We start from the raw sequence: 72089 nt of genomic DNA, 5'->3' as shown, positions 1-72089 counted from the left end.
TGATAGGCCTGGGATTGGGGAGGTCTCAGCCTGTGCTGGGATTGAGGCAATAGGCCGGTCCGGAGGTTACGAGCAACGTTAAGCCTTGACTGGGGAATCTCAGGCAGCGCTGACCATCGGGAGCCAGGCCAGGGCTGGGGGTCAGGCGATGCTGGGTTTAGGGTGACAGGCCCCGGCCGGGTGTCACAGGCAATGCTGGGCTTATGGTCACAAGCAGCAGTGCAGTTAGGGCGCCACTCAGGGGTTTGCGGGTAGGGGGTCATAGGCAGTGGTGAGCTTGGGGCAACACTCAGTATTCCTGGCAGGGGCTTCATGAGAACTAATCACGCAGAAACTTTGCTTGTTCCTCAAGTGAATACGGTCATCCACAGAGGGGAGGGCTCAAGACTCGAAGGGAGAGCGGGGACATACAGTACTCACACCCACAAATCATGTGAGCGAGCATTGATTCACAAAAGAAAACGAAAGTGCAATTAGCGAGCGTGAGCGAGAGTAGCGTCTCTGTCATGTATGATAGCGTATGTCCTTAGGATCAGCAGAAACACCCAATCAAACAGAGAGAAGATCATAAACTCGAGCAACCAGCACAGCACCAAAAGGATAACAGATGGTAGCAGAACAATGCTCTCTGTCACCAACCACAAACAAACAGAGCTGATGTGGAGGGAGTGGGAGGAGGGGGGGAGGGGAATCACGCGTGCGGCGCGAAAGTGAAAGAAAACAAGCTGACGAAAGCCAGATGGCAGCATTGCATGTCACGCGTGTTTGTGCACGTAACAGCAAGCTGGTGGCCGGCAAAAGTCTCCGGGTAGCACTTTCAAAACCCACTTACTAAATGTCTCGCTTGAGACAGCGCATGCGCTGACTCAGGCGGGGCCTAAAAAGTATACACAATTGCACTCCAAAAAGTACTAGAACATTTTAGCAAAAGTGAATATTACACAAGATTTTGTTGCTAGTGTGTGCTACACAGTGTAAGAGGGCTGCCAATCCCTCATATGAAAATGCATGTGTGGTGTTGATCAAGCGAGACAGCCTGAAATGGACCGTGTACACAGCTGGTAAATGTTAAACTAACTTCTCAAAATTTACAACAAACGAAATTTCAAACGTTCGTGCTAAATGTCACAAAAACAACAGTATTAAAAAATGATGATTCCATGAATTTTCATTCAAATTTGTCAAACAAAAAATATTGTAAATATCTCATTCAATTCCATGACATAATCATTACATCATGATTAGTGATACATCAAAAGTAGTTGCACAATAAGAACATTATTACAATAATCTTGATGGAGATTAGGTTTGATGACCTCCGGCCCAATGCATTTCGGGACCTTAAGTCCCTTCCTCAGGGACCACTGAAATATAAACATACATAATTTTTCATTGTCTGATTGTTGAAGCATTGATAAATAAACACATTGAGCCATCTCATCCAGCGACACCCATGCGTGCAGGAAGACAAGAAATAAACCTGGAACGCCCTGAGGACTTCCAGGTATGAGCAATATAGTGCAGAAGTGATGAGAAGGTGCAGCGCGAAGAACACAGTACTAACAGAGCACAAAGAGACCAATGTATATTTCTTAATCATGCTCCCATGTGCATAGGAAAAACCAATGTCAATCACTATCTCTGAGGAAATAGGACACCGAAACCCATGAGCAGAAGTGCAACACAAGTAGAAACCAGTGAAAATAAACGTATCAGTGCAGAAAAGACACCGACACCCAGTGTCACTAATATGCAGATGATCATAAACTCTACTTACTGGCAGATTAAGGGAATGACAATGCAAAGCACTTGAGTCGCTAGCTATAGAGTCCTAACAACATGGAAAACAAGCATTGGGATAGCCAATAGGTCTCGCCTTTGGGACCTTATAAGTGTTTAGCCATGCAACAGATGCATAACTAAACACTTATAAGGTCCCAAAAGTGAGACCTATTGGCTATGCCAAGCAGCCACGTGGCCGCAAAAGTGAAAGTAATCGCGGTAAAAGCGGCGCCCGCGCACATGCACTGTGGCTCTAGGCTGGCCTGGTAGCACTTTTTGGAGCCCTCTCAATAAGTCTCGCCAGACCAACGCATGCACTGGGTCAGGCGAGACCTAAAAAACTGAGTGAGAACGACTACCCCCACCGTACCAAATGTGAAGTGAAAACGACAAAAAGAAAAAAGAATACCTTATGGAAAATCCAAATGGATACAAAGTAGACCACCTGTCAACGCAAAACCACAATTGAATACTGCAAATATGCCACAATTATACACAACGCGATACCTGATGCTGAGAAAATTACTGACCTGAACAGAAACCGGATAATTTGTCGAACAATCCCCACAAGTACGCTGAAAGTGTAACGAATGCTGAAGTCACTCTGAACTGCCGGATATAACAAGAGCACCAGGACCGAGGCCGGTCACATGGTAAAACAACTGGTCTACCTGGGAGGAAATGTCCGGCGGCCATCTTGAAGAGGTTAAAAAGTCAAAAATACCATGTGCCCATAAGCCGATGCCGCTATGTGTAAGAAAAACAGAATAAATCAAACGAGAGAAAAAAATGAGAGAAAAAAAGAAAAAATACCAAACGCGAGCCTGATCCACACAATAGCGTCCAATAAGGAAAACAATAGATGGACCACCCCCCATAACTCAAAAAGTATGGCGGCCATCTTGGAGAAGTAAAAAGTCAAAGGTAACAAGTGCCCCCAAACCGGTACTACTGCATGTGGGGTAACAGAAAAATAAGCCGACCAAAATGACTGTAAAGCACAAGACAGTATCTAATAAAATGACAGAAAATGAACCAACCCCAGTGACACCAACATGATGAATGAAAATACAAAAGCAAGCGATATTACTCCACGAAAGGCATCTGGATGAAATCACCCGTTGGTTTGCATCAAATTTCAACAAGCATGTACAATAGTTAACACATGGCAAACCAAAGTTGAACATACAACAACAATATGTGGAATATGTGGTGAAAGTATAGTGATAGAAAAAATGTGTAACTTGAAGGGTTTATGACGTAAGCTGATGTGCGAAAATGGTGTGGTGAGTTCAACTGCACTCATTGTAATAATGATCCCAGAACAGGTGAAAAAATTACGTTGAGTCACACGTTGAATTGGAACACTACTAAAGTTATATTCTGCATTAAGTGTCCGTGCGGACTCCTTTTTATTGGAAAAACCGAAAGAAAAATTAAAATCAGAATAGGAGAGCATAAAACCATGATACACACGAGGAACACCAATTCTAATTTGGTCGTCTATTGGTTAGAACAACATCACAACATTTCGCAAGTTCATTTTCTGGTGTTAGAAAATGTTTTCGCACATCAGCTTACGTCATAAACCCTTCAGGTTACACATTTTTTCTATCACTATACTTTCACCACATATTCCACATATTGTTGTTGGATGTTCACCTTTGGTTTGCCATGTGTATACTATTGTACATGCTTGTTGACATTTGATGCAAACCAACGGGTGATTCCATCCAGATGCCTTTCGTGGAGTAACATCGCTTGCTTTTGTATTTTCGTTCCTCATGTTGGTGTCACTAGGGGTGGTTAATTTTCTGTCATTTTATTGGATACTGTCTTATGCTTTACACTCGTTTTGGTCGGCTTATTTTTCTGTTACCTCACATGTAGTAGTACCGGTTTGGGGGCACTTGTTACCTTTGACTTTTACTTCTCCAAGATGGCCACCGTACTTTTTAGGTCTCGCAGACCTGCGTTGGAGAGTGTATGCGCTGCTCGCGTCTGCGAGACATATTGTGTGTGAGTATATTTCAGAAGTGGGCTTGAAGCCCTGCCCCTCATTTTCTTTTGGTAGCGTCACCATTTATGGTAAATGGTGTCTTCCAATTGAAAATGAGGCTTCTGTGTTACCGCCATTTGTCCTTTTGGGACGGCCCATCCGGACTGGGTGTCCTGCTTCACGGCTGTCGTGAAGACTTTTCTTATCTGCTTGTTTATTTACCAAGCAGATAAGAAAAGTCTTCATGACAACTGTGAAGCACACGAGCCAGTGATCCGGGCTTTCTGCAACCACGCTGCCTTCACGATTGGAGCATGCGCCAGTTGGCTCTAAGCACTTTCTTATCTTTATGGGGCCAAACACATGGCCCCATAAAGACAAGAGATCAATGCTTGTTGTTTCATTATTTTGAAGGCTGAGGACAGTTTGTTTTTTCGTCTGTGATTTCAAGGGCCGAGAGATGCACTGGGGTGCGGGATAGGTGAGGAAGGAATCTTTCTGTGAAGCATCTTAGACACTTGTAAATGGATTGTTCGGCCTCTCATCTAATCATTAAAGCCAAGTGGAAGTAAAAGAAAATGAATTCCTGGTGTGGTAGTGCATTGCAATCAAAGTGTTGGATTGTGGCATATTTTATTTAGCTGCATGTGTTAATCTACTCGGTATTGCTCACATTCTCCTGGTAGCTCCACAAACTGAGGCTTGTAAATGGATCAAATGTGGCTCTGGATCCAGTGTACTTGTTCTGATTAGTATTTGCCTGATTGATGACTTTCTAATGTTTTGAAACAATGCCCTCGCTGGGGTCTCTTTGTAGCAGAGGCACGTGACCGCCGTTTGCTGTGTTTTGGAGGTCGAGGTGGCTGTGGCTCGAGGTCTGCCTGAGTCAGCACAATGCCGACATGACATGAGACTGCACAGACGGGGCAAAAATAAGAACGACAAAAGCAAAGATGCCACCTTGAAATATACCTGTGCGGATTGTGCAGGCCAGCAGCCGCAGTCTGACTTATCTTGTGTTTGTGTTTACTGTGTGAACAGCTGTTTATTATTCAAGTCTAAAAATATCCATATTTTATATGTATATACCTATTTAAATCCACACTGACACACACCTGCACAGACATGCACAGATACACACTTGCAGGCACAGTCACACACACGTGCACAGATTCACAAATGTGCGGATATACACATACTGACACGCACATGTTTGACGCATGCTACATCCTTGTCTCCATGTTTTTTTAAAAGAAATATAGCTGCTTTGCTTCAATTGTAAATGTAGGTTTTTAAATTGTCAATTTGAGCAAAATAACAAACGACATATATATATATATATATGCAGTTGAATAAAAAAAGGATACATAAAGAACAAAAGGCAATCGGCATTTACCCGAGCAATGCCCCTTAAATATGAAAACCAAGAATGTCTCCGACAGCTTTAGGAGACTTGAAAGGGCTTTATGATATGCTACCCTTGAAAATTATTGGTAAACATTTTTGTATAGATTGGCAGTTGTCATGTAGAGTGACAACCTGATTTTCCTTGAGCCTGAAAAATGTCCTTTTACAAGCTCTCAGCCTTGGTTAAATTTCAGAACATTTGCACGCGATTAACTGTATAGCTGCAATCTCTCATAAACTAATTTTGCTTTCAGAGAACACTGCATAGATTGCTATAGGTGAATAGAAAATAGCTACACCACTAAGTTCCAAGATGTGTGGCGCCCCACTTAATGTGGCAGTATCTCTCGTGCCACCTGCCTGTTATAATTGATAATGAGCTACGTACTCGCTGCTTTGGGAGGGCGGGGTGTCATCTGCTTCGCTGTGGTCATTTGGTCAACGCGCTGACCGGTGCAGCCTGAGGCTGCTGTCGGCCATCTCTCATCTTTTGTTTCCCTGTCCCCGCTGGCCATACATAATTCCTTCGTACCTGGTCTCGGGGGCGTGCTGCCTTCACGGTAGGGGCAGGGCTGACCCCTGTGCTTGCGAGATAATCCTGCCACAAGAAAGTGTTCATATAAACAGCGCACTTGGTGGTGCAAAGACACAGCCAATGTAAGACAAAGGCATAAGGGGCGCATCAATCTATGCTTTACATTTCTTCCATTCAAGAGTTTAACTGTTGCTTAGGAAGCAAAACAATGCTCTTAAAAACAGTTATAGGCCAAAGTCATTGTAAATATATGTAAGTACACTTGTTTAACCAAGACTTCAGCACTGAGCTACAGGCAAAACACACTTCCATCTGCTTCAGCATGAAGGTGTATGGCCACGTACGGCCTAGACCCCCTCCTCCCATATTTATACTAAGACAGTAACACACTTATCACAAGGAATTTTGGATTAGGGGGTCGTTAAACCCCCGGCCGTATTTATTAAGATTAAAATCAAAACAACATTTTTATATACATTATTTACATAATACGCAGAAAACCATTGCATTACATTGATAGGTACATATGTCATATTGCTAACCTTAACATATCTCTAATACAAAGATATTCCTAGCTGAATCTAAATATACCATAATCAATAATCATAATAACGTTTAATTTTCCTGCGTATCCCTATTTGAGCCTACGGCAAGGACAATAACTGGGGCCAGATCCTGATCAAACTATGCCCGCCCTCCAACCGAAGTGCGCATTCGCAGAGGGCCCGTTCACTGTGAGGGTACTTCCCCCCCAGTCACACCCATACAACCTGTAGATGATCTCCATAAGGGGCCCTTTGCAGTTATGCGCCGTTTACTTGCGCCATTGTGCACATGTGGGGTGGCCCACCAGCCTACTGGAAAGCGTAACACCCCTCCCCTGCACGGCTGTAACTGCCCCTGGAGTTCTATGAGAGACCACTTGTCCCTCCCCCTTGGGCGACCCCATTCAAGAATGGCGCCGCCCTCTAAGGACCTTAAATTGAATGCTCACCAATCATGACCTTACCGCCTGACCAAGGAATAGTACTAAAAATACGACAATAAACAGAACCTGTAAAAGAAACAATAACCTCCTAAAACAAAGGGAAAGAAAAAATCATAACATACATGATAAACATAACCATGTCAAACTGACAATAACATCACAACAATACACTTTGTAAACCCTGCTTTTAGGGGATGGTGGGTGGGGAAATTAAGAATACAGCCTCCTAGCGAGGCTGGTGTGTCCTGCTGCAGGCTGTGGGAGCGGCGAGCAAAGAGGCAGACTCCGCTGCTCCCCAGCCTTTTATCACCCCTCAGACAACCCAGGCCATGCCGGTTCTAACCAGCCTGACGTTTGTGCAACGCGCGCCCTGGAAGTGATTACAATCACTTCCGGGGCGCGCACCGGACCAACAGACCAATCGATAGTGAGGCGCGCCTGCCGCGTCACAATTGCGCGCGACAGGCCCGCCTCTGTGTGGTCATTGGGGGCCGGCACGACCGCCATACATGTGGCATGTCCGATGCCGGCCCCGCCTTTCTATATGGCCAGGTACGGCCTAGACCTACTCCTCCCATATCTACACTAAGACAGTAACACACTTATCACAAGGAGTTTTGGATTAGGGGGTCGTTAAACCCCCGGCCGTATTTATTAACATTAAAATCAAAACAAAAGGTTTATATACATTATTTACACAATACGCAGAAAACCATTGGATTACATTGATAGGTACATATGTCATATTGCTCACCTTAACATATCTCTAATACAAAGATATTCCTAGCCGAATCTAAACATACCATGAACAATAATCATAATAACATTACATTTTTCTGCATATCCCTATTTCAGCCTACAGCAAGGTCAATAACTGGCTCCAGATTCTGATCAAACTATGCCCGCCCTCCAACCGAAGTGCACATGCGCAGAGGGCCCATTCACCGCGAGGGTACTTCCTCCCCCCGGTCACCCCCGTATGCCCTGTAGTTTATCTCCATAAAGGGCCCTTGCAGTTATGCGCCGTTTACTTGTGCCATTGTGCATGTGCGGGGTGGGCCACCAGCCTACTGGAAAGTGTAACTCCCCCTTCCCCGCACCCATCCAGCCAACCGGCTGTAACTGCCCCTGGAGTTCTATGAGAGACCACTTGTCCCTCCCCCTTGGGCGACCCAATTCAAGAATGGCGCCGCCCTCTAAGGACCTTAAATGTAATGCTCACCAATCCTGACCTTACCGCCACAGGCCTGCATAGTTGCCCGACAATCTGGCTCCCCCAATGCTCACTGAAAGGTCATGCCCTGTCTCTAAACCCAAATAACCAAGCCAGCAGATTCTCCATGAAGATTTCGTTGACCAGTGTGGACAGATGAATGCCGTCTTTTAAGAAGCACGGCTCCCCCCTGATGCACCCGTGGGCGATGGTTTATAAATGTGGAGCCGTGAATAGTCTCTCCATCTTGTTATTAATTCTTTTTACCGAATGGTTCAATGCCCTCACAGACTCTCCCCCCCGCCATTGGAATCTCGGCACCATCTGTGACCAAACCAGGGTGCACCCCGGGCATACCCGTGCTAACCAACCTACTTCGGTGACTAGGGTGTCCACCAGCCCCCTTCTACCCAATTGTACCAGATGTAGGATAATAATGCTGGGATGAACCCCTCTTCTGTCTAGCAGGTCTAATACCAAGCCCCTGAATTGACTGAAGCGGAGACTCCCTGCCCATGAAATGATAACCTAAAACCAGCCTGCCTTGCTCTGGACTCATAATTGCCTGAAAGAAAAAGTTACTTAAACGTCTCACGTAAGAATGACCAATAACCCACACGGCATGTGGTCCTTACTTCCGGGCATGCACCCGTTCTTGCGCCGATCCATATTGTTGCTGTATTGCCGCTAGTTTCCCCCCCTGCGTGACAGGCTTGAGAAACTGTAAAATGAGCAGAGAAGAAAAACAAGCATCAGAAAAAATGGTCCATGCCTTACTCATAACATATGCAACCGCACATAGCGTTTATAGCAATTGGAGGACCACCTGCCAATTCTTTGCATATAGCTTCTGGAGAAACCCCTGGCTGCCGCTTTGGTGGCAGCCCCTATCCTGAATGAATGTGTCCCAAAGCAACTAGGATCTAGACCTCTTGCACTGCCATATCCGTGACTCTTTTAAATTGAAACCTCGTGAGTGGGGTACCATCAGCATGAATTAACAATGGCCCCCCCTGTGTCCCTGGGCCTTCCCCTCAGAAATGCCTCTCTAAGTTGGTAATAGGGCAGCAAAGATTCCCATGTGCCAGGTGTAGTACCACCCCCTCCCCGCATGCCTCCTGGTTAGTTTTGGACCTCAGGATTGATATAAACAAAGAATCACTTTGGATCTTAACACGGTTAAGCTGCAGACAACCCTGCTCATCCTGCTTATTTTTGGACACCAATTCTCCAATTCTAAATGCACCGTAAAATGCCAGTGAAAAGGCAGCGCTGAACAAAAGAGCTTCCTCTTTAGTATTGAAAATATGGTCAAGAGTCTCCAATAAAGATGCCAGGAGATCCACCCCTATAGGCTGCCTTGTGTCTGGTTCCGACCCTTGTAGGTGTTGCCACCCCTTCAAAGCTTTCCTGACTGTGAAGCTATTGGTGGGATCCCCCCTACCTTTTGCTTTTGCAAAGAAAGAAATCGCTGCTACATGTCGCCTTGCCGCTGCCGCTGAGCACCCTTCCTCCTTCAAAGCCCCCAGGTAAGCAAGAACAGCCCCCATGTCATGCCACTTTTCCGCCCACTCCCTTCCCAAAAAGGTACAGTATGCTCAAAACGCCCCTTCATATGCCTTCCTGGTCCTGGGTGCTAGACTAGCTGCCACGAGGTCCGGTAGTTGGGGGCACCAATCTGCCAAAGTTGTTCTGGGAAGGGTGTGGGGTGCTCTGCCGCAGCTCTAGGAGATGTGCCCTGAAGACCTGCATCTTGAAGCGAGAGAGTGCATCAGTGGCATGATTTAACACCCCTGGGACATGCTTAGCTCTAAATTGCATATTCCATTTCATTCATAACAAGATTATTTCTTTCATCAAACGGAGGATCATCTTACACCGCGCAGCTTGCTGATTGATGCATTCCACTATTGTCATGTTGTCTGACAAGAACACCACAGATTGATTACGCAATTGCTCTGGCCACACTGTCAATGCAACCCAGATGGGGAACAGTTCCAAGAACCCAATGTTGTCTGTCAAACCGTTATGCACCCACCATGCCGGCCACCGCTGTGCCACCCACTCAGTACCGAGTATGGCACCAAATCCTTCACTACCTGCAGCGTCAGTCATTAAACTCCGCGGAAGTAGTGAGCGGACCGGGCCATATTACCATGCTGTTAAAGTCACGCAGAAATGCCATCTAAATCTGCATATCCTGCCTAACCTCAGCCGACAGCCTTGTGTGGTGGTGCTTCTCTTTTAGACCTGACATGGCTTGCGAGATGGATCGCGAAAATGGTCATGCCATACGTATGACCCACAATGCAAAGTTCAATTGCCCCACTGTTTGCTGTAGCTGATGCAAGGTAACCTTCTCCTTAGCCAAACACTGTTGCAACACTGACCTGAACTTCATGATCTTTTCTTTGGGCAACCGAAAACAACCCTGGGTCAAGTCCAACTCTATTCCCAGGAACTCAATCATTGAGGTTGGCCCAACCGTCTTCCCTGGTGCCAAACGGACCCCAAAACCATGCATGAGTATGCAAAATTCATGCAGCGCCCACCCACACTCCTGGGAGCCCGCTGACCCCAAAAGAAGGAAGTCATCAAGGTAGTGCAAGACAAACTGATGCCCCGTCACCTCCCTAAAAACCCATTCCAAAAATGAACTGAACTTCTCAAAGTAGGCGCAGGAGACCGAGCAACCCATAGGCATACACATATCCATGTAAAACTTCACCTGGAACTGGAAGCCTAGAAGATGGAAGTCTGAAGGATGGATTGGCAACAAGCGGAAAGCCGACTCAATGTCTGATTTCGCCAGCAATGCGCTAGGGCCCAAACCCCTGAGCATCTCAACAGCCTGATCAAAGGATGAATACTTGACGTTGCACAGTTCATCACTAATAGCACCATTCAAGGATTTCCCCCTAGGCGCAGACTAAGGGTGGGCGTAATATGCGTAAGGGACCTACGCGGAGAAGCACGGAGATGGAACCAATCTCTGCACTCTCCTCATAGTTCCATTACGCATATCCCGCCTCCCGCCCGTCCGCCTCCCGCCTGCCCTATTAAATACATTAAAAAATACAAGTTCAAATAACCTTGCCTGATCTGCGGCGTCCCCGGGCTTCAAACCTCTTCCAGAGCGTCTTCTTCTGAGAACTGCGCATGCGCGGGAGTCCGTGCATGCGCATTCCTCAGCAGGAATGCGCATGCGCGGTCTCCCGCGCAATTCTCAGAAGAAGACGCGCTGGAAAAGGTTTGAAGCCAGGGGACGCCGTCGATCAGGTAAGGTTATTTAAACTTGTATTTTTTTATGTATTTAATAGGGCGAGCGGACAACTTCCGTTACGCCCTGAGTGTGCGGAGATTTGTCCTGTTTCTCCGCCTATTATCGCGGAAGGCGGAAGTGAAAATCTCCGCACATTCCGTGGGTGGAACGGAGTTGTCCGCCCACCCTTAGACTGCAGACAGATTATAAATCAACCTGAACTCCCCAGATTCTTTTTTAGGGACCACCCCCAAAGGGGAACAAACAAAATTCTTAACAGGGATGCTGTCAATTGGTCCTGCTACTCTGCCCAGGCGCAACTCCGTCTCTATCTTTGTTGCAGCCACACTTGGATTGGCCTTAACTGAAAGCTGATTCTTGCATTCGGGTCTCCCTACATAATCTGGAGCTGGAGTCATAAACCCATACCTGAAACCATCTAGCAACAACATGGCAGTGGAAGGACAAGGGTATCTGTTTAACCATGGTATCAAAGCAGTCAATCTAATGGGAGAGCGTGCTGTACTCTTGGAATTATCCTCAGTCTTGCTTCTTCCTCCCCCTATCCTTTGACTTTTTAAAACACTTGGATTCAGGATGGGATGTGTTGGCACAGAAAGAGCATGCATGCTTGAACTTACACGTGCCTGCGGGCCTAGTGCATGTGCACCTGTTAAAGTCCAAACATGCCTCTTTTCTCCCCCCCCCACTTTTAGAACTAGCCGGGGGAAGTGACCGAAAAGGCTGAAAGGAATGGCCCTTGGCACTGTCTTGTGACACACAACCAACTTGATCTAGCCATCCTATCATATCAATTTGATCCCAAGAGAGGACAGAATCTGACGCCTTAGCTCTTATGAAACTTTTGTCATATTCCTTCCATCCTACCCCACCATATTTGTCATGGTCCCCAGTAATCCTGCTCTGGTAGCATGCCATTTCTGCCACCAGATTTGGGAAACGCTCTGCCATGACTGCCACGTAGACTGAGAAGCCCCTCACCCAATTGTTCAGCGTCTCCTCAACCCTATATTTCTGCAATTCGCTTACCCATTCCCTCGGGAGCATCCAATCTTTCTTTTTCTTGGCCACCTCCCTTTCAGTTTCATCAAGTAACAAAGAGAACATACTGAAATAGCTTCCCTTCCAATTTTTTTCCTTTACTTCCTGCGTTACATGTCTTGCCAGGTGTTCCCTAGGGGTGCGTGCTTCCCCCATACCTAACACAGGCAAAGTCTGCCGCTTACCTGATGCAACTGGCCCCGCTGATTCTGTTGGCTTCTCTTATGGAAGATCCACACCTGGGCTGCTTGCCGGCACTTCTTTGCTGGCCCCCGCTGGGGTTGCCCTACCCACCGGAGTGACAGAGGTTGGTGCACCCAGCCCTTCTCCTGGCTTATCCCCAAGTGCCCCGTCCAGCTGAGCCACTATCTGCCTGGCTTTAGCAAGTAATTCCTCCCCGCTACCAGACATTCCCGCTGCTGGAGAGCAATTCCCCACCTTCCCCAACCAAAGAAGGACCGCTGCCAAATTTGATACCAACTCCTGAGGAACTGGGCCAACCCCTGTGGGGCAGCATCCATACGGGCACTTGGAGCCTGCGGGTTGCCCTCTGTACCTGCTGGCGGGATAGCCCCACCCCCACCAGATGGGTCGGTTCCCCCAAATGGACCTGGCTCCTCTCCCTCCCCGCTTGCCCGGGGGACCGGCACTGGGGCCACTGGTGCAACGGGTTCATCTGCTCCTACTCCTTCGGGTGCCCCCCCTTTTCTGTCTCTACTCTTTTTGGGAAGTGGAGGGAATGCCGCCTTGGGAGCCACATGAGTACGTCTGGGCCTTTCTTCTACCCCATCCTGCCCATCAACTCTCTCCCTAAGGTCTGCAATGGCCTGCCCTATCTAATCTACCTTCTTCAATCTATCCTCCATAGCAACCATTTTTTGCATCATGGCTTCCATCAAATTCTCCATACGAGCACGCTGTTCGCCCCATTTTCTTACTGGCCATTATATCTAATGATATGCAAACAAATGCTGTGAGAAAACATACTAGAAGGAAAGGGTTACCAGCTACCGCAACTTAAACCAAATGCTCTCGCGCTGGAACGAAAAAGGGGAGCACCCTAAAGCAGTCTACACTGGCACACCCAACAGCCCTCAAGGCCTGGGACGCTGCCCGGGCCCTTACCTTATGAACGCAGGAGGTACACAACCAGCCACAAGCACCCACGCAACCGGAGCTACTCCACACTAGCTAATCTAGTGGGTCAGGTGAGTAATCTCCAACCCGCGTGGCTCCCGGAAGCGCTGGTATGCAGGCCTGTCCGTGTCCCCTTAAGGCCCTCTTATGATCAAGGTCTCTCCAAACCAGGCTGCTGATCCGCTGCAACTCAGGTGAAGTCCTTGTGGTCTCCACCTCTGCGACCGCGTGCACATCGCTGAGCTACTTGCTGCTTGTATTCTAGAACACACCAAAAAACAGATCAAGTGTAGCGTCCTGGTGAGGCTTTGGAGCTGAGCTGCGTGACTCCCTAGAACCAGGAAGCTGCCCAACACTGCCTCTGTGACTGCAATAATAGGGAGAAATACAGACCCTTGCCCTTTAAGCACGTGGCTCCAATCGCACTGGGACCCTGCCCAAAAACTCTGCCCCACGGCACAAGACTTGCCTTGGCCCTCAACCCGCCTCTTTAATGATATACAAGACTGTGTCAAGTACACTGCCCCCGATCGCGCAGTTCCTGCGCTGGCACTGCACCACAAGACTGCCTCTTACTCTGTGCCTAGAAAAAAGAAAGAAAAAAATTCTCCCAGCAGGCAGCCCCCAACACGCGGCGCTCCCACAACAACAACCGACCCTCAGCTCATAAAGTGCTTTAACAATGCCTCAGCTTATGGCCCCCAACATGCGGCGCTCCCACAACAATACCGCTTTTCCTTCTGGGAACAGCTGTTCACCGTGTTTCTTCGGTAGCCTCGACGAGTCCCTGACGTTCCGGTCACACTCCTCTCCTCGCCACGCCGAGTCTCGGGTCCCGAAAGCCACTCACAGCCCCAGCGTTGCTCCGAAGAAAGCCTGCAAGATAAACCAAAACAGGGTGTTGTAAAGCCTCAACGCGAGGCTTCCCGACTCTTCAACCGCCGCCTCCGTAGATAACACAGTGCCGATCGATCCCCCGAACCGAGCTCTAAATCCTCAAAAAGAAAAACAGAAATTAAGAATACAGCCTCCCAGCGAGGCTGGTGTGTCCTGCTGCAGACTGTGGGAGCGGCGAGCAAAGAGGCAGACTCTGCCGCTCCCCAGCCTTTTATCACCCCCCAGACAACCCAGGCCATGATGGTTCTAACCGGCCTGACGTTTGTGCAATGCGCGCCCCGGAAGTGATTACAATCACTTCCGGGGCACGCACCGGACCAACAGACCAATCGATAGTGAGGCGCGCCTGCCACGTTACAATTGCGCATGACAGGCCCACCTCTGTGTGATCATTGGGGGCCGGCATGACCGCCATACATGTGGCGTGTTCGATGCCAGCCCCACCTTTTCATTTGTAGCGCTATACAGTGGAGCCAGCGCCAGCCAACGCACACACGGGCACTGCCGGGCGTGCACGGCTCTCGGGTCCGGATTCACGTGCACACGTGTGTGTCTGTGTGCTCTATGTCTCTGTGTGTCTGAATGTATACTGTGTCTGTATCTGTGCGTTGTGTATCTGCATGTGTGTGTTGTGTGTCTGTATGTGTTGTGTGTCTGTATGTGTGCGTGTGTTGAGTGTCTGTATGTGTCTGTAGGTGTGTGTCGAAGCATGAACAACGGCTTGTAGGCACACGCAGCCACGGCGTGTTGGTGAATGGCTAGGGCGGTCTATCCTAGGGATGCTAATATGCCACACAACACTGCACCGAGGAAAAAGAACAAGCAGGAAATGTGGTCAGCCCGGCCTCCAGTAATAAAATCGGCCCCCACTAGCTTCAGAAACAGCCACCACCATGCCAGTCTCCGGTAAAACAACAGTCCGGCCTTGCTGGGAACTCGTGAACAGTCACCCTTCCATGTCCAGCTGCCTGCCACTTTGTGAGACAGCTCGCACTTAACGCGGACAGCCCAAGCAGCATGACGTGCTGAGCTCCTCTCCCAAGACTTTCCAAATATAAACTGGGAGTGACTTTAACTAAACATATTGGCAGCAAATCGATAAGCGCAACTTATACAGCTGACCCTGCCCTTCAAGTTTACTCACACGTGATATTCTCACGCTCGTACCGTCAGCGAATTAATCTGGGTGATCTCGTCTACCCTCAGCTGTTTTCGGAAGCCCTCATATGCTTTTCCTTGCGCTACGAATAATTACATCAATTCAGCTTGCTCACCCGTTATATGTCCTGATGATGATCTCGAACAGTTGAGATCGAAACGCTGTTGACCCTTTACAACAAAAAACTCTACCTATTCTATAAAAGTTGCTTGAGGAGTTTTACACTATTGTTGTCAATGCGATGCCGTTATTTTAAACTTCACCATCACTTTGCAAGTCACACCTCTTTCACTTATTGTGTGAGCACCTGAATTCTATTGTTGTGGAAATAAATGTTTCACATGAAATGACTTATGTTCCTATGTACATTATTTTTTTTGCTCCTTTAAAGTAATTAATCTTCAACTCTCTAATCATAAGTGCTCCCCTTAGGATCACTTTATTATTGGACCTTTTGGCCACACACAAACCATTGTTTTTTTACCGCATATTTCACCCCAGGTTCACGTATTGGGGTACCCTTGTTTTTCTTAAAACTTTGTGAGACAGAGCAGAGCTGAAGAGGGCGGACCGTGGGATCCACTAAAACAAGCATTTGCAATGCAATAGGCCTTGCATTTTTGCGAGTTTGAGCTATTGACATTGCAAATAACAATGCCTTTTATTTTTGTTTTTGTTTTAAAAACATAAATAAAAGGCATTGTCATTGAAAATGCCAATAGCTTAAACTCGGGTAACTGCAAAACTTATTGCATTGCAATAGTCATGTGTGTGTGTTGTGTACAGTATTCTTCCTTCCTAGACTTCTTTGCTGATATTGTGTTTGAGCCATGGGCTGGGTACGCTCACTTTTCATCAACAAATTAATCGTCCAACTGCACCCCTTTCTCAGTGAAGGGGCTAGTATTAGGGCACTGAAAAGAATGGCCTTTGAGAAGGTTAGCAGGGGGGGGGCCTCCGGACCAGGCAGCTCTAGTCTGCCCCCAGAGGAGCATTAGATTAATGTGATAGAAAATAAAAAACATTAATAAAAACCCCTACCATTTACAAAATTCACACTAGTACAAACGCAATGCAATAGATTTCGCAATTACAACCAAGTGAGCTATTGCCATTTTGCATTACACCATTTGATGAATGCTTCACGAAGGGGAAAAAAACAATGACATTTACAATGCCAATGGCTCAAAATAATGTAATTGCGAGACATATTGCATTGTAAATGCTTGTTGTGTTATGGGGGGTGGTCCATCTATTGTTTTCCTTATTGGACGCTGTTGTGTGGATCTGGCTCGCTTTTGGTCTTTTCTCTTTTTTTCTCTCATTTCATTTATTCTGTTATGTTACACATAGCAGCATCGGCTTACGGGCACATGGTATTTTTGACTTTTTAATCTCTTCAAGATGGCCGCCTGACTTTTCCTCCCAGGTAGACCAGTTGTTTTACCATGTGACCGGGCTCGGTCCTGGCGCTCTTGTTATATCCGGCAGTTCAGCATGACTTCAGCGTTCGTTACACTTTCAGCGTACTTGAGGGGATTGTTCGACAAATTACCCGGTTTCCGTTCAGGTCAGTCATTTTCTCAGCATCCGGTATCGCGTTGTGTATAATTGTGGCATATCTGTGGTATTCAATCATTGTTTTTCATTGACATTTGGTCTACTTTGTATCCATTTGGATTTTCCATAAGGTATTCTTTTTTCTTTTTGTCATATTCACTTCACATTTGGTACGGTGGGGGTAGTCGTTCTCACTCAGTTTTTTTTCCATGTTGTTAAGACTCTATAGCTAGCGACTCAAGTGCTTTGCATTGTCATTCCCTTAATCTTCCAGTCAGTAGAGTTTATCATCATCTACATATTAGTGATATTGGGTGTCGCTGTCTTTTCTCACTGATAGGTTTATTTTCACTGGTTTCTACTTGTGTTGCACCTCTGCTCATGGGTTTTGGTGTCCTATTTGCTCAGAGATATTGATTGACATTGGTTTTTCCTATGCACACGGGAGCATGATTAAGAAATATACATTGGTCTCTTTGTGCTCTGTTAGTACTGTGTTCTTCTCACTGTACCTTCTCATCACGTCTGGACTATATTGCTCATACCTGGAAGTCCTCAGGACGTGCCAGGTTTATTTCTCGTCTTCCTGCACGCATGGGTGTCGCTGGATGAGATGGCTCGATGTGTTTATTTATCAATGCTTCAACAATCAGACAATGAAAAATTATGTATTGTATGTTTATATTTCAGTGGCCCCTGAGGTAGGGACTTAAGGTCCCGAAATGCATTGGTCATCAAACCTAATCTCCATCAAGATTATTGTAATAATGTCATTATTGTGCAACTACTTTTGATGTATCACTAATCATGATGTAATGATTATGTCATGGAATTGAATGAGATATTTTTTGTTTGACAAATTTTAATGAAAATTCATGGAAACATCATTTTTGAATACTGTTGTTTTTATGACATTTAACCCGAACGTTTGAAATTTTGTTTGTTGTAAATTTTGAGAGGTTAGTCTAACATTCACCAGCTGTGCACACGGTCCATTTCAGGCTATCTCGGTTGAACAACCCAACACATGCATTTTAATCCACTCTGCCACGGCCGCTGACCAACACCGACATCTGAAGAGTATGTTACGTCGCCTCAGTGAATATGGTGCGACCCTCCACTGAGAAAAGTGTCAATTCTTCCAACCGTCGTTGGAGTTCTTTGGATACGTATTCAGCTAGGAGGGCATCCAAGTAGATCCGAAAAAATCACAAGCCATCCGGGGTGCTCCAGCCCCAACCACGCCTACGAAAGTAAGGAGTTTCCTTGGCATGGCCACTTACTGCGGGAGGTTCATCCCTGATCTTGCCACCCGTGCTGAGCCGTTGAGGGCGCTCATGAGAACAGACGTTAAGTGGCAGTGGGGACCGCGAGAAGAGAAAGATTTTCAAAGCATCAAGGAAACGCTACTGGGAGAATCCACCCTTGCCTATTTTTCGACCCGGCAAAGTGGACCGAGCTACTGGTGGACGCCAGCCCCATAGGACTAGGGGCAGTGCTTGCCCAGGAACAGGAACCAGGTCGGTGGGCAGGTTTGTCATTTGCCAGCAAGTCGCTGACTCCCACGGAAGCAAGGTATGCCCAGATTGAGCGGGAGGCGCTCGCGATAAAGTGGGCATGCAACCATTTCCACCTGTACCTGATGGGCCAACCATTCACTGTGGTCACAGACCACTAGCCCCTGGTTCCCCTTTTCAAGGGGACCACACCCACCTCCCCGGATTGAGCAATGGGCGGTACAACTTCAGCCGTAACAAATGGACGTGGTGTATCGGCCAGGGGTGAAGAACCCTGCGGATTTTCTGTCCCGACACCCAGCACCGAAAGAAGAAGGGGACGACACGGAAGGGTCAGAGCAATATATCAACATGATCTCAGTAGCGGCATGCCCCCAGGCAATAACACTTGAGGAAATCAAGGAAGCTGCCAAGCAAGATACGATCTACACATGGACTCTCCGAGCGGTCCAAGAAGGGTCATGGAGGGAGTACCTCCAACAGACTAACACCTGGGCACCTGAAGACTGGGAAGAGCTGACAAAGGTCGGGAGGGTGAGGAGTGAACTGAGTGCCACGGCAGACGGCATACTCCTAAGAGGCTTGAGGATGGCAATACCGAAATCTCTGAGGCACAAAGCAACCCAGCTGGCCCACGGAGGCCACCAGGGTGTGACAAAGATGAAGGCAAGGATGAGGGAGAAGGTCTGGTTCTCAGAACTTGAGGTAATGGTGGAAGAACTGGTACGCCGATGTCCAGCCTGCCAGAAAACCAGTGCTCCGGAGAGGCCAACCCCCGTAATCACTGAAGCAGCCTGCACCATCCCGTGGTCGAAAATAAGCATGGATTTGGGGAGTTTCCCTGGTGGTAAACACACACTGGTCCTGGTAGACGCATTCTCCAAATATCCCATAGTGGAACCAGTTGCATCGACCACCTTCGCACATGTGGCCCCGGTCCTAGAGACGGTGTTTGCTACATTCGGATTTCCCCTGGAGATCAGGAGTAATAATGGGCCCCCGTTCCACGGAGCAGAGTTTGCTGTTTTCCTCCGTCAGCGAGGGATCCACCACCACTGTGTCACGCCTCAATGGCCACAGGCTAATGGGGATGTAGAGCGTTTCATGAGGACTCTGAATAAAATGCTGCGCATCGTAAGTTTGGAACAAGCAGATCCGGAACAACGTCTTCACGAGTTCCTCAGGGAGTACCGAAGCACTCCACTCTGCACCACGTTAAGGAGTCCATGGTCCCTTATGTTCAACGCCCACGGAGAGACCTGATCCCCATGTGTCCCAGGTGGACACCCCCGCAACTAGACAACCAGGAAACCCAAGCGAGGCAAGAGTGACAGAGCCGTCGAGCAAGCATTTGGCGCCACGCTGCATCCAGGTCACTCCGACCTGGTGTTACAGTTTTACTCAAAGCCCGCCGGCCTGGAAGAAAATTCCGGACCACCCATGAACCAGGTACCTGGACGGTTGTTGTTAGCAATGGAACTATGGTGAAGGCTCCGAAGGGGAGTGAGGAAATATCGCGTAACATCTCCTGGTTCACAGAGGTGCCGATAGAGGCTTCTGAACCCGGCCTTCAAGCCCCGTGAAGCCTGATGCGGAAATATGCAGAGCCCGGACGAAGACGGAGACAACGTGTCGGAACCGACCCCTTCCCCAAGCCTGCTATCTTCTGGGTTCGCCTCGCAATGGGTCTGTTGCCAGCGAACCAGCCCTACGAAGTCAACCTCATCGATACAGCTCACGTCCCAACCCTCGCACTAACCGGCATTTTCAGGATTTTGCATGTTGAGGCTCCAAAGACTGATACAGCTGAACTGTGTATGCTAACTGGACGTTTAGAAGTTTTGTTTCAAGAACCAAGTTGGAGAGGGATGTGATGTTTAGAATGCTGGCGGTCTAGTCCGCCAGCAGGAAATATACACACGTCATCCGCAGGCCAGGCGTGGCCTGCGGGGTTACAATAAAAGGGGTAACCGCGCTCGTGGGGTCATCTCCGATACCCAGTAATCTAGAGTGTGCATGTCCCATTATTTCTAGAGCCCCAACAAACAGTTGATCAACCAGGCCAGCACAGCGGACACTGAAAGGCAGTACTTGAAATGGAAAAACAGAAGTGCATGTACGCTGTACCAGAGCACCTGCTTGTTTCTGAGACGTGCCGGTACTCTCCAATTAAAAGCACCGGCCCATTTCAAGCACTGCTGGAAGGCCAAATTTACAATTATAACTCCAGTCCTAGAATACTTGGGCAAAGAGCAACTTTCTCCCAAATACAGGAGGCTTGTTTACTATTATAACTTCAGTCCTGGAATATTTGGGGAAAGTAATAAATTCCCCAACTATTTTTAGACAGGTTTGAAAGTAGATATTTTCAGTGGGAGAAAGTGCTGACCTGGGCGAGCAGCTAAGGTAAAAAAAAAACACCTAGGTACACTGTATTTTATTCAGGTTTAATTAAGCGCGTATTTTTTCGTTCATCCCAGATGTGTTATCGCCATTTTTCCGCTAGAGGGCGTAACGTACCTGTAGTAAACAGCTATGGGTGACGGGGTGGCTTCAGAGACGCCAACTCACATTGGCCTTCTTTGTCCCAAATGTATTTCGTTGATCTAAGGCTGAGTGGCCTGAGTCATTAAAGTGCATTAAAAACTGATGTCTAGACACAACGGCAAAGTTGTCTCTGCAGTTTGAAAGCTCGAGCTCAAAGACATTATAAATTAATAAATACAAAAAAGTACTATATATTCATTAATTTTTTAGTTAATACCGCGGAAAGACATATTTCAAAGAATGTGATGATTTCCGTGTTGTATTAGCAATTCTTAATCATCGCATTCTGGTTTTTATTGTTATATTTCAATATTGTACCCATTTGTCAATTTTTTGGTTTAGAAATAACTTGTTTTTTTAATGTTTAAATGTATACATACTTAAAATTATTTAGATATGCAAACGTAATTACGTGTGGGGGAGGGGTTAAAGTTGAAAACCAACATTTCTTATAAAATGACATGAGGGTACTCACTCTTGTACTTAGGGAAGCTGTCGGTTATGTGGTTAGTTGTCACGTTTGTACGTAAGTGGTGCTGGTGATCTTGGTTAAGTGACCGGCTGCACTAGGCGTTGTTTATTTGCAGGAGCCTTGGATAATCTGAGGGAATGCCTCGATTTCGGAAACATCTTTTGCTATCCAATATAGAGGAGGATGCCAATCGCGGGCTAACAATGTAAACAAGTATTTCTGTTGTGTAAAAATGCATTTGGGCGATATTGTGCGTTTTTATGTATTTGCCGAATAATAAAAGCGCCTTTTCAAAGTATGTTTTTTTTCTTTTTTTAGAACAAGGTGCTGCTTAGTCCACGGGTGCGCCGTGGCCATTTTCATCAGCCGCTTCCCGGTTTACGCCAAGTAGCAGTGATATGAAGTTTCTCCAGCAGGGGGCGCGCGATGTACGTACTTCATAGCCAGCGCCCTCGGTAGTCTGGGACTGCAGGTGCATCACGGTGCTGCGTGCTCGTGGCTGGTGCACTGCCTCCCTTTAGCGCACCGAGGCACTGCATGCTTCTCAGAACCACAGGCACTGCACCCCCACCAGCACACAGGCACTGCACGGGGAACCTAGGTCCCTGGGATACATGTGTATCGGATGTGTCCAGATATCCAGTGAAAGTATTGGGGCTGGTTTGATTTGTAAGAAGAAGCTTGCGCCTGTAATATAAAAAAAAGTGTTGCTTTCGTTTTCAAAACGAAGCTCAGTCCTACATTAGTGTCACTACTTGCACCAGCTGTCTATGCCTGCCCAAACCTCGCCAGCCCTCCCTGAGGCTCGGCTAACGCACACCCAGCAGCGAATGAGGGTGCATTTCACACTTACTCATTTCATGCTCTGAAGTCTAAAGCCCTTAATCAACGAACATCCACGATTAACAGCCAAGAGGAAGTTTAATTTGTTGTGTGCGCTATATATAATGTGAGCCACTGGAATTATGCGGGAAGAGAGGGACAAATTATGGAACAAGAAAAGGCCACCCGTGCTGCAAGAATAGGGAAAATTATGCGGAGTAATTCGGCAGATTTTGGACAGTATAATTAGGTCATTTTTTCACACTTGTTTAACACTGTCTGGCCGTTGGTTGCACTTCATTAATACCAGTTTAACAACCAAATATAGCAATAAGCAATAGAAAGCATGACTAGTCAACCTTTGCAAAGGATCTTCCACAACGCAGCAGCAGGTATCACTGTAGTTTTAGTAACTTTTGAATCGTTTGAGCTAGAAACCATTTTTTGTTACAATCTGCAAATTATTCAGCAGACAATGGATTATATGGCAAATATGGCATATCTAGAGTTATGCGGAAAAACGCTGCAGCCGCATAATTCCAGTGGCCCTGAATATAACACAGGGTGCTCAAGTTAGCTATATTCATGGGTGAGCAACTCATGCACTCCAGATTTTCGCTTTGCATTCTGCGATTTGTATTCATGACTTTACAATGATAACCAGCACTACAAGTTCCATAATGCACCCTGGCTATAGTGAGGCACTGAGGCATCGGCCTGGGCAACTCAAGAACTCTGGGGCATATTAACAAGGGCTTTATCTCCGCTTTTTCGGCTTTAAAAGCCAAAGAAGCGGAGATAAAAATATCGCCCTATCAACAACAGGGTGCTAACATGCAAAATTGCATCTTAGCACCCTTTTTCACTACGCTTCCCTTTGCATCTCTAATGAGATGCAAAGTGGGCGTTCCAGAGCAAAATTATAGGAGAAATGTCGCTTAGCGACATTTCTCCTATTACCAAGCTTCACGCTAACCCTGTTAGAGACAAAACAAGCAGCGCTAACCACGGTTAAACGCTGCTTTTTTACATCTGCTAATTTTCAGGTTTAGCCATGTAATCCAATGGAAGGTGGATTACATGGCTAAGTCCACCATGGGCTATCAACAAGGATATCCCTATCCTTATAGTTTTATCGCTGCATTACCAGCGATAACCTCCCAAAATGCCGCTATCGCTCGATTTTTTATCGCCTAGGTGGTTAGCGTTGTTAATAACGCGATAACAGGCGATATTATCCAGCGATAGCGGGCGTTAAAACAATTAACGCTAAGTGCCCTTAACGTTAATTTTCCCTGTTCCTTGTTAATATGCCCCTCTGTCTCTTTCACTGCTAAAGGCAGCTACCCTAAAATCACGCTAATGAGCCCTCAAACGCGACCGAAGTGCGCACCAGGGTTCACTTGAAGCACACTGTCGGACCCCAGAGATCAGCTAAAAGCCAACTAAAAGACCAGGGAGCGCTTCTGAATCAGATTAAAGTTCAAAATAACACTTGCATTTTCCCTTGAAATTGAACTCGAATGCACCCTCTTTTACAGCTTTGGCACTCGACTGTACCCTCAGCATGTAAATGCACCCTCAGCCTTAGCTTTGACACTGGAATTCACCCTCACCTTTGGCACTCGAACGCACCCTCAGCCTTGACACTCAAATGCATCCTCGCCTTTGCCACGCGAAAGCACCCTCAGCATTTAAATGCACCCTCAACTCCTGCTTTGGCACTCGAATGTACCCTCAGCATGTAAATGCACCCTCAGCCTTAGCTTTGACACTGGAATTCACCCTCACCTTTGGCACTCGAACGCACCCTCAGCCTTGACACTCAAATGCATCCTCGCCTTTGCCACGCGAAAGCACCCTCAGCATTTAAATGCACCCTCAACTCCTGCTTTGGCACTCGAATGTACCCTCAGCATGTAAATGCACCCTCAGCCTTAGCTTTGACACTGGAATTCACCCTCACCTTTGGCACTCGAACGCACCCTCAGCCTTGAAACTCAAATGCATCCTCGCCTTTGCCACGCGAAAGCACCCTCAGCATTTAAATGTACCCTCAACTCATGCTTTGGCACTCGAATGCACCCCCAACCTCAGCTTTCGCACGGAAATGCACTCTCAGAATTTTTTTTTTTTTTTTTGTGTTGAAATTTTTTATTGAATTTTATAAGACAAATACATTAGAGCATATGCAATAATAAATAAAAGAGAATAATTACATGTTAGAAGAAATCATGGAATAAGAAATTGATAAATAAATACGATATAAATATGCGTTTAAATAGATAAATACAACTTGATGCAGCAAAGATATCAAAACCCAGCATAATATATAATAAGAGTGAGCAATAGGGAAAAAAGAGAGAAGAAAAACATAGTGGGATAAAGAGTGCTGGAAATATAAAGAAATAGAACAAAGGAAAAATAATTAAATAAAAGCAGAGGAGTACCACAACGGAGGAAGCAAATGATTGTGAGGGAACAGGGAGAAGAGAAGACAAAAGACAGAAAAGTGAAAGTTAATTAGTGTGTTTGAGTAGAAGTGGAGGCCGGAGGGTCAGCAGCATTTGATTTAAGAAATGGAGACCATATTCGAAGAAAGGTGTCATTTTGATCTTGAAGATTATAGATTGTACGTTCATGGGAAGCAGTTTGCATCATGGCCACCAACCAATCCTCCTGTGGTGGAGGCATAGTTGATTTCCAATGACGCAGTATACATATTTTGGCAGTAGCAATTGAAGTATGAAAAAGACGGAGTTGTGGCTTCGTGAGCTTTGGGGAATGACGTAAGTCATGTAGGAGAATGTTAGTAGATGTAAGTGGCAATTTTAGGGGCATGGTGGATTTCAAGGTAGCACCAATAAAAGTCCAATAGGGTTGAATACTAGGACACTCACAGATGATATGAGTAATATCACAACCTGAATTGAAGCATCTCCAGCAGTTAGAATGCGAGAGAAGACCAGCTTGGTGTAATTTGACAGGAGACCAGTGCCAATCATGCAGAATTTTAAAAAGACAAAATTTAAGCCTTGATTCACGAGCTCCCTTATTTAAACTCTCTAGAATCAAATCCCACTCAGCATCGGAAAAGGAGATGGAGAGACGAGATTGCCATTTACGCTGGAGATCATGTGAAAGAGATTTAGAAAAAAGATGAGATGAAAAAATTTTGTATATACCAGAAGTAACACCCTTAAGTTTCCCCCAAATGTGCAAATAGGATAATATAGGGGAGTCCTGTAGGAGCCATGGTGATGATCCCATATGGGTCTTTAAACATTGTTGGAGTTGAAGATATTTGGAAGAATGATGAAGGGGAAGATCGAATTCTACCCTGAGTTGAGAGAATGACTTAAAATCCCCATCATGTAGGAGTTGATCCGGATAGAGAATACCTGCAGCTCGCCATTCAGACCAGGATAACATACGGCCATTAATACGGATCCCCGAATTATTCCACAAGGGAGCCTTAGCATGTATTCTGGAGTTTGAGCCTAATAATCTGTGACTTCTCTGCCAGGATTTATGCATGGCGGAGAGTATCGGGTTTTTTGGGTCAGAACGACTAGAGCCAGTACCATACAGAGGAGAAAGATTTGATTCCGAGGATAGAAGATGTCTTTCTATTTGAACCCATTGTGGTAAATCCTTGATGCCAGGTAAAAAATATGAGATTTGGGAAATATGTAACGCCAGAGAGTAGTGCTCAATAGAAGGAAGACCAATTCCGCCAGATAATTGGTGAGCCTTCAACTTAGTGATAGCAAGTCGCGGTTTCATAGTACCCCAGATGAAAGTTTTAATCTGGGCATCTATTGATCGAAGTAAGGATAGAGGGATCTGCAAAGGAAGCATACCTAGAATGTATATAAACCTCGGAAGGGTAACCATTTTAACCGCCTGAGTTCTGCCCCAAAGAGAAAGGCCCAAAGCCTTCCATTTGTCAAAATCTCGTTGCATTTGGGATATAAGAGGAGATAAATTATCTGCAACCATGTCTTGCAATCCTTTATTAACGAGGACACCCAAGTATTTAAGGCGTGAAGGCTGCCAATGAAAAGGGAATCCAAAAATGGCTGCTTTGGTGGTACCGTTAGAGATGGGCAAAGCTTCACTCTTGTCCCAATTAATCTTATAACCTGAAAAAGAGGAGAAATCATTGATAATGTGAAGAAGAGAAGGAATCGACCGGGGAAGACGGGTAAGTGTGAGTAGTATATCATCAGCATATAAGTATATTTTAGAATGTCCAATTGGAAGGGGGACACCAGAGACCTCATCCGATTGACGAATGGTGGCGGCCAAGGGTTCCATAGCCAGAAGAAACAAAAGAGGGGATAGTGGACATCCTTGACGTGTCCCTCTCTTAATAGTAAAGGTGTCTGATAGAAACCCACCGCAATTTACCTGAGCAGAAGGATGATCGTATAATAAGCGTACCTTATCAATAAATTTCTTGCCTAAACCAAATCTATCCATGACCTTGAAGAGATAGTTCCATTCGATGCGGTCGAACGCCTTTTCTGCGTCAAGTGAAAGGGCTAACGCATCATCCTTAAGATGTTGAGCCGACCATAATGCATGGGCCAGAGAACGCAGATGATTCCTAGAGGATCGACCCGGTACAAAGCCTACTTGAGAATGGTGTATCAAGGAAGGCAAGACCTTACGCAAACGCGAAGCAAGGATGCTGGCCAGGATTTTAATATCAGTATTTAATAAAGAGATGGGGCGATAGCTACTGCAGAGCTGGGGGTCCTTACCTGGCTTTGGAAGCACAACAATAATAGCCTTGTTAGAAAGAGGTCCAAGTGAAGATGAACTATCCGCCTCCTGGAATGCGGTGTGCAGGGTATCAATAATATTGTGACCTGCCCAGCGATAGAACTCAGGGGGAAATCCATCTTCACCAGGGGCCTTGTGATAGGGCAGGGCAGTAATCGCACTAGAGACCTCATCTCTGGTTATTTCACCCTCTAGGATGGCTCTGCCCTCCGCCGAAAGAGAAGGAAGGTGTACTTTTGCAAGAAATGCTGTCATTTTATCCGGGTCCATTCTACTATCGGAGGTGTAAAGAGATTCGTAAAAAGAGGCGAACTCATTAACGATGTCTTGAGGTTTCGTGCACAGGTGACCTTGCGTAGATCTAATGGTCGGAATGGCCATGGACGCCTCCCTCTGACGCAGCTGCGCGGCTAATAACCTTCCCGCCTTTTCCCCTTGCTCGTAATGCCGGCCTTTCATTTTCTGTAAAGCGAATTCTGCTTTGGATGTAAAAAGGCTATTTAAGGCCATTCGGGCTTGCTCTAGTAATTTGCGGTTTTGTAAAGACGGAGATGCGGCGTATAAGCGAGAATAAGTTTGTATATCAGATTCGAGTTCACTTTGTCTCCTTGCATTTTGTTTATTGGCAATTGCTGCATCACGCATTAATTGCCCCCTCAAAGTAGCCTTCGCCGCGGCCCAAAGAGTCCTGCTGGAGGTGACAGACCCCTGGTTAGTAGAAAGATAATTTTGAAGGTGAGATTGCAGTTGGGCCTTACCAGCAGGAGTCCTGTGGCGTTGGATGCTCATACGCCATGGTTTACGCCCAGGCCGAGAGAGACCCAGATCAAGGGAAAGGAGAACCGGAGAGTGATCAGACAAGGCCGCTTCCAGTATGCAGGAGTCTGTAACGAATTGAACTGTATTATGAGAAATAAGGAAATAATCAAGACGAGAAAATGTACCATGGGCCGAAGAAAAGAAAGTATATTCCTTATCCGTTGGATGGCTAAAACGCCAATGGTCAACCAGTCCGATATCTGATATGATGTCCCCCAACAAGGCTCTGTCTGACGCATTGCCCCTATCTAATGGGCCAGTTTTGTCTAGAATGGGATCTTGCGTCACATTCCAGTCTCCACCAATCAAATATTGTGAAGCATTAATTTCAAGCAGCAAACGGGAAAGTTGAAGAAAGAATGTTTTTTTGGTACCCGTAGGGGCATAAACAGACCCTACACAAATGTGAGACTCTCCAATTTTAAGTTTGGCAAATACATAACGGCCATTTACATCTGACCATGTTTTAGAGACAGTGACCGGGAGGGATTTGCGAAGGAGGATTGCTACTCCACATTTGCGGAGAGGGCCTGTGTCTGAGGAATCGTCTTGTTGAACACTACTATGGATAACCTTACCCACCCAGTCTCTGCAAAGTTTGTCCGACTCCAGAGCATCCAAATGGGTCTCCTGAAGCAAGGCCACATCTACATGTTTGGTCTGGAGATAGGAGAGTACTTTCTTCCGCTTTATGTAATGGGTGAGGCCATGTACATTCCAGGTGATCGCATTCAGAGAATGTGCCTGTGTCATAGTAGAATAGAGCAAAAATCAGGAGGAAGAAGATAATATAAAGCACAAAACAACGTGATGAACCAAACAAAAGGAAAAGGAGAGAAATGACAAGAGAAAGAGGAAACAGAAAGAATATAAGTGGAAGTAGTACTTCTAATCTAGATAAAATGCATAAAGAAAACAATAAAAAGATAAAGACGAAAGGAGGTAAGATTTAGAAAATAGTACAGTAATAAAGAAATTATGGAATAATAGCGAGTAAAGAACAAGAAACCGTAAGACTGTTACCCGCGGGTCTGGGCGCACTAGAGCGCCGCCGCGGGAAAAGACCCCACAGAAAGAGAGAAGCAATTAAGAAGGCATTAATAATATAGAAGAGAAGCCCAAAAGAGCGATATAAAAAAGAACAAAAGAAGATAGAGAAAGCCAAATAGAGGTTGAGAAGCAACACTACAGAAGAAGAGAGATCCTACAGTAATTAAATGTGAGGCAACCTCAGCGTATAAAACATATCATACACATATATCAAAAATCTATACCAATATGCATACGAGCAAATAAGGTGATACAACTATAATCAAACAATTAGGCGCCAATGCACCCGGGTAACTGCAAAACCAGTTGAGAATATGCAATAAAATTGTAGCATGAAAAGTGAGAAATACAGGGAGAAAAAAGAATAGCATTATAAGGCAGAGATATAGCAGAAGGCAAAGTGAAAAGGAAAAGAGGTAAGATTAGAAGTTAATGAGAAAAGAGGTGAGAAAGAAAAGGCAATCAGATATTATAACAGCGAAAACTGCCAAAGATATATAATAATGGTTTAACAATATAAACAAGGCCCATAAGGACCGGAAGTCTACGATAAACTGCCAATAAGTCAAGAAGTGATTTTTCCCACATGAGGAAGTATTATTCAGTCCGCATCCGAGGGGGTTTTAAGAGGAGAGCGGGACTTGTCCCTTTGTGAATCTTGTGGGAATGTGGCTGCTGAGACCGACTGTATTGCTGACTTCCTATCTTCTTGTGAGCGGTGAAGTCTTTCAAGGTCCCTACCACGAGGCCGAGGACTACTAGGAGGGCGTCTGCTGCGGTCTGGCAATGGAGTAGAAGACTTATAGGGAGAATGGGACTGATCCTGCTGCGAAGATGAAGTGAGAACTTCCATATCTTGAGGTTGAAGACAGTCCAAGAATTGCTGAAGATGCTCTGGATCATGAAAGTCCTTAGAAACTCCATCTTTGGTGATCCGAAAACGTGCTGGTTCAAATAGGCCATACTTAATGCCTAATTGATGTAATTGAGGTCGCATAGAAAGAAAGGCTTTCCGCCGCTCATTTGTTTCTTTAGAGAAATCAGCTGCCATATGAATCCGATGGCCATCAAAGGAAAAAGAACCTTGTAACCGAGCAGCAGCCAATAATTGTCTTGTTTGATCGTGACGGAGAAAACAGGCAATGATCGGTCGTGGTCGCGCAGCATTATCATTGCGTGGGGGGCCAAGTCTATGAGCCCTCTGTATCTCCAGAGGTGGAGTGAAAGAAATGCCAGTCAGCTTTGGAAGTATATGACACAAAAATGCACTGGAGTTTTGTCCTTCAATGCGCTCTGGAAAACCAAAAAAACGGATGTTGTCCCTCCTACTACGATCTTCCAAATCAATGAGCTTACTATGTAAGAATAAAAGGTCTTGTTCTTTGTTTGGAAGGGAATCAAATCGTTTCTCCATTGCCAGAACTCTGGAGTCCAGGGATTCAACCTTCACATGGAAGCTGGAGATTTCTGCTCTAATTGATTTAGTCTCCTCAGCCAAGGACGTGATTGTAAGGTTCATGTCATCTAACCGGCGACTAACCTCAGTTATTTCATGCAGAATACGCTGCATAGTTGCCGCCGACGCTTGCCCACCATTAGAGGGCGCAGCGTGAAGGGCCGAGGAGGATGCATGGCCCTTCGTTGGCATAGTAGTAGACTGTTTAAGAGCTTCTGCGAAAAGAAGTGGTTTAGGAGACTTATTTCCTTGCTTGGTAGCAGACATTTGAAGAATAGGCTTGATGGAGACTTTGAAAATACGTGAAGGCGTCTTTCCGTGTGGTGAAATACTTATATGTGAGCACAAAAAATATGGCAAAGTGTCGGAATATACAGAGCAGCACAATTAATAACTGTATATATATATGATGGTAGGACACTGGCCCCCCCAAAAGAAGAAACCCATGTCTCACCTTCAAACACTGAAATGCGAAAGCATATTTTCAAAAAGTGGTATCTGTGCAATAACAAGGCATCAATTATCGCTATAGTCAAAAGGGCGCAGAAATATAACAGTAATAGAATGAAAAACAGCGTATGTGCGCTTATGGCGGTGACAGACAAATTTGCGATTATGACGGGACTAAATTAATCAATATTCCAGAATGCAGATTAGTCATGGACCATACAGGAACAGAGGGCACAATTCCTGACTGAAAAAGTTGACAAGAGCGCTATGACGACATTATGAGGAGACACAGTCTAATGTAGGTCAGTCAGTCTGCTCTTAAAAAAGCCATTTTCATGAAGCACCAGCGTAAACAATAGTCAAATAGCGCAAAATTGTAGTTGCAGTGAAGATGAGAGGAAACAACTCTCAAAGGAACGAAGGTTCCGTTTTTTGTAAATTTCAGCTGAGCTTGAGGAACCAGAACTTCCCATTACAAGAGAGCCATTGACCATGTAAAGGATGAAGTGCACAAATCCTGTGCGAAATGCGCGTCAAAGGTGCTACAACAGTAGTATGGAAGAAATTAGCCCTACCAGTAGCTGACGAACAGCGCGGCAAAAAACATGGTTCCTGTCAGAAATTCCTGAACTCTGAAGGAGGCGTTGCTGCAGGCATGTTGAAGGAGGCGCGGCCAGAGTGAAACCAGGCAGGCGCCCGTTGTCAACGTCGGGGGCGCGGCTTCATGAGGAGAATGAGGCGGCCTGAAGGAACACGTCAGGCAGAGTGCGCCGGGCAACATCACCACAGAACATCGTCGAGGCGGTCATCAACAGAGAGCCGTTGTCATGCCTCCGAAACTCGCCCAAAGCCTGCCCTCCATCTTCCGGTTGCAGCAGGGCACGAAGAGGAGATTCGAAAGCCGGTGGAAGGTGAGAATATTCCCTTAAGGGCTCATCCCGCGGCGGAGCTCATCCGTCAGGCGGCCATCTTCCTGCGTGGCCAGACCACGCCCCCCCACTCTCAGAATTTAAATGCACCCTCAACCTTAGCTTTGACACTGGAATTCACCCTCACGTTTGGCACTTGAATGCACCCTCAGTCTTGACACTCAAATGCACCCTCACCGATGGCACGTGGATGCGCCCCTAGCGTCAGCTTTGGCACTCGAAAACACCCTCAGCATTTAAATGCACCCTCGACCTCCGCTTTGGCGCTCGAAAGCCTCCTCGACCTCTGCTTTGGCACTCAAATGCACCTTCAGGTTCCGCTATACCCAGTGCTTCACATGTGCAGGTACTGTCCGGTGCTGTGTACCTGCACTTCTTCAATTTGAAAGGGAGAGCACCAGCACTTCTCAGCACTGCTGCAATACATGTAATGGAAAGTACTGGCACTTCTCAGGAGCAAGCCGGTACTCTAGAGAGAGAACATCTGCACTTCGCCAGTTCCATTTACAGCACTGACTAGACCAAAGTGCTACAATGTGAATCTCGCATAAATCATACCGTGGGTTCTCGCAGCAGCTAAAGACGGCAAATGAACCCGCCGTAATTCTAAGCACCGCCAGGCCTCACCGAAGCATCATCAACCACTCTCAGGCAGAGAGGCCTAACAAAAATGGCGGGGCCCACCTGCCTCTACCTAATATCCACCTGTTAGAGCGTATGGGGCCCAAGGATGGTGGGACCTCCCTGCGTGACGACCATCGCCCTCCACCCTACCCTGTGCCCCCCCCCCTGTGCGTTACCCCTGCAGGCACTGTTAAACACACACACGTGCACCACACGGCTCTCTAAACCACAAATTACTCCACAAAGCTCAGTTCCCCGCAGTAACATACCTCTATACTTGGCTAACGCGCGGACGTGCAATCATGTCCCACTAACATACGATCCTGAACACTTAGGCGGAGCTGCAGCACAATAAAACAAGCATTGGCATAGCCAATAGGTCTCGCCTTTGGGACCTTATAAGTGCATAACTAAATACTTATAAGGTCCCAAAAGCGAGACCTATTGGCTATGCCAAGCGGCCGTGCGGCCGTGAAAGTGATCGCGATGACGCTCAAACATCATAGCGGCTGTGTGGCCGCTAAAGTGAAAGTAATCGGTAAAGCGCGGCGCGCGCGCCCGCGCACATGCACTGTAGCTCTAGGCTGGCCTGGTAGCACTTTTTGGAGCCCTCTCAATAAGTCTCGCCAGACCAGCGCATGCGCTGGGTCAGGCGAGACCTAAAGTACACACTTACTCGCCTCTAGAGGCTCTAAAAGGGCACATCCGCGCCTACCCCTCACATGCAAATGGTTACTCAGTCTGCCATACAAATCACTTGCGGGACTCAGTTCATGAAACATTTAGTTTCATAGTGCTTAATTTGTAAAAGATTGCGTGCCGGTGCCCAAAACTCGGTTTAGAAGCCTACGGTCCAATCCCAAAACTGCGTAGCTTAAATCTACCTCATGCCACTTAATCCACTGCCAGACACTCCCTGACCCTTTATCTCACTCTTGCAGGTTCCCTGTGTGAGGTTTTCTCACGTCATTCTCTCCCTCCTTCTTCTGTCGTTTCTAGGCGCTATAAATGAAATGCGTAATTTATCTAATTTATGTTGCTTGATTTACCAACGTTTGGAAACAGGGAGGTGCCATGTCTGGATTAAAGTCCCAGCCCTGCACAGCTCATCACATTTATTTCAGTGGCGAGCGTTAAACTTACCAAGCCACACTGCAGACAGGATATGATGTATTTGAAGGGGGGGGGGGGGGGTGATGGGGGAGGTTTATTTGGGCTGAGCGCGTGGCGCAGGCCCTCACATTTCCAGATGGGGTGTCTGTTTCTGCCAGGGGCGCACAGGCGCAAACAATCAGATGGGAGATAACAGTGCAAAAATGCCCCGCCCAAAGTCGAGATTTCGTGTCCACCTCTTCACACCATTGCCCCTCAGCACGAGGGATAGCCCGTGGTTCCACCTTTACCCAGAACGCACTCAGTTTTCTGACCAGCCAACTAACTGCCACACTTTTTTTCCTTTGATTAAAAAAAAAAACTTTCCTAATGTAAATTGTGATAGACTTTGTTTGTAGATTTTACTTGGAATCGCCGAACGGAGCAAGGGGAGTTCCTAAGACTGAATATGCACACATACCCACACGTTTTGTGGAGTATCCAGCAAAAAAAAAAAATTAAACTCTGTAAAGTCGGCGAGTGGATCTTAAGGAAAATATTTTTGTCAACTGCACCTTACAGTAAGCACTTTCCCCTTTATCTTGACTTGTCATATCGCAGAAGTGTGGGGTGTCTATCCCAATATTATGGAATATTGTTTGCCAGCAGCACTATTGAAGGGGAAAGGGGCGTGAGGCTGGAATTTACGCTTAAGGAACACATGTGACGCACTTTAACGGGTTCAGCGTCGTAGAGAGACGTAAATGGTATTTTCTAAATTCCCAGGCCCTGTGACCCGCTGTGTGATTGTGTGTATGTTACATTATCACTGGAATTTATTTGAGCTAACAGCAATTCTGGAAGAGGTCAAATAAATGGCTCGTCGGCCCCAAAAGCAGCTGCCAGGTTGGGTAAGGTAGAAAATAAGGACGGCGCCCAGGGGTGTGGCTACCCAGTGCAGCAAGTGCAGTGGCACCGGGGCCCAGGGCAGAGAGAGAGGCCCATTACACCCAAATCATGGCTGTCTTTTACTTCTCAAATGGGTATGGAGGCATTTCATGTGTTTTTTTTTGTTGTTTTAGGGCTCGAGACACCTTTCCTACGTCAGTGACTGCGCCTTCCTACCAGAATGTGCTCAGCGTCGCCCCCGCCTCCCCAAGCCAGTTAACTAATAACTCCCCTGTCTGCACCTTGCGGCCCAGGTGACCCTCTGCGCGGGTGATAAACACTTGTTGCTGTTTTGGAGAGGCCCGATTGTGAAAGGGAAAAGAGGGCCCTTGTTCGTCGCAGGTGGAGTGCATCCTCGGCTCATTCCTTCACTGTTTGCGCTTCGTGGCAAACACCAAGGCGCTGTGTGCAGAGGGGGAGCAGAGAATGGACAGGCCGGGAGGCCGCCTTCCGCTGGCCGTCCTTTGACTCGCTGTTTTGTGTCCGGAGTTAATGATTGTCGGGCGGCAGCGAGCACCCCGGACACGAGGGACCCTGGACAGGAAGGACTCCACGGGGCTGGGCTCAGGGTTTTAAATGGACAGGTACCGATGACGTGCACTGCGCTAGTTTCAAAGGGAGAGTACCAGCACTTCTCAGCTGGGTGCAGCACGTTTAATGTGAAAGCACCAGCACTTCTCAGCTGGGTGCAGTACGTCTAAAGTGAAAGCACCAGCATTTCTCAGCTGGGTGCACAACTTTTAATGTGAAAGTACCAGCACTTCTTCGCAGGGTTCAATACTGTTAATGGGAGAGTAACAGTACTTCTCAGCTGGGTGCAGTACGTTTAATGTGAAAGCACCAGCACTCCTCAGCAGGGTGCAACACCTTTAAAGTGAAAGTACCATCGCTTCTGAGCTGAGTGCAGTACTTTTAACGTGAAAGTACCAGCACTTCTCAGCAGGGTGCACAACTTTTAATGTGAAAGTGTCAGTACTTCTCAGCAGGGTGCAATACTTTGCAAGTGAAAGTACCATTACTTCTTCGCAGGGTGCAATACGTTTAATGGGAGAGTACCAGTACTTCTCAGCTGGGTGCAGTACTTTTAATGGGAGAGTGCCAGTACTCAGCAGGGTGCAGTACATTTAATGTGAAAGTACTAGCACTTTCACAGGGTGCAATACGTTTAATGGGAGAGTGCCAGTACTTCTCAGAAAGCTGCAATCTTAATGTGAAAGAACTAGCACTTCTCGGTAAGGTGTAATACTTTTAATGGGAGAGTGTCAGTACTTCTCAGCAGAGTGCAATACTTTGCAAGTGAAAGTACCATTACTTCTTTGCTGGGTGCAATACGTTTAATGGGAGAGTACCAGTACTTCTCAGCTGGGTGCAGTACTTTTAAAATACTAGCACTTCTCGGTAGGGTGCAATACGTTTAATGGGAGAGTGCCAGTACTTCTCAGCAGGCTGCAGTACTTTCAGTGTGAAAGTACCATCCCTTCTTCGCAGGGTGCAATACTTTAAAGTGAAAATACCAGCACTTCTCAGCAGAGAGCAAAACTGTTAAAGAGACAGTACCTGTACTTCTCAGAAGAATGAAATACTAGAATGGGAGAGTAACTGGACTTCTCAGAAGAGTGCAATATTTTTAATGGACTTTTTACTTACCGGTAATCTCAATGCGTTTAATGGGGCACATTGTGGTGCATGCCAGCTCATTGGCCCAGCGGTAGTATATAAGGACGGTTCGAACCGGTATGAAAACGAACTAGAAACCTGCAGAAAGGACATAGAGAGACCAGAGACATAACTCATTGAACCGTCTCATAGGCTCAGGTGTGCTTTGTGCCGAGCCCTGCGCGTGGTCTGCGCGCACCCGCACTATCCCTCACCCACCGCCCCCGCACAGCTCTTGTACACATGTAACTCGCGCGCCCCCTGCACTGTCCTGGACCCGCTCGAGTCCATCCACCTGCCGGGAGGCACGCGCCCCGCCCCCGCCATCCGATTGGTTACCAAGTGACACTCTAGCCCCGCCCTCGGGGCAGGTCCTTTATGAGCGGCTGGACTGACCGGGCTCAGCAGAGAACTCAGTGGACATTATAACCGGGATTAGCGCGAGCTGTGCAGGACTTTGGGAGCTGTTCCGTTTGTCTGACCAGGGAAGGACCCACATCCGGGAGCAGGATGCCTCGCTCCTTCCTCGTCAAGAAGCACTTCACCAGCAAGAAGCCCAACTACAGCGAGCTGGAGAGCCAGACAGGTACTGAGGGAATTCCGTGCATGCTGCAGAGAGTGAGCGCAAGTGAAGGAATCTGGGTTCCAGGGCATGCAGTGATCACTCCTGAGGGAGTCTAGGCTCCGTTGCATGCTTCAGACAGTGAACACAACTGAGGGTGCCCCCCCCCCCCCCCCTGCATGAGTCAGAGAGGGATCACAAGTGAGGGAGTCTGGGCTCGGGTGGATGCTGCAGACAGTGATCACAAGTGAGGTAGTCTGGGCTCAGGTGCTCCTGCAGAGAGTGATCACAAGTGAAGGAGTCTGACCTCGGGTGCATGGTTCAGACAGGGAACACAGCTGAGGGAGCCGGGGCCCCCGTGCATGAGTCAGAGAGTGATCAAAAGTGAGGGAGTCTGGGCTCGGGTGTATGCTGCAGACAGTGATCACAAGTGAGGTAGTCTGGGCTCAGGTGCACCTGCAGAGAGTGATCACAAGTGAAGGAGTCTGAGCTCGGGTGCATGCTTCAGACAGTGAACACAACTGTGGGAGCCGGGGCCCTCGTACATGCTGCAGACAGTGATCACAAGTGAGGGAGTCTGGGTTCGTGTGCATGCTGCAGACAGTGATCACAAGTGTAGGAATTCGGAACTAGTGTGCATGCTGCAGACACTGATCACAAGTGATGGAGCCTGGGCTCAGATACATACTGCAAAGAGTGGTCATAACTGAGGGAGTGTGGATTCCGGTGGATGCTTCAGAGGGTGATCACACGAGGGAGTCTGCTCCGGTGGTGCATGCTGCAGACGGTGATCACAAGGGTGGAGTGAGGGCTCCGATATATGCTGCAGACAGTGATCACAGCTGAGGGAGTCGGGGCCCCGGTGCATGCTGCAGAGAGGGATCACAACGGAGGGAGTCCGCGCTCCTGTGCATGCCATAGCGTCATCAATAGAGGCAGTCTGGAGTCTGGTGCACGCTGCAGAGGGAACTCCGGTGCATGGAAGCCGTAGCCTCCATTGAGTAGGGCTAATACTACGCCTCTGAAACGTTCAGCCAGTAAGGAGACTGTGGTATGGCGCAGGCTTTTGAGAAGTTTCCCCAGAGATGCTACAGAAAGTGCCCACCCCTGAGGGGGGGGGGGGGGGGGGGTCCTACGGTCCAGTGCAGTGTAAAATGCCCTCCAGCGGTAGGTCTGAGGCCGGGTGCATGCTGCAAACAGTGGACTCTCGTGCGTGCTTGGAACCGGTTGCATGCTTTGAGCCGCCCCAGCCCCACTGCCACTGATGGGGGCCCTGCGCTTGATGCAGTTGGCCAACCCCACTAAGGGTGAGGGGTCGGACTCAGACTTCAGTGAATGAGCTCCACCAATAGGGCCTGAAGCAGAGTGTACTATTCGCGGGGGCTGCCAGGGGAAAGGGGGCGTGAGGCCCGATGCATTCGTCGTGTTGGTCGGTGAATTGTAGCTTTAATGCCCTGCTCCGTTGTCCTGCTCCCATGAAACACAGAACTACTTACAATTACAAGCGTACACTACCATATCCTCGCCACTAGGATGTGTATTGTACCATTCATCACAATCTGTTAAAATATGGTACCTCGCCTCTAAAATTGCATTGTCTTCATTACACCGATATTTCCATTCAAAAGCCTTCTGCTCCCCACGTGTAGCACATCTGTATAAATGTCACATGTACCCCGTATAGTTAAATCTCTACAGATACATTGCAACCCCTGTGTTATATAATGAGTCGTAAAAATGCATTTCCGCCCATTACATACAGCATAGCGTGCCTAGAATAGCATTTATTTTCCAATACACACGTGCCTCGCCTCAGAGAGCCTGGAAGCACCTATGAGCTCGCCCTGTGCTCAGGCTGGCGCCAGCCTACACGCCTGGATAGGTGTCTCTTCAAGCTGTGAGGCGTGATTAATGTTTACAAATTCAGTGGCGGGCAACATGTCACTCGAGCTTAAGAAAGGATGCTTGCTAGACGAATCGGCCAATAAACACTTAAGTGCAGGGAATAGTTATACACTTGAGCGTGGTGCTTGTGAAAACAAGGCACTGTAGACCACGTTTATTTCACACAGTTTGCACTTTTGTCCCCTTGTATTTTTTTCTCCCCGTTGTGTGTCATGCCCCGAATGTTGTGCCGTGTTCTTTATTGATTTGAGAAATTCTGCTAAAAGCGGTACCATACTATTGTCTATTTTAAGATTTGTGCACAGCGCTTTGAAACTCACCTGGGTTGAATCCCCGCTATACAATAAGATTAATAAATAATATCATGACATTCCTCCCCTTTTCGTGTACATTTTGTGCCAAACTAAATTTGTGATTCAGTTGAACAACAATTCCCACTCCTTAAATACACAGAACTCTTACCTAAGTTATATTTACTGAAAAGGCGCTGATCTTATGCATGGCGTTGCATAGTTAAGTTTCCATCCATGTGACTCGTGACTGACGTTGTGTTTTTTTTTCTTGTCCACAGTAATCATCTCTCCGTTCCTGTATGAAAGCTACCCTCTGCCCGTGATCCCCCAGCCTGACCTCCTGACCTCCGGTGCCTTCTACCCGTCCCTGGTGTGGGACGCAGGGCTGCTCTCGACCTTCTTCACCTCGGAGCCCGAGTATCCGGCGTCGCCCCCCAGCTCGGTGGACGACTCTAAGCCCCTGGACCTGACCTCCCTTTCCAGCGAGGAGGACGAGGGCAGCAAGACCTCGGAGCCCCCCAGCCCCTGCTCGCCCTCCTCGGGGGCCGACAAGTTCCAGTGCCTGGAGTGCAGCAAGGCCTACTCCACCTTCACGGGGCTCTCCAAGCACCGGCAGCTGCACTGCGAGGAGGCGCAGGGCCGCAAGGCCTTCAGCTGCAAGTACTGCGACAAGGAGTACGTCAGCCTCGGGGCCCTGAAGATGCACATCCGGAGCCACACCCTGCCCTGCGTCTGCAAGATCTGCGGCAAGGCCTTCTCCAGGCCCTGGCTGCTGCAGGGCCACATCCGGACGCACACGGGTGAGTGTCCGGCCTCCAGGGTCTGCCCCTTTATCCCACTACAGGTCCCTGCTCACTTGGGGGGGGGGGGGGGGAGGTTTGGTGTCACGGGTACGTGCCCGGGTTCTGGCTTCCATGGTCTGCCCCTTTATCCCAATTCAAGTCCCTGCTCCCTTGGGGGGGGGGGGGGGGGGTGGTTTGGGGTCACGGGTACGTGTCCGGGCTCTGTCTTCCAGTGCCCCCCCACACAGGTCGCTGCTCAATGATGGGGGGGGGGGGGGGCACTCTCACAGCTGAGTGTCCGTCGATGGGCTTCCAAGGTCTACCCCTAACACAGGTCCCTGCTCACTGACAGTGAAGGGGGCGGGGGGCACGCTCACAGGAGGGGTGAGTGTCCGGCCTCTGGGTTCCAGTGCTCCCCACACAGGCCCTTGCTCACTGACAGGGCCCACGCTCACAGCTGAGTGAGTGTCTGACTTCCAGTGCCTCACCCACGCCACTGGGGTTCAATGGCTGCCCTCCTCCCCTCTGCCCTCCGCATTGCCAGGGCCACACGGCAGTGACACTCAGGTGCCTGGCATTAGTCTCGACCTTCAGTGTTGCACACTCGCACCAGTCCATGCTCACTGCCTGCACCACAGCTGGACATGCAGGTGACTGACTATCAGTGCTCTTGTGTTACGTGTATACCCCAACACGAGTGACATCTCACCGCCAAGGTCACGTGTCGATACCCACAGGTGATGGTCAGCTTATAGGGGTTCAGTGCCACTGCTTTCAGTGTCTGCCCTCCCCCCCCACCACTCTCTACCAGGGTAACGGTGTGAGTGGTGGCTTGAGCACACTCACCCACCCCCACCCCGCACACCCACGTGCCTACTCTTAGTCGGGGATACATCCGGCCGCCCACAGGTGAATAACCCTGCTCTGGCTTTCAGTGTTTACAGTACACCCGTTTCCCAACTTCCTGCCAGGTCCACATCCGGGCACACGTCCTTTCACGACCACGAGCCATGGCCTGTCACCTCTTTCCGGTAAACAGCCAGGTCGGAGTATTTTCGACACCGTTGGTAATTTTAACTGGCAGATAATAGGGCAAGCGCCCGCTCCTTTGGCATTATTGGAAACCTGTCCTATGCAGCACGTGCCATAGCAGTACGCACTACACTGTGCAACGTTGATATAGTCTGTTAAAAATACGGCCACACACCCAAGTTAAGAAAAAACTAAACGTTTAAGAGGTGGAAAACAGCGGGGAGGGGGGTGGGAAATAAAAACACCCCCTAATATGGTCGTTGCTGGATATTGTGGTGAGCCTAAGGCGCGTGCAAGCCTGAGGAGCAAAGAAAAGTGCAAAGGTGCTATATACTGTTTCTTCTCGGCATTGACATCCTGGCGGAGTACAGGGGTGGTGTGCCAAGCTGAGTGGACAAGTGGCCTGGCTCCTGTCCCCTCCCTTTGTTGACCTTGTACGGCTCTTTGATTCTTGAGGGGCTCCGAGTTTCGCCCCGAGACCCTCCACAAAGCATTCTTGGGAGCTGTAGGCCTGTCGGGCAGGGGGTGCAGGCCGCTCCCGGGGAGGGCCGGCAGGTGCTTTTAAAGCAGCAGCCCCAGGCCTGCTTGCACCTGTTGATAGAGCCCCGGGCAGGGCGCAGACTCCCCGCCAGCTGCCGCCCTGTAGGGGGGGGCTGAGGCCCTTAATACCAGAAAGTATCACATGTTCAACCCCCGCCACCCGAGCCTTTCATTAGTGCCACGGGATCGTTAATTGTTATTTGGAGCCGATTTCACACCCTCTCCAAGTGTGAAAAGATGGCGTCCAGGAGGACACAACAAAGGCGGCCATTGTGTCGCCAAGTAAAGGCACGGGCAGTGTTCCTGAAAAGGCGCCCATTGACTGGAATACACACCGCTGGGGTCCTTTCAACTCTGGGGGAACGGGTTTTTTTAAGGAAAAAAGCTGCAATGCATTGGCATTTCAACGTGCTACTGTGGCGCTTCGTTTACAATTGAATGGCAACATAGTTCAGTAGTTTTAGCGCATGCGATGTCCAATCCACAAGTCATTGGTTCCAATCTGACTCATCCTTTCATCCAGCAGAGGTTAAAATTAGAACATACGGGCGGGCAATGTTGATTTAAATGTGTGGATACCCTCAAGTTGGTGCTACCTGCTATCTTCCGCATGCCATCTTGTAACGTGCTGTGTTTTTGCCCCCTGTCCACAGGTGAGAAGCCTTTCTCCTGCACACACTGCAACCGGGCCTTCGCAGACCGGTCCAACCTCCGGGCGCATCTCCAGACCCACTCGGACGTGAAGAAGTACCAGTGTCAGGCCTGCGCCAGGACTTTCTCCAGGATGTCCCTCCTGCACAAGCACCAGGAAACGGGGTGCCCGGGGCCCCGCTGAGCGCGGACATTCCTCCTCCAGGGACATGTTGCACACAGTGTGTGTGTGTCAAGAGAGACATGCCTCCGCCCTTGAAGGCAACAGAGAGGACATTACTGCTCCAGAGACATGCTGCACACAGTGTGTGCATAGAAACGTTCCTTCATTTCACCCGGGAATCCGGCCTCCTCTGGCAGGAAGCCCCCCCTCCCCCTTATGAGCATGCGCAGAGCCATTCCTCAACTCAGACTCACAATCTGTTCGAAGTGCCTTAATCTCGCTGCTCAAAGTGCCTTATTAACCGCCCTCAGCACCCTTTCAGTATCATTGTGCAGAGCTCACTAGGCTGCTCCTAGTTACAGACGTCGGTATGAAATTCTTACTTTTGTACAGTTGTCCTTATGTGGGGAATGGACCCCGTTTCTCTTAGGCTTGCCACCTGGCTAAGTGTTCAGCTAGACTCCATGTTTCCATTCACCTGCTTTTCTCTTTATGAATTTTTGGTAGCAGCAGGTGTGTTGTATTCTCTTGAATCAGTGGAGACAATCCAAGATTGCACCTCCCAGAATGCAAAGCTCTCACAGTAGCCACATTTCCGAGCTCTCCAGCCAATCCAGGGTTTGCTTTCATTCTGGGTCCCTTGGTCCTATTTTGACAGTGGGATAAACGGGACTACAAGTCTCAAAATTACAACCTGGACTCGATGAGCTACTTACAAATGGACCCGGAAAATTTGAAAGCCCCGAGAATGAATTAGGGTGTCCAGTGAAAGCCCCCCTCGGCTACATGGAGTGAGGTGGCAACCCCGTTTGCTTTGTACTGACTATTTTTTTTATGAAGGATGGAAATGAAAGTGTTAATATAAATGTTTTTGTACTTCCAAAAGTGTGATAATCTTGCAAGCAGGCGAGGGCGGGCAGAGCGGGGTGCTTCTGAAATCAGTTCCCCCCCATTTGGCGCGGGACAGCTGCCACCCGCGCCTCACAATAGCAGCCCACTCTCTGCCTGTGAAATTCACAACGCCCTCCTAAGGACCTGTCCCGTTTCAAAGGCAGACCCTGTTTACAGAGCCGCGCTGCACCCCAGCACCTGTTGGTGCGGCGCTCAGCAAGGGCTTTTCAGCAGAGCCGTGACCAACAGCCAGCAGTTGTCAACTGCTACAATACAGCCGGTGGCAGGGCCGGGGCCCATCGACAGGTGGGTGCCAAAAACCCTATTTATGGGAACGGGCAGGTGCCGCCTCAGTGCCTCAATTCTGTACATTGTTTTTTTACATAATCCCAACAGAGTATGTTTACATTTCAAAGGTACACTGGTATTTATATATTTGTATGTGCCATATTTTGTACTGTTAAAAACGTTTTTTTATAATTTCATACAGTTTTATTGATATTCAATAAAAATAATTTATATGACTTTTGTGTGTCTGAGCTGCTTTTATCTCCTCTCTTTTGGTCAGATGGGGGAGAGGGACCCGAGCATTGGCGTTTTTGTAAGCTCACCCCATGTTCTAGATTGGCAACTAGATCTGTAGATCCCTATTAATCGATTTACTAGTTTCCTTCAAAGGTTTCCATTCAACCTCAAATCAGTTTGAATCCTGGTGTTTTTGTGTAATTTATCCCTGCACCTGTCGCCTTAACCCACTGAGCAGTCTGCATAATAACGTTGATGCAGATATCCTGCCCACTGCCTACAGACATTAAACGAAACGGCAATGCTTCACGAAAAACCCCACGCACACCGCTCCTTCAACAAGAAGTACATTGATTAAATTCAGGTCCCTCATTCCAACGTTTTTATGACTTCTAGTTTCTTTTCAGCTCTACTTTTGTCCATTGTGTACAACCCTCTAAAGCGGCCACGTTGTGGCTTCTTTCACGAAAATCTAGAATAATTGTGTGTGTTGTGGCCACTTGCAATTACACATATCCAAAAACACTACAGATTGTGCCACTCAAAGCACCTGTGTCCATGCGCGAAATTAGAGTATCGCCAGCAAGAGCGCACTTACTTTTTCCGGGGCGTGCAGCTCACGGCACACACCACCACAGAAGATTAAGTGAGCCACGCACATTTTAGGTGCTGAATATGCCTGGCTGCACGCCCTGGACAAGACGCGCGCCCGGAAACATAAGTTATCCTGGGGTGCTAGGAAATCTGTCATATCCTAGAGCTCGCGTTCACGAGGAGATGACCTCACTTCCTGGTGATTTACGGCATCCGACGTGATAACGCGTCTAACCCGGCAGAGATACTAACAACGCCGTTCTGGTTGGCTTCAGGATACTCACACCTGTGTGTAAACAACATGTTAGTAATAACGGCGGTCACCATGTGATCCAGACAAAGATCACGTGCACATGTTGTAAATCAACTTGACATTACTCATACATGCCAACAAACCGGATACGGGTGGGAGCCTCCCGATTCTTGAAGCCAAAACTGGCTTTATTTTTTTCTCTGCCTCCTGCCTGAATTTGCCTCCCACTTTCAGACCTGACAACCCGTGAAACCTTTTCATAGTGTGAGGGGGCCGGGCTTAAAGGTGTGGGGCTTAGAGCACGCACGACACCTTTAAATTCACTGCCTCAAAGAGCCCTGCCCCACCGAAAACCAATCTTTTGAGGCTGCTGCTGCTGTTGTCCTGGGGCGGTTTCACACTTTGTATTGTACATCAGCTGAGCAGACCCTCCAAATAATTAGCTGGAAACCTGCTCTGAGCTGGGGTCTCCAGTGGTGTGCCTACCAAGTGATACCTCCTCCTCACCCTGTGACCATGTGATGTGTGTGGGTGTCATGTGACACACAGTGGTACCATGCCAGTTGGAAGGTCTGCCCTTTCCTTTTCTGGAATCCCTGGCATGTATGACATCACCGCCTAGGCGAGACTCCTAGGCGAGAGGTATCACTGAAAGAAACACTACATTCTATCATTTGATGACAATTCTTTGAAAAACGCAGGCTAGTACTGCAATTCTTTCTCTCTGGAGTGTACTTAGCGGGATTCCTTGCGTTTAATAGGACAGTATTATCTTTTAGCAGCAAGTCTGATCTGCTTTCAGTGAGCTGATAACTGTATGTCTGAGCTGGGTCTGGAATGCTGAGACTTAATGCTATAATAGAATGTAGCTGTGTGGTGTCGAATGGGAGTGAGGACAGCGACGGCCCGTATAGGGCGTGTTACCGGGGCGGTGACGTGGGGCAGAGGAGGGGTAGGGTGGGGGGTTGCAAAATGCGGCATACGGCCGATTGCAGGTAAGTTACGAAAAAAATAAAGAAAACGAATTTCGTTGCGCGCGCAGCATCGCCAAATGCAGTGTGAGTTTCTCACAGCGCCTGTCAGTGAGTAAAAAGAAAATTGTAATAAAAAAGTGTATCCACTGCCTCAATGTTTTTCTGTGGTCCTGGCAGTCTTTGGCTCCGAGTGCAGGCTCCCAGAGTTAACTGCCCTAACCAATCCAGACGCTGCTCTCACCTGTTGATACCATTGACCAGCATGATGGCAGTGCCAGGACTGGTTGTAGCGGGCTGGCTTGGCACTTATTCAGACACTGGGGGCCTGTGTCTGCTCTTCATCCAGCTGTGTAGCACAGCTTGTTGTGAAGAGGTTTAAAGTGCGCGTGTTGGGCTGGCCGTCCCAAGACAGCTTGCCAAACCAACATGCGCTCTAGGAGTGCCCACCAGTGCTGTTACTCCTCCCTGACGCTGCCTATCGGGAGCAATATCCCTGCCTCTCCCTCAGACTCGACTGGCAGCATGACAAAATAAAATGGTAATAAAATAATTGTATTACCATTATACTTTTCACATTTGGGGGAGAGGAGTTGACCTAACGGTTAGGGCGCTCGACCTCGGACCTGGGGGAACTGGGTTCGAGTCTCGGTAACGACGCTAAAACATCCTGTGATTCTGGGCAAAAAATTGCTGCGCTCGCAGCAGGGGGTAACACTCGCCCCCCCTAATGGAGGAGCCACCGCTGCTCTTACCTGAATGGTCTGCAGATTCAGCCTGACATACAGGCCAATCAGGCAGTGCCCGATGGGCTGGCCTGGTAGGTCAATGTATGGGCAGTTTTTTGGACGTTTGCTGGTCGGTTTGTAGTATGCTGGGCTAGTTTTTACTGTTATTTCCCTGATAGTATCACAAATATTGCGTGCAGCAATGACAAATGCATCCAGTCTACATACCTTGCTAAACACCTATTCAGCATGTCTTTACAAGTTCAAAACTGCCCGAATTGCAAACATGTTCCACATTTTTAGCTTTCTAATTCACTAGTGGAGGGCGCTTTTATTTTGGTGGCTGAGTCTATTTTCTGTTCTAGTCCTACACTGATAGTCCACACACTTGGATAAAGATCCTGCCCTCCATCTACAACATTTTTGCAACAAGTTATTAAGGCAAGCAAGACTCTAATGGCAGTTAGGCACCATCCTTGGTAAAGTAGGGAGCTTGTTGCGATAAGGAAGATGGCCCTGTTACATTGTAGGACTAGTTAGGGCCGGCCATCCTCCAATACACCGTCAAATCATGTTAAAACATGGTGCTTTGCAGGGAAAGTACAGTGAGGATGGAGAGATAGATAGTGTGCTGATGCAGGACATCTTTTTAGGTCGAGCCTGGACAGCACATGTGCTGCTCTGCGGGGCATGCTGTATTGGAGTAAAGAATAGATGTCCCACCCATTCTCAACCTATATTTGTCATTGGCTTGTGTCATTGTCCTTCGTAAATGCTGGCTTCTGATTCGTTAATAGGCTTGTTAGTCCCTCCTTAGTACCGCCTTGTCTTCATTTGTAACCTCCCATGAGGACTGGCCCTTTTACTTCGGTTGTTACATGATACATCTTTTTAGGTCTCGCCTGACCCAGCGCATGCGCTGGTCTGGCGAGACTTATTGAGAGGGCTCCAAAAAGTGCTACCAGGCCAGACTAGAGCTACAGTGCATGTTCGCGGGCATGTGCGTCGCGCTCTACCGCGATTACTTTCACTTTCGCAGCCGCACGGCCGCTTTGATGTTTGATCGTGATCGCGATCACATTCACTTTCGCTTTGCATAGCCAATAGGTCTCGCTTTTGGGACCTTATAAGTATTTAGTTATGCAACTGTTGCATGGCTAAACATCTATAAGGTCCCAAAGGCGAGACCTATTGGCTATGCCAATGCTTGTTTAGTCTGTAAGCACGATTTTCTTTAATGAGTTTCTCCTACTGCAGGAATGACATGCTTTCCTGCAACATTCAGCGTGCCATGCGCACTTTCACTTTCCGAACAGCCCAGGACAATGGCGGCAGCATCTTTGAATATGTCTCGCTCGGCGGCAGCCCCAACCCCCCGGGGGGGGGGGCGGCCGAGCACTTTTCCAGGGCCGGTTTTGGTTCCCAGTCCGGCCCTGCCCTGGCACCCCATCTTATTCCTGCATGTCCAGCCTCATTTACTTCAGTGTCACATTTCAGAATCCTCTATATTCCATCCATTTGTTTTATATTTTACCCCATTTCTTAGGACATCCCCGGCTTTGATAGATTACTTTTTGTAGTATGAATTCTAAATTAAGTTGACTAGCAGGGCTAGACCCTGCCATTTGAGGGTTCTGAGTGCATTGTGCATATTTATGGCACCCACAGCGCCGAGTGACAAGTGAAGCTGACAAGGCTCCTGCTAGCACTGGTTAAGGCAATGGCCAAAGGTCATGTGATGGTGCACAGCACCAAGTAAATGAGGACTTTCCTCTCAGGTGTGTGTCAGTCGATGCTGGAAGAAGACGAGGGAGTGTTTGGGAGCATAGTGCATCTTGCTTGTGAGATAGTCACCGCTGTCTTGGATTCTCCATATGGGTGTAGGAATCCAGGCTCTGTCTATGTCGACTTTGGCATCTTGAAGGAGAGTAGCAAGCCTGTGTTTGATTGGGACAGGTCTGAAGACAATGGTCTCCTGCTTAATTTAGAAACTTAAGTAGGACTATGCCCAGGGATATTGGAGAAAGAAATGAGACTACACTTTCCTCAAGTCGCCTCCACAATTTATCTCCTCCTTTTCAACACATACCCCAGCCCTCTGCGGGCCTGTTACATAGAGGCCGCACTTGCCTCTTCACAATTTTAAATGGCTACACCAGGGGCAGATTGGGACAGTGTACCTTTTTACAGTTAAAAGTTCCACCTGCCGGGGAGATCTGGGGTTCAATGGGACTCCCTTTCTCCTTTCTAAGAAATGCCCAGGACATAGACAGTGCACCCACTAACAGCTCCTTTGTGTCTGTGCCCATGTCTGTATAATACACCACGGACGCAGAGGCAAAGTGTTCTCCTTTGCAGTACACTAGCTGCAGGTCAAGGCAGTGTGTTCTTATCTATAGTATGGTCACTGTAAGTGATCATGAGCTCTTCAAGACCACAAGTGAATAAAGTGACAAAAAGTCCCTTCTACACCATGTAAATTCTGTGCCACATCTGTATTCTAACCTGGTCCAGGGTACAATGGTCCGGTTATGTGTAGACGTTCTTCAGTGGTTTGCACTCTGGAGTTCTGCTCTACCTTCTCCGTAGACCCAGTGAATCCAGAAGGTTCCAGTCAGATCACTCTCCATCTGCACATGTATAACCACATCTTCCGAGCCAGGCAAGCACTGCACTGATTTTGTTTATAATAGCCTGCATCAACCAACAATACCTACGACTATAAATTCCAAATTACTCTCAAACAAGGATTATACTGCCCAGTCTGGCCCCTCTCCTGAGATTCCTATCCTTCATAAAATCTTGCACTAGTAGAACTTTATTCTTGGCCAACGCAGTCAAGATGTGGGACTTGCTTTTGGCAAGAATAAGGATAATCTATGACCACCACAAAGAATGAACTGATGTCAAACAGAGGCCACACTCAGGCTCAGGTTGTATAGAGAATGTTGGTTCCTTTATGCATGTTCCTCTCTACTGATTGCACACCTCTTAGCCCAAAAATACTCAAAGTACAGCTCGGGGGCCACATGCGGCCCTCCTGACCTTTACATGCAGCCCCCTGGTCAACAGCAGCCATGAGCTGCTGTTTACTTGACTCAACAGTAACATTAAAAAGATGTTAAATAAACAGGCGCGCTTTTGTTTAAAGGTTAAGTGAATTTAACGAAAGGAAGTAACTAGGATGTCCTGCACCTCTTAGCTTAAGGAAAATCTTCATTTTAAACACATCTTGCAGCAAAAATGTAAATATTTTATCAATTCTCTTCAAAATTCAGTTTCCTGCCACTAAAGCGGCCATAATGTTATCGTCCGTTCTTGATAATATGCCCCTAGGAGTACCATTTGAATCTCACAAATGACACCCAGTGCTTCCCACACAGGCCACATTAATGACCCACCTACTCTACCAACCATTCACAACCAATGGCGTAGCCTCTTATCTGACCACATAGACGTGTTTTTTTGCATCATCAGGGCTATGAAGCACTATACAGATGCTACTGCTGGAGAGGGTAGTACAACATTTTGTATACCCCCCCCATTCTGCATGTTTACATTAATCTGAATATTCAACTAATAGTAATCTTATTAATTTGTTTGAAATGGAAAACTTACCAATTATATTAACAAAAGAATTACACGTGGGATTTGCACTTTGCATGGCTGAACTAATTGTATACTAACATACCTACGCATACTAATAGTAGAAAATTAGAATATTGCATGATATATGTTGCTTTTGTGATGTAATTGTAAGTTGCGCATCATTGAGTGAGTATAAACGCTTTGAATGTTCCTATTCTGCTAGATAATTACTTACACATAAGGGAATTAGAGAGGGTTTAACATTTTATTAGCCATTTTTCTGTTTTAATTACGTTTTTGTGTTTGTTTTGCTTAAGTTGACCATTTTGGCCTATTTCAAGATGGCTGAACGAGACGTATAACATGACTGCTGCTGACACACAAGGTTCTTGGTGAAGTGCGCATGCGTCACTGCCAGCAACAATGGCCTAGTCCTGACCCCAGGAGAAGATGTTCTTACCAAGGACACTCTGGGAGCTTCGCCAAGGATAATACAATGGACTGTCTTTAAAACCGGAACCAGCAAGTGTGATGACTTAATCCTGCGGACTATGTGAGAACTTTACCGCTTGACCCCATGTCCACCAATGAGGACAGTCTAAAACCCCAATCTTGATACATTTTGACATTAATTTCATTATAAAAGTAGGTAGGGAAGTGAAAAAAAAACATCTCTCTTCTTTGACGAACTCGATTTCCTGACGTTATGCTGACGGAGAGGACGGTGACACTGCTGGACAGCTGTTATCCTGAATCTTTGAGAGACTGAATTGCGGCCTGACTTTGATGAATTTAAAAGTTTTTCCACAACTTGACTGACTTAGAGGACGACTATTAGCCAGATTAGGTAAATATGATGGTCTGTGGTTTGGATGATGATTTCCTACAATTTGCAATTTTATTAGATAAACGAAATTTGATTAATTGCTAAATGTGTTGTGTCGATTATTTGAAAGAGAAAATAAGATAAGAGAAGAGTATAGATAAATGAATTGGATCACTAAACTACAAAACAACTAAATTGATTCATCACCCAATGAGGGGAATATCACAAGGTCAGAGTTAATAAAGTATTCAATGTATTTAGGGTTTAGGTAAAGATATTCCTTTCATGTCAGCGTTTGGAAACTTATTCCTCTAGGGAAGCAGATCAATGAAGTATGAGTGTTGGTGTTATGGGCCCCACCAATGAATGTATTTGAGTGAATTTGCTATTGCGGTATTTGGTCTGTGACGAAGGGGGAATTTGATGTTCCACGCTGCAACACTACCATATATACAACAGAGTACAGGGCCTTGGGCACTGCTGTGTATTTCATGAGTGGCGTATTTGTGGCCAAGCCATGATCAGGTTAAACCCGTGTGCCCAGTCCTTCCCCAGAGCTGGGCACTCCCTTGGGCTCTGTTCTCCACAGCTTTGGACTCCTTTGCTCCACTATTTTCCAAAGCACCCGCTGGTGTTATTTAAACAGCTCCTCAAGAGCTGGGCCCTCACTTGTGCCTTTTCCTTCCCCAGATCTGGGGCTTCCCTTGTGCTCTGTCCTTCCTTAGAACAAGCCGGTCTCTGTGCTTTGTCCTTTGAGAGCTGGCCTCCATGCTAATCTGTCATCCTGAAGCTAGGTCTGCTCCTGGCCCTCTCCGCTGTGCTGTGTCCTTCTCCAGAGCTGACCTTTCCATTGTGCTCTGTTGTTCCGCTCTTTTACAAAGGGTTTTGGGCCACATGTATCAAATTTGGAAATTGCGGTTAACTAATTGCGATTTTCTGAGAATCTCAATTACGTAATCGCTTTTTCTTTTTTTTTTCTAATGTATGAAACTCCATGAGTTTTATACACGTAAATCGACCTACCTCATTAATATTAATGAGGTGGATCGCAATTTGCGACCGCCTAGGAATCGCAAAAATCACGAGGATGGTGGCCTGCTGGGGTCAGCAGACCACTATGTCCTGGATTGCTTATAAATAAAGCAATCTTTTTTTTTTAATGCAGCTCGTTTTCCTTAAAGGAAAACCGGTTGCGTTTAAAAAAAAAAAAGTTTTCTTTTCATTTTTAACGGCAGGCGCCTGCTCTTAAAAAACGTTGTTACAACCATTCCTAAAGGGGAAGGGGTCCCTTGGGGACCACTTCCCATTTGTGAATGGGTTACCACCTACTTGAAGTAGGTGGTAAAATGCGAATGATTTGCGACCACATTCACGGTCACAAAACATTTATACATACCATTAAGATTCGCTATTTGGAAGGGACGCCTTAAACACGCCACTTCGAAATACCGAATCTCAAACCCATTTTGCGATTCGGTAACAGGTTACTGAATCGCGAAATGTGTTTTGATACATGTAAAAAGCCTTTTTTGCATTCGCAAGCGGGCTGATTCTGCGAATTGGCCCATTTGCGAATGCAAAATGAGTTGATACATGTGACCCTTTGTTTCTACACAAAACATGTGATTTTGATGATAATGAGGAGGATGCACACTAGCCTGGGTGTCCTGTTGAGATCACGGTGACTGGTTCTATTACAAAATCTCGATGCTGTACGAAATGTTTTAAAATGTATTTTTAGTGAAGTGTGAGTGAACAGTGGTAAAAAAGGCTTGGATTAGCTGTACACAACCTCACAATGCAAGGCACCAGGGCCCCTGAGTCCCTGAGAAATAACTGTTCAAGAAAGACAGTTGTGAGTCCAATACAACCTAAATAGCTTTTGTAACCAGGCCCTCCAACTAGCATCGAGAGCTTTCAGCATTATTTGCGTCTTAGATGCTTACTTTTTAAATGTAAATGTAAAATCACTCCAAGAATTTAGTGAAGAACAAATTGCATATATAGTGTAGCAAAAACTGCACATTTGACCCATCACATAGAAACAGCAAAGCACATAGTAGCTCAGGAACCTTCGTTTAGCCAAAGAATATTGCATTGTGTTATAATGGCATCTGTAAAGTGCTCACTAACCTTGACGAGGCATTGAAGTGCTTTGTGGCACGTAGCACATTACTTTAGAACCCAAGATTAGTGGTTAATCCATTGGCTAATAACTGTTGGTAACAGGAGCAGGGGTCAGTGTGCTGACTTATAGTGGCTAGTAAGGCAGACAGGCATATATTAGAGTAGGCTGCCCTCAAAGACAGTAAGGCATGCCGAGGATGGAGGGCATGGAAAGGGTTGTTTGATAGAAAGGAAGAAGAGAGAAAAATAAATTTAATTCAAGGTATGTTTACACGCAGAAGTTTAGGAATATAGTGGGAGGAGATTTTTTGGGATGGCAAGCAATCTGAAGTTTTGGAAACTGTAGAAAGAGAGTTGATAGTTGTCACCTCTAGGCAGGTGTTATGTGTTTTTGCGTCTTTGGTTATTCTGTATGGCTTGCGATCGTGTTAAATAGTTCATCCTTTGATAGGTTACATTACTAGCGAAGATTATTTCCATTCTTTTCGACTTTGTACTTGACTCTTTCTAATGTGCAGTTTTATGTCCTGGTAGCTAGTCCTTTAGGTTTGCCAGGTAAGATTTGAGTGAGTGGGCCACCTCCACTATCCGCATTGATCATTCTGCTATGTATTTGCTGGATACAAATACATAGGTGGCATGTTTGTAGTAGGCCTGGGTAGTAAACTTTGCTCTGCTTGCGGAGTTTGTTCAGTTCTTCCACTATGTGCTCCCCGTAGAGCACGGAGTTCCCAAAAACCTGGCGTAGCGGTGGGGAGCAGAGTTTTTCCTCCCTCGCTGTTCAGCAATGTTAAGTTGCGGAGTGCGAGTGAGAAAAACTCAACACTAAGTCACCTCCCGCAAGATTTCTCAAAGTGGTTGGTCGCAACAGGTGGCCACCGATAACGTTGAGAAACTTGCTGCTTGCGTTGAGGAAGCTGCCGCTTGAGTAGAACATCTACTCGAGCAGCAGAAAGAAGCTGCGCCCTCTTGTGCTGCGTGTGATGCCATTCGTGCTGATTTTACAGTGCGGTACAAACACCCGGCGCTAAAAATCACATCGAGCAGTGCAACTTACCTCAGTCTGCTGCCTGCAGAACTCAGTGGAACTTGGTAGAGGCTTTTTGTCACTTCGTTGAGTTCAGCATAGCGGAACTCCGCGAACTTCGCCCACGCCTAGTTTGTAGAGGGATCTGGTTCTCCCCAGATGTTCATAAGGGGATGCTTATAAAGGAATTGGGCTGATTTGGTTCACTCTTCATCTTAGAGTGTTTTGCAGGGGCTTCTTTTTGTAGGAAGAGTGGCAAGAATTTGTGATGGCACGCATTTTAGCGAACAAGATCCTGTAGATTCACTGATGAATCACCTTGGAAATAACCATGTCATATTCCTAATGCTAACTGATTCTTAGTGGCTCTAATCTCTCCATAAGGAAATTCTATAGGTAGGCAGCTGAAACAGAGAAAGTAGTGTCAACAACCTTGGTGGCTCCTCCGCTAAGGCAGAGGAGCATCGCCCCATTGAACAAAAGGAAAAATAAAATGATAATAACATATCATTATAATCATTTTGGTTTTCCAATTGCAGTCAGTGACTGTTGGGGCAGGGATGGCCAGAGCAGGGAGAGGAGTGGTTTGCACTCCTTAAGTGTGCATAACTGCTTGCATTGCAGCATTGTGATTGGCTCTGGGGAGCCTGGGAGCACGGGTGCTTCCTGCTGTAGTCCAGGACTGCAGGAAGAAGGAAGATGACGAGGACGGAGGAGAGGCAGCGGTCGGCCGTTAAAAGTAAGTGGGTTTTTTCTTCTTGTTTTTTAGTCCACTACCCCTCCCGGACGCCTCACCACCTGGGTCCGTTAGCAGCCGCTACTGGTCACCATTAGTTTTCTTACTGCAAGCAGGAATAATTAAGTGTGATGCCAGCCTCAAATGTACATTTACTGGTTGGGAGTATTTGGCGATTTATGTTTAAAGAAATGTTGGTCCTTTGCTGTTTATTGATGTGTAAGTGAATCATACTTGGTTGAAAAATGACCTGCTTGTGATTGGGAGCCAATGTGGATCCTTCGATATTGGAGAGATGTGGGTTTGTATAGTTACATTTAGACAGTTTGTCCACTTGAGAAATCATAAAAGGTGTAGAGTTGAAGCTATTCCAAGATGTTGTACATCTTTAGCTATTTCTGGCAGAGATTCTAGTTCCTCTGGCCAGAAAGATGGAGGATCATAACTTTTCCATCCCCCGCTTGGTAGTATTTCAGTTTTTGAAGCATTTAACGTGAGTTGATGCCTTGTTATCAATTGTTTCTATGGCTAAGAGGCAGATATTGAGGTTTGATTTTCCTATGCCCCGTAGCGTTTCCCAATTTGAAAATTATCTGCGTGTCATCCATGTAGTTGGAGCAGATAAGTGCAAAGCTGTCGATAAGGTCTGGTAGTGGTTTCATTTGCATGTTGAAAGGTATGATTGAGATGATTGATACTGGGGGAACTCCTGTTTTATGCAGTAAGGGTTTGTTGAAAAGGAGATATGTGAAACAGTCTGGGCCAATTGTTTAGGTATCAAGAAATCCAAGTAAGATTGATCTTAAAAGCTTTTTGAAGATCCAGGAGTAGTAGTATAGCCACATAATTTTTTGTTGGCTAAGTTTTTTAGGTCAAACAAAATTGCAATTAGGGCTGATTTAGGCCCTCCTTCTGGCTGGAATTCTATATGTCAGTATGAGTACAGTATTTTTCTTCTATTAATTCTGTTATATGGCAAAATGCTGCTCTCTTCATATGTGTCCCAGGAAAAGACCATTATAAATAGGTCTGTAGCAGTTAGGGACTTGTGGGTCGAATGATGGAGTGGTCACAGATATGCTCTCTTCAGTACCTCTAAAAAAATTCCGGTGTTCTCCAAGGAGTTATTGATAATATTTCTGGCCGGGAAAGCTGCAGAAGTTGATACAGCAATATTTTTGGGAATAGTCACATCCAGGGTGCAAACGTCTGGTCCGAGGGCAGATTGGATCTAATATGTTTTATCAGCGTTTGAGTGGAGTTAATCATGCAAAGTGTATGCGCTTGTTTTCAATTTTGAGTATTATTGTATATAAAAGAACCCACTGTCTGCAATACGGGGCAGACCAAAAAATATTGTACCCAAAATGCAACATATTCATACATGCTCTTTTTTTCCATTCTCAATGCCAGTTTTGGCTTGGAAATCTCGTTTGCATGACCTATTGCTTGATCTTGGGAAAACCGCTGTGTCACACCTGTTCATCTTTAAATTGGCAGTCATGCGAGACTTGCCCTAGGATAGCTCTAGGTTTTTGGCATCTGCATCTCGGAGTCCATTGATGGCCTGGGGCACGGCTCGAGGAAATGGGACTTTCCATCCCCTTGCTTTGGTGTAGTCGAGTGCGCGAGCAGAGTCCAAAGTGAAGGCTCGAGTAAAGCAAGCAGGTTTAACGAAAGGCAGTTTAAGATGATTTGTAGATCTCGCCTGCGCAATGCGCATGCGCTGCATATGAGACCTTTAGCCGTCGTTCAGCTCTTTTTCGAAGCACATACTCGTGCTTGTGGCGGCATACGCCTTGCAGGAGCATGCAGGGCCGCGCCACAAGCACGAGTACGTGCTTCGAAAAAGAGCAGACTGTTCACACATAAGCACCACTCCCGGGCCAGCAAACACATGCGCGTGCCTCTCTCCTTGCCCACTCACTCGCTCCGCCCTCTCTGTCTCCTTTTTGCCTCTCCATTAATGCGCCAGTCCCATCCCCCAATCCCTGTCTCCACGTTGTCTCTCCTCTCAAGCAAAACTTTCTTTCTCTCCCCATAGTTTCACATCCCCTCTCCATTTTTGACCCCATCACCTCTCGGGCCCTCTCTCTAAATCTGCCCTCCGAAGCTGTTACTCTTTCTGTCCACCCTCTTCCTCTCTGTCTCTCCCCACACACCTCTTGCTCCTGCCTTTTTGCCGTTCTGTTTCTCACACCGACTCTTCTGTCTTCCTTCTATCCGTATTCACCTCACTCTGTCTACCGCGCTCTCTCCCGCCTTCTCCTCCTGCCATCATCTCTCTCCCGCTCTCTCTCTCCATCTCTCTCTCTCTTACGTCTTCAATTGCTATTCTCTCTCGCTTTCTTTCGCTCTACCTCTATCTGTTTATTTCACTTTCTCCAGCTCTCTCCTCCGTCTTCATCTCCGTGTCTTGTTCCCGCTTCCATGACCGTAATTTGTTTTATTTGGCCATGCAGGATGTGCTGGAATGACCTGCATGTGGCATGCTGGGATAAAAGGGGCACTGGCAAGGTGGCTAGTGACAGCATGGCATCAGTTTGTGGATATTCCCATCATGAGATCCTGGGGTGGGTCAGGCAGTCTGTGGTTTAGCTTCTGGTGAACAGTGCCATAGCAGCACACTCCAGGCTCTAGGAGTCTTCATGTATCACTCAACGGACGCTACACCGAGTGCATACACAGGAGGCGGTGCACGGGCAGGGTGCCCATGCAAGGTGGTACGCGGGCAGGGTTCCCATGCAGGGAGGTGCATGGACAGGGTGCCCTTGCACAGGAGGGTGATGCGTGGCAGGGTGCCCATGCGGAGGAGGGCAGTGCGTGGGCAGGGTACCTATGCACACCCGGGTCATGGGCTGCATGTCTGGAAGCATGACTGATATGCATGACTGCTGTGACTTCTCACATCCTTCCAATAAGCTTACAGCATCTGTGAATGGACTGGAGAGTTTCTCTGTGGTGAGTATATTTGGGGCAGGGTGCTTTTATGCAGATGACCTCTTTGTCCTGTTGTTGCTTCAGGTATTTAGTCCAAAAGCAAAGTTCCCCTGTAGATAACGCAAGGAAAGGTTCACCATGTGTTCAGGAGGGAGCTCTCTGATGCAAGCGCTCCCTTGCATGCACAGCCGCTGCCTTTTGCACTGATTCAAGCTCTATTCAGCTCACCCCACATCTGACATCTTCTCCTTACAATCCCACCTCTCTGTCCTGCTGTATGGGGTGGTTACCCCAGAGGACAGGGTTATCTATGTCCTCTAAATGTGAAGATGCTGCCCCAGCAGTGCAGGTACACAGACACCTCGGCTGGCATTCACGTCATGCTCTTAGAGGACATAGAGGACCGGGTGTATCCTTCTATATCAATCTTACTGAACCCCCTCTTTCAATTGGCTCCCTCTTTCCCCACCTCTCTCACTGTCCCTTTATCGCGATTGTGAAGAGGTTTCAAGCAGAACACGCATAGATGGAGCCTAGAGGGGTAAGGCGCTTTAGATCAGCTGAGGCCGCACCCCTAGACTTCTGTTCACAAATGGAGTTGGCACTTAAGGCCTCCTTGAAGTGCCGGTGCGCTTCGCTGACCTTCAGGTAGCACAGACCAGCATCTAGGCTAGACACCATGGCATGAATCTTACTGTAGACTCATGCCATGGGCATGATTAGAGGAGGGCATTTGTTTTCTGGAAGCTAAAATGTAAGCTACAACCATTTGTGTATCTTGAATGACCTACTAGGATGTCAGCCAGAAACCCTCAATTGCATATACCTTATGCAATATCATTAGCTTGTTTTTCTCTGACATTGGGTTCAGCAGTGTGAGGGGGTATTATAGGAAATCACTGATAAAAGAGGCAAGATATCTTGGTGAGTTAAAAACCAAATATTTTGAACTTGAGAACTTAGCAGGTCCGGTCGAATAAGAAACACTTAAAAAAATGTTTGTTTCTTTTTCTCCCTTTTGACACAATTCGTGTTTTTTCCCTCCTATTGAGCAAAACTGGTGTGGACAGAATGCCCTGTAGTTTTGCCAGAGGAGATTGTTTTTGGATCCATTGTATAGACAAACACAGACACCCTCATTTAGAGAAGGTCAGGAGATTGAAAAACATGTTGAATGTGTGGTTAGTGGATTTCAGTTCCTTTATAATAATTTTTCTGTTTAGAGTAAAGAGCATTCCTTGTTCTAGATTAATTGGCTGCCTTTGATACCATCATATCTTAAACTGGCTACCAAGATAGCTCAGTGGGCTGCACACCCCATCCGGATATGTACTTCTAACCTACAGGTGAACTTTACAACAGGTATGGTTCACTCTGCAGGTCATGCTTCCAACGCCGACACAATGTCCAGTTTTATGAACACAACCATTTCAAAATAGGCATTAAAAATCAATACACACTGAAAGAACGCATTCATTAAATACATATTTCCATTTTAAAGGAAAAGAGTAAAAAAAAAAAATTAACCCCAAACAAGCTTTCACAAGCACTTTAAGAATGCAAAACTCTCATGCCTGCGCCACAGCCTTGTTATTAAAGCTATTTTTTAAAAAAATGAATCTTGCCCTTCAAGCATTATTCTAAAATCTTTGTGTGCCAATTTCTTTAAAAAAAATATCGTTTATAGAAAATGCTTTAATTTAATAAAATACAGTTTTGATTTCTGAACTTAGCCAAATACAAGACTGTGAAACATGAAACAAGCATTGGCATAGCCAATAGGTCTAGCCTTTGGGACCTTATAAGTGTTTAGTTATCCAGCACAATATACTTGGTGCAACAACATCAACTGTTGCATGGATAAACACTTATAAGGTCCCAAAGGCGAGACCTATTGGCTATGCCAATGCTTGTTCATATTTAATCCTATCCAGGTGAGCCAACGTCTGCTAAGGAACCTTGAAGCGCGCTTTCCCAGAATGCGGTCAAACTGCAATTCATGATCTGGTGCCTTGAGGCAGCCTTTTTTCTTTTTTTTTAGAGTTTTATATAGCGCTAACTAGACCCGAGAAATAGGGTATCAGAGCGCTTTACACGAGCACCAGTTTCGTTACAGATGGACACTTTCATTTTTGTTAGGCACGAGGAGATTAAGAAATTTGCCCAGAATCACAGGATGTTGAGCGTGGTTGCCGAGGCTCCTACCCGGTTCCCCAGCTTCGAGGTCCACGCTCTAGCTCTAAGGCTACATTCTCTCCCGCCTTATAGCTGTAGTAGTGTCTTTATAATTAATTAACAGCATACGCTGAGGCAACGCATCAAACCTTATATAATACCATTGCTCAAAAGCTTTCTTCCAGTTTTATCTTATGATCTGCATAGTTGAAAACAACCATTGGCAAAGTAAATAGGTTTGATGTTGCCACCTTAGCAAGGACAAAAATACTAAATAAAAGAATGTCTACTGTTCGGAACAACATTAAAGATGTATTGCTTTGTGTACGCGCTGCTTGGTTGAGATAAATAATTATATGTGTCATAACAGAGTGTAATTTTCACATGTAAAAATAGTCCTTCATACAATCCAGTGGAAGTGGAAGGATATGGCCAAATTACCAAAAGACTAAGATACGGCTGTAGGCTAAGCCAAGATGTGAATGACAGCGCCTCAAGCCAATGGCTGAATGCTCAGAAGCCAAAGAAGCCAATGACGGAAGGAGACTCAACCAAAGCTCTTTGAAGTATGTATAGTATTCAATATGATCACCAGGAATGGCACAGCGACAATACACTTCAAAACCTATAAATGGCCCATGCAGCATTACACATCAAACTTATAAAGAGCCTTTTAAAATAATTTAACTCCAGAACCTTATCTGTTATTTTACGTTATCAGTATATCAGAAAGCATTAAAATAGACCCTTTTAGAAAGGCATTTGAGTGTATGACATAAGCGAATCTCTGATAGAAACTATTCCCTCTGGCTTACTCTGATAAATTGGTCTCTTGGCATTTTTTGTATAACAGGTAACCCCAAAAAGACTCAGAGACTTATAGAAACCCCATAAAATCTATTATTCTCTCCTTTATCTTGAATGTTCCTGGATGTGATTTAAAGGTGGAGGGCGACTTTTAACTCAGACGTTTTTCCGGAGTAAAAAACAGAAGACAGAACCTGGTCCAAAGTGATTGAGCTAAGAGTGGTGGGTTGATTAACAGGAAGGAACAGGAAGCAACAGGAAGCTATAGAGCAAAAGACGCCTGCAGTAAATATGAAGTATCTCAGTTGACATGATTGGCTTCCTTAATATTAAATCAGATTTTTATCACAGCATGAATAGTAGATATTTAAAGATGGATGGCTGTCTTTGTGTGCATGTTTCATTATTGGAAGGCTCATTAATAGATGAAAGAACAACAAAGACCTTGGGAGAATTGGGAAAGGAAAACAATGTTGTCTTGCATGCCGAAGCACGAAATTAAAAGAAAGCGTATAACAATGATACACAAAGATAGAATATTACCAGGAAGTACTATGGCCTGAATTGATGCACACTATTAAAAATACATTGCCACAGAGATATCTGGGTTTTTTGTAGGCAAGTGGTGTAAAACTTCTCTAAAATCTTTAAACTGGTTGGGTCCAGAATTATAAAGAATCTCTGATACAAATAATGTTTGGTCAGTATTTTCTAATTGTGCCCCTATTTCATACCACTTCAATAGTGACAACATGAGATAAGTCTTAGGAATGTAATTAATCTTATAATCCATTCAAAATATTTGCAGGTCAATGGCCGCAGGTCCCTATGGTACAACAATTTCTGTTTTTAAATGAAATTCACTGTTTTAGGCGAAGCACTTTGTCCCGATACTGGAGTGATGTTGTGGGTTTGGGAAAATCCTGGAATATTTGAATTTTTACTGCAAATCAATGACCATGAGTGATCCTAGATTCTAATTTCTTACATCAATCTCAGGATAACTAAGGGCCTGATTACAATCTTGGCGGAAGGGATACTCCATCACAAATGTAATGGATATCCCGTCCGCCATATAACAAGTTCCATAGGATATAATGGAATTGTAGTTTGGTGGACGGTGTAACCCTGCCTGCCAAGATCTACACTATAAGAATACTAAGATATATCGCCCAACTCATTGGATTTCCCCACAGAGTCAAGGCCTCAAGGACACTTGTGATGTTGTGACTCGACTGTGCCAATGGACTGTACATCACGTTCCGAAGAAATCTGATCAACAATTACAATGCATGCAAAATGCAGCAGGTAGATAACTTTCTAACCCTAACCAAGCACAACCACATTATTTGTGCCCTCAAGGCCCTGCACAGGTGGCCCATCACAAGAAGAATGGCTCTGCACTTGATCACCCCCCATTTTCGAAGAACCCTATTGAGCAGGAGCCTCTTCTCTGTACAGAGAGACATGGTCTGGAACACACTCCCCAAGAAAAGAAATATAATAAGCAATTCTGTTGAATGTAGACTAGCAGTACCAAAGGACCTAGATGTTCCTTAAAACATAATTTCAACAACCCTCAAAATACAAGAACTACTAGTCTGTATACGTGAACTGCGATCCTATCTCTCACACTGTTTCACTCCTCACCCTATGCAGCAATGGCCTGCAATATGTTGACTGCAACAAAATTTAGAGCTAATCTCTATACCACATGCACAACACCAAACTACCTATAGGCCATACCTCAAGCAGCACTCTTGCAGCCAAGCATAACAAACTTAGTTGATCATTATCTTTTTGACCAAGATATAGGTTAGTCATATACAGTACATAGATTAAAAACCCAAATAGTTTATTCTCAATGCATAAATACAGTATATAATGCTTGTTTTGTATCGGACTTATCATTTGCAAGCTCTTGGTGCTCTTCAAGCGTCATTTGTTTAGCACAGAAATACGTGAACAGCAACAAGCCGACACATGTTTTGCCCCTTGCAGTGCACAAGCCTGGGGCTTTTTCAAGGCAAAAAAAAGTCTTGCTATTGTCTAAGTTTCAATCTTACTGAAAAGATCCCAGTTTGTCTGAGACATTGTGAGTATTGGTAGTCCTATGCGTTTAAGGTCAGTTGGTGAAAGAGTCTCTGCGGTCCCAGGGGGAGAGGTACTTTCCGTATTTATTTATGCAGTTGTCCAGAATCTATAGTTATTTCTTGTCCATCCTAACAGCGCGTTGTGCCTTATAAGGGGTAAACAAAGTGCTATGTAAATGCCACTGCAACAAAATACATTCAATACAGTGCAATTATGATGCTTGAGTCATTTACCACTACCACAGCCAGCCATATATTTCCCAAGGTCCACCTGCTAAACAAACAAAAATCTACCCACTCCTCCCCTCTTATACTTCCAAAATGTGTTAAAACACAATAGTCATGAGCAAGATAGACTACTGTAAAAACGTACTAGCATAAATAGCTCATTATCTTTTCATCCACATCAATACAGCCATTAACTCAACAACTGTAATAATATTTAATTCTCCCTGGCACTCATATCTCTCATCCAACATCAGACGGCATGGCTCTTCAAAACAATGGATCCAATATAAACGGCTTACTTTAGTGTTTATGGGTATTCATGGCCTGCTACTCATCCAGCTCTCACACGCTGTTGAGTTATATACACCTACATATTAATTTGTAATATACACCTACATATTTACTTGTCTCAACCAACCACCTAAACTCGCCATGTGCTTCTTCAAGGTTAAGGTGCTTCGAACTGTTTGGACTTCTTGGGCTTGTGCAACGGAATACCTTCATAATGCCCACTGCGTGCAGTAAGTTCTCTGCCATCAGTGCTTAATTTGAGCAGGCATTTACCACGACTCAATACCGGAACTCATTGTTGAGAACCTGTTTTTAATTGAGGTGCTGCCATTCCCAATGGCAGTGATTGATTGCACCCCCCATATAGTTGTACATTTTGCAAGAACGCCTTCTGCTATGTAACATTACTAGATGTAAGACACCACACACACAATGGTTTTTGTGGGCTCCGCCATATCTTAAGCAGGCTGTGCCACTGACCCTCCCACTATTGACTTATATGAGTCAAGGTGTGTCACACAGGCCTCCCCTGGCATTGATGTGGCCAGATTGAAATTCCATTTTAGAACTGCAGCCAAAATAAATAGGATCTCTCCAATTGGCCCAATTAGGCACCAATGTAATCATGAGTGAGCAACATATTCTTGTACCTGTCGTTTCTTTTCTTTTATGAATGATGTGCTACAAAAACAGAATACAAAGTAAAAACAAATGGGCAAGTTACCCTGACCATGCATGGAACAAGTCAGGCTCAATTTATCTCTGCATAAATATGGAATGCTTTTGATTTCAAGTGGCAGATATTTACATTCTGTTGTGCAAATCAATCAATCAGTCAATCAAACAGCATTTGTAAAGTACAACACTTCACCCCTAGGGATATCTGGGCATGTATTTCCATCAAAAAGCCAGGTCTTGAGTCTCTTTCTGAAGTCTGCCAGCGTGAGGGCTGTACGGGTCTGGAGGGGAATTTCATTCCAGGTCTTGGCCATGATGTACGAGAAGGAGAGGCCACCACTGCAGCTGCAACGGATGTGGGCAGTGTGTGCGAGGGTGAGTGAAGAGGAGCGCAAGTGTCTAGCGGGTTAATGGAAATTCAGTCAATGGTTGAGGTAGGCAGGTCCTAGGTCGTGGAGGGCTTTGTAGACAAGGGTAGGATCAACAAAGCACTGTACACAGCAATAGGGTTGACTTAGGAATTATGTCAGAGAAAAGAACAGAATGGCAGGAGAGGCACTGGCAGTAGCTATGGGCAGCACTAGATATGGGTGGAGCCGGCTGCCGCCATCTAAAAAAATCTTTAGTCCTTGGCACTTGGGATTTTTTTACAAGTCAAACACTGCTTACAAAAGCTCACAAGTGTTCCCAAGTCCCGCTTTTTTAGTCAGGTCCGATGTATTCCCACCCCTCCAATCCACCTCAACCCCCCACCCACAGTGCACATCTTTGCCTCCAAATATGTAATATCATTGGCAACATATTTTGTGCGTGTGAATGGCTCCTCTCCATTCCTTTGGTTTACCAGTGTTGTACCACCATCATTTTGTTACTATAAACCAACTATGACCACATGACCCACTTGTTAGAAGTGCTATTAAAAAAGCACATTGCAGGTAAATTACATATTTGGGTTGCAACTGACAAACTTAATTTCGGTTTTGTGTTCAAAAATGTTCATTCGAATGTTGTATAGCAATAATGACAAACCATACAAAGTAGCTTCTAAAATTATTCAAAGTGATAAAAGTAAAATGCCCATTTGATATCAGCTCTCATAACGAAAGGACTATGGGTCAGATGTACAACCATTTTTGCGGTCCCAAATGGGTAATCGGCCCGTTTGCGACTGTAAAAAAGGGCCCTGGCATGTACAAACGCTATTTTTTGAGTCAGTGACACGCAAAATAGCATTTGCGAATCTCGCTATTAGGAAGGAGCGTACCTTCCTAATAGCGAGTCACAATGGAATGTGCCATTGTTTTGCGTCCGCAAAACACTCACACTTTACCACCTACTTCAGGTAGGTAGTAAGCCACTTGCAAACAGGAAGGGGTCCCCAGGGGACCCCTTCTCTTTTGTGAGTGTGTGCGAAAATATATCTTAGGAGCAGGCAGTGGTCTCAGGGACCACTGCCTACTCTTCAAAAATTCTATTGAAACGTTTCATTTTTCTTTTTTAAATGCATCCCGTTTTCCTTCAAAGAAAACAGGCTGCATTTTTTTTTTAAACTGCCTTATTAAAAAAGCAGTCACAGATATGGCGGTCTGCTGACCCCAGCAGGCCACCAGCCCTGGGAGTGCTAGTCATTCCTAACGGGGTCGCAAATAGCCCCTGCCTCATGAATATTAATGAGGCAGGCAATTTGCGACCCCATCAGGAATCACTTACAGTGTCTGAGAGACTGTTGTAAATTTCACTTTGTGAGTCACAAATTGCGAGTCGCAAATTGCGAGTCGCAAAACGACGCAATTTGCGAATCGCAAAATGTAAGGGTTGTACATCTGGCCCCAGATGAAGTAATGAGAGAAAATACATTTACATCTAGGTTGATTTAAAATATAGGATAAGAATTACGCAACAATACATTTTAAATACATAACATAATCGGGGCGGATATGGATAGCCAAGATCGTGGTCGCTCTACTTTGGGCTCCCACTCAGCTCCAATACCAACCATTAATTTGCCAATGCTGTCGCTTGTTGCAGCTCCGTCCGGGTGGTGTCTGGTCCAAGGAGCCAGGCGGCAGCTGCCAGGAGTCAAGGTCTGATCAGCAGATGGGCTCGGGCCGGGTGGTACAGCAAGAGAGTGGCCAGAGGACACGCCAGATGGCGGCTTCTGGCTGAGCTGAGCTGGCGCCGTGATTTCCCCCTAGCGCCCTCGAGCCAAGCGGCCATGGGGCCAACCAGAGACCCCCAGGAGTCAGGGGAACAATAAGGGGCCGGGTATGATGTGCTGAAGCCCTGAGGCAGATTCTCCTGTTGCGACCGTGGCACATCTACCACCAGAAGAGTACGGGTCAGGGAGTGACTCCGCGAGCTGCTCCGACATTAAAGCGGGCTGTGAGGTCAATGGCTGAAACAAAGAAGTGGCTCCCATCCCATCAATTGGGTGGAAGACGGTGCCCAGATGGAGTGGACCTGTTTAGGCCTTGGGAGACCTTGCTAGATGACACTCTGGCCGTGAGGGAATAGCTGTGAGGACTGTAATTGCCTCCACTCACTGGGGAGGCATGTTACCTGCCTCCTGGGCCTTGGGGCCTGCTGCTTCTCTGGCAGAAGTGCGGGTCCAGATGGTCTCCTCCTGCTCAACCCGCCATTTGGACTGCTTCCTGTGGGACCCCAACCTGAGGTGGGCTTTCAGTTTCCTTGTCTCCTTTCCTGTGGGGGGCCTCCTGGCATACTTCCAGGACCCAGCTGCTCTTGCCGCCCGCAACAAACTCACAAAGGGGCAGGCTAAGTGGGGTTTGCATTGTGGACTATCTGCATGATCCTGGCTGACTTTTGGGGGCATACGCCGCTTTAGATATTGGGCAGAAGCACGCATAGAGAGGCAACTGGAGCTGTCCTTCCTTCCAAGTTCTCCTTTATCTGGGCTGCTTTTATACCAGCGGGGGTATTGAGAGGACAATGTAGAAGATAACCCCGGATGATGACCCACAAGGAGGAGGAGACCCTACAGTGATCCTGCAGACAAATCAGGACTCAAGTTCGGCTCTCCTTACTAAGATTGGTGAAGTCTGGGCAGATGTTTGCCTTCTATGTCAAGACCTGTGAAATACTAAGCCTAGAGTACCAGAGGCAGAAGGGCAGATTTCCGAGCTGGAGGATACAGTCCAAGACCTTAAAATGGAAGTGATGCCCATTTACAATTCCGAAGGGCCTCACCACCCGGGTAGAGGATGTTGAAAACAGGGCTCGCTGATGTAACCGCCACTTTATTGTGTTCCCAGAGGGAGGTGAGGGGTCAGCACTAAAGCTTTTTTACTGAGCAATGGGTGTCATCATGGATTGAAGGCGACTTTCTGTTGAACTGCTTCATGGTGGAGAGAGCGCTCAGTTTGCTAGCCAAGAAACCTTCCCCGGGGGCCCCACCCTGCTCAAGGATTGCTAAAATACTCAACTACTGCAATAGGGACACAATCCTTCACAAGGCAAGGACAAAGGAGCAATTCATGTATCAGGGCAGCCATCTGCTGATCTTCCAAGACTACACCCGCTGAGTCCAACTCCAGCAAAAATCGAATGACCAAGTAAAGCAGAAACTCAGTGCTATGGCCTACAGTACATGCTCCTGTTCCCAGTGAGTCTGACAGTGGTTCATGATGGCAAATCACACTTCTTTGATAGTCCTCAGGGGTGTGGGATGGGCTAACAGAATGGAAACACTTGCAGCCAAACCTGCCACAGCGGTGGCCAGACCAAGTGGAGAATGGCAGTTGGGTGGTGGGCAGGGAGGGCAGTCGGGTCCCCGACCTCAGTCAAAGATCCCGGGGGGCGCCGGTGTAAATTTCTTGAGGCCGGGTCCCTCCCTAACCTTAATCACACATCCTTGCCTCTAAATCACTGTTTAAGCCACAATGACTAATTTTACATTTCTAATGGGGAACTTCAATGGGCTCCTCGATCATATTAAGAGGGGAGCTGTCATGCCCTTCCTTCACCTTCATGGAATTGTTCTGCTCCAAGAAACCCACTTTTTGGGATCACAATGCTCTTTCCTACCAAGATACGGTTATAATACGGTGTAATACTGGGGTTCACTTGAGGGTTCAGGGGAGTGGCCATAGTGATCCATAAATCCCTTATGCTAGTTGTCTCCCTAGTGACCCGGGATTCTCTTGGGAGATATTTACTGTTACAGGGCTTGATAGATGGTGCTCTCTTCAATTTTTTCTGATAACAATTTTTTTTAACGTTTGTAAGTCCACCAGTCATAATATATTCACTTTTGCTCATTAGCGCCGTAGTACAGATATAAAAGTTAGAAATCAAAACCCAAACCATGATAGGCACCCTATTACCCCAAAACGTCTTGTGTTTTTGGAGGCAGCTCATGTTGCATAAAAAGGTTTCTCCAGCTGGGCACACCAGTCCACGCCCATCCTCCACTCCGCCAGGGAGGGGGCGCATGGGGAATACCACTTCGGGCAATGTCTCTTTCTGCAGTCAGACAGGCGACCCCTATAAATGTTCAGTCAGCCCGAGAGCTACCAAGGTAGTCCAAAATGCCCAACAGGGTCACTCTACCAGTCAGGTCAAGAGACCTCCCTAACACCTCCGGGATTTCCTGCTGTACCTTCTGCCAGTGAGGTATTAGTACAGGGCAGACAGAGCCCTGTTAATAGTCGAGCCTCAAGGCGGTTAAATTCTGGGATTTCAGTGTTCGACGGAAGTTGGCAGCGAGGGTGTTAGGCAATTGTAGATATTTATGGAATTGTGTCTGGGTGAGGTGCTATCAGTCTTACAAGTCCTGAAAAGTCAGTATATGGGACCCCGTTCATACCCCCAAGAGTCCTGATGCCTATGGTGTCACATTTATGAAACCCCTCCAGGCCTGTCATGTGCTGCAGCCACCTCCCCTTCCAGAGAGGGGTCATCCTGTCAGTCGGTAGTCCCAGCCCAGGAGCCGTAGGGAGAATCTCTCCTACTCAAGAAGACTACTTGGGTTATCTCCGGCAGGGTTTAGGATATCGGCGTGCCATATAAAATGCCCCAGGTTATTGTCTAGGCCCAAGTCAGCTCGACCCAGCCACTACCAAACCAATCGCTAATAGCAATGAACTGTGATGCCTGGAAGTTACATTAGAGGTCAACCATCCCTCATATAGGTCAAGAAGGTGGAGACATTGAGACCCGAGGTCAGAGGGTCGGCAAGGAAAAGCAGGACGTCACCCGCATAGAGTGGGATTCTCTCTTCTGGGCCTCCATCCCAAGACCACCCATGAAACTGGGCATCACAGCGGAGAAGCCATGCGAGGTGTTCAATCGCGGAGGCAAACAATAGAGGAGAGAGAGGGCAGGTCTGGTGAGTACCTCTGCGGATAGGGAACAGAGTGGAAAGTGCTCCATTGACCTGGCCCTGTGCGAAGGGTTGGCAGTAAAGGACCCCAATGAGTCTTCATAAGTAAGTCCACAGTTCGGTACGCTCTAGGACATCCTAGAGGAAGGACTAGTACCCTGTGTCAAAGGTTTTTTCCAAGTCTATTAGGAGCAACACTGCAAGAAGGTGAGAGTTGATAATGCTAGATAGTGCCACTTAGACCCTTCTGATGCAGTCCTGTGAGCTTCGCCCTGGCATGAATTCACATTGGTCTCGGTGGATCAGATATGGAAAGGCAGCCTGTAAAAGGTTGGCCAGGACCTTAGCAAAGAGTTTGACTTCAGTGTTGACCAAAGAAATGGGTATATATGAGAAGCAGTGGTCAGGAGAGAGGCCTGGTTTTGGGACGACCACTATAGAGGCCAAATTAAGCCTAGGGGGGGGGAACTCCTTTCTCTATAAATTTGGTGTAAAGCTTGAGCAGAAAGGGTGTCAATTCAGTGCAGAACTTCTGATGGTATTACATGGGGAATCCACCAGGCCAAGTGTTTTGCCTGCTGACAAGTCAGGCATGATGGTATCGATTTCATCAGTCGTGATGGATTGGCCAGGGAGATGGGGATCGAGGGTAGAAAAATGACCACCAGCAGCGGGTGTTCCAACTGCCAGGGAGGTCGAGGTCTGCAGGCATACAAGTCCTGGTAGAAGGTTGCAAATGCCTCCCCCGACACCCGAACAGTGCAGCTAGACTTTGATAAGTGGACCAAGCTGCCTCTCAATCTATTAGGTAGGGTCACCCTGTATAAAATAATGATCCTTCCACACCTTTGGTATATCCTCCACAACTACAGCTTAGTGGTCTCAAATAACTAGTCAAAGCTTGTAACTTTATATGGGAGGGGAAACCTCCCAGGATCTTCTTTCCCAAGAGTGTCAGATCGATATTCGACGGGGGCCTAGCCATCGTGGAAATTCGTCTTCACTACTGGGCTTCACAGGCATTGGTGTTGAACGACTGGGTGCATGGAGGGAGGGCAGACCCGGCCTTCAGGATGGAAATTGCATTGATAAGCGTGGACAAACTCTCAGACTTGTTCTATTTGATGACCATACCCCAGTCCCTTCCCGAAGTGACGAGGGTGATGCTCCAGACTTGGAGGGGCACGTTGCGCTGGAAGCGTTGGGACCGCAGGATCACGCCGAGATGCCGCTTTGGACAGGCCGGTGGCTGATTCAGGTGACCACCTCTGGAAGGCTTTAGAGACGGGGATAGTATAGAGGTGTCGAAATTGCATGATATTTGGGAAGGAGATCACCTAAAGTCCTTCAGAACCCTTCAAACAGAATTGTCTCTTCACTAATCCCAGTTTACCTGCTATCTCCAGACCAGACATGCCTTGGCGGATCACCAGGGGCCCTCATGGCGCCCCCACAATATAAACCTCTGGAGGCACGGTTACTCCGGGGACCAATGTAGAATGGAGGCATTTCGCAGGTATATAGAGCCCTGGTTAATCACTTGCCCTGCAACCTTGCACACCTGAGACCCCAAAGGGAGGGGTGGGTGTGACCTTTGGAGGATGCTGAATGGACTGAAGCCTGCAAGGCACCGTGTACCCTGGCAATGTCAGCTAGTTAACGCCTCAATCAAATTAATTTTCTACACTGCACCTAATTTACAGCCGGACAGCTGTGGAAAGGGAAGGGAATCCCTGAGCCCACCTGCACGAGGTGTCAGGACAACACAGGTTTTTTTTTCTCCATATGGAGTGGGGATGCCCTTCCCACCAGTGGTATTGGCTTGCCATCTTCCAGACTCTCTCTGACGCTCTGGGACAAAGAATTGAGGCCCTGCCAAATATTGCATTACTGGTGATGCTAGACTAATTGAGAGGACCCAGGGGAGACCCACTTTGGTGGGGATGGGGACGATCTTGGCCAAGAGAGACATTGTAAAACACTGGAAGAGACCGTCAGCTCACCCCTACGAGAATGGAGAGCGGGGATGGACCGTTGCGCAAAGTTGGAGGAACTTATTTATATCTTGAGAAGCTGCCCAAAGGAACATGCCAGGGTGTGGAGCAAGTGGTGGTCCGATTATGGCCTCAAAGGAAGAGAATGTGGCCTAATGGCTAGTGCGGTCGACCTTGGAGCTGGGGAACCGGGTTCGAGTCTCGGCACAACATTCTATGATTCTGGGCAAATCATAGAAATCACAAAAATGAATGAATGTGTCGGTCTGTAACTGGTGCACATGTAAAGCGCTCTGATACCTTCGGGTCTAGTTCGTGCTATATAAACTCAAAAATAAGGTCTTGAAAGTCTGGGATGGGGGCTTGTCAGCGGTGTACATTGTCTGTCATGGATTGTTGTTGCAGGTTCCATGTGTGGACCAGCGAAGGGGTGTTGTTGTTTTGATGGTGTTGAAAAGCAGTTTTCTTTAAAAAAAAAAAAAAAAAAAACATAACATAATGTGAAATCATATACTTAATTAAGCCATTACATTTTCTATTCATGCAACCACACACCTACTTAAACTATTGCAGAGTTCCTTTTATCTCTCAAACCGTTTTTAATGTTGGCTAAAATCAATATTATTCATGCAGCGCACTTGACAAGGAACGTGTTGCTGAAACCAAAATCTAGCAGGAAACATCACAGGAAGAACAGCTCGTGTAATATTTTCGTCGCCTGCTCGCAGAACAGGCTATAAAATGTGTATTTGACTACCGAGGCGGAGGGTCGTGCCGAGGTATGTGTTTCTTAATGATTTCGGGAATTAAACACACTGTAAAGCTGCTCCCCTGGGCCGGCTGGTTTCATCCAGGTGGAATTTCCTCCGCAGTGTGTTTTTGGGGGGTAAACCTGTGATTAAGACGGAGGAGGGCAGTGGGAACCGTCTGCTGGCCACCTTGTGTGCACATCTGCAACAGATTACAGTGCCCTTGCAAATAGAGAGCAGGATTTAATCAGCCTAGCCCCAGGTACCAGTGGGGGCCCCTGCGCGCAGGGGGCTCTAATTGTGGGGGGCTGCGGACCCCCGTAAGGGGGCTTTACTCGAATTAAAGCCGGGGTACCCTGGGTCCTCGTCACACGGGGGCTCTAATTATGGGGGTTGCCCGCCCTACTGAGCGGGCTTTGCTTGTA

General features: G+C 46.8%; 1 protein-coding gene across 1 annotated transcript; it reads left to right on the top strand.

The window, feature by feature from the left end:
• The first annotated feature begins 36573 nt into the window (after positions 1 to 36573).
• Positions 36574 to 43517, top strand: SNAI1 (snail family transcriptional repressor 1). Its single transcript, XM_085619155.1, has 3 exons — positions 36574 to 36760; positions 39213 to 39734; positions 41942 to 43517. Exons 1-3 carry the CDS (start codon positions 36685 to 36687, stop codon positions 42121 to 42123), a joined length of 780 nt encoding a protein of 259 aa, XP_085475281.1. The 5' UTR covers positions 36574 to 36684; the 3' UTR covers positions 42124 to 43517.
• Positions 43518 to 72089: the final 28572 nt, after the last annotated feature.

Source organism: Triturus cristatus, chromosome 7 (genome assembly GCF_964204655.1).
Source record: "Triturus cristatus chromosome 7, aTriCri1.1, whole genome shotgun sequence".
Taxonomy (NCBI): Eukaryota; Metazoa; Chordata; class Amphibia; order Caudata; family Salamandridae; genus Triturus; species Triturus cristatus.
Note: the sequence above shows the minus strand (reverse complement) of the source record. Positions and strands in the feature narration are given on the sequence as shown.

Coding starts and splice junctions, on each gene's coding strand:
- SNAI1 (XM_085619155.1), top strand. CDS start 36,685: ATGCCTCGCTCCTTCCTCGTCAAGAAGCACTTCACCAGCAAGAAGCCC. Junction 36,761..39,212: donor CGAGCTGGAGAGCCAGACAG/GTACTGAGGGAA, acceptor TCTTGTCCACAG/TAATCATCTCTCCGTTCCTG. Junction 39,735..41,941: donor CCACATCCGGACGCACACGG/GTGAGTGTCCGG, acceptor CCCTGTCCACAG/GTGAGAAGCCTTTCTCCTGC.